Source organism: Amborella trichopoda, chromosome 7 (genome assembly GCF_054954075.1).
Source record: "Amborella trichopoda isolate Santa Cruz 75 chromosome 7, AtrichopodaSantaCruz75HAP2 v2.0, whole genome shotgun sequence".
NCBI lineage: Eukaryota > Viridiplantae > Streptophyta > Magnoliopsida > Amborellales > Amborellaceae > Amborella > Amborella trichopoda.
Window position 1 is genome coordinate 28,701,597 of NC_142342.1, and position 72,089 is coordinate 28,773,685.

A 72,089-nucleotide genomic window follows, 5' to 3' on the forward strand; every position below is an offset into this window, starting at 1 on the left:
CACTCCAAACTCAAGGTCTCTCCGACAATTATCGGCGTAACTCTTTTGTCGACTTTGGATTGGCTTGAGCCGTTATCTAATTAAGGCAATCTTCTTAGAAGTCATCTAGACTATTTTAAGCCCTAATAATTTCTTCTCACCCACCACGTCCCAACAGATGGGCGACCTACACTTTCTCCTATATAGGGTCTGCTGATCTCACAATTTCTTCTCACCCACCACGTCCCAACAGATGGGCATCCCATGTAATCTCACAATTTCCCTAATGCAGAAGTGGGTCTGCTGATCCAGGGTATAGGTCATGAGAACCAGTAAGAAGTGAGAGTTAATCGGTCTACCACGAACCAAATACTGTCATGCCCAGCACTTGATCTTGACAATCCAAAGATGAAATCCATCATGATGTGTTCCCATTTCCATTTCAGTATGGGTAACGGTTGTAGTAGTCTGGCGGGTTTCTGATGTTCCACCTTCACTTGCTGACATATCAAGTACTTAGCGACAAATTGGGCTACATCTTGTTTCATGTTGTTCCACTAGAAAACCCATTTCAGATCCCGATACATCTTTGTAATTCCTAGATGTACCGTGTAGCGAGAGTGGTGTGCTTCTTCTAGAATAGCCCTTTTTCTGCTATCGTCATTAGGAACACATACACGGCCCTTAAATCTCAACAATTCATCAGCACCTATAAAGAAGTCCTCTCTTTCCTCCATTTTAATTTCTCCACGAATCTTCACATGTTGAGGATCTTCTCTTTGCGCTACTCGGATCCATTGAAAGAGTTGGGGCTCCATTCTCAAACACGAAAGAATTCCTACCTCGTCACTAAGGGGCTGAGATGGGTGCCACCCCACCACATCTTCTAATAGTTTCATCTCTCGAACCATCAATGTGCCACTGAGACCACAACTTTCCGGCTTAGCGTGTCGACTACCACATTAGTCTTGCCTGGATGGTAATCGATTGTACAGTCGTAATCATTCAAGAGATCCATCCATCTTCTGTGCCTTAAATTCAACTCCTTCTAGGAAAATAGATACTTGAGGCTCTTATGATCCGTAAACACCTTAATTGGGCTCCATAGAGGTAGTGTGTCCAAATTTTCAACGCAAACACTATGGCCGCAAGCTCCAAGATAATTTTGCTCGTACGGCTTCAACTATCTAGAGGCGTAAGCAATGACCTTCCCTCTCTACATGAGTTTACACCCGAGCCCTTTATGAGAAGCATCGGTGTGAATCAAAAAATCCTCATATCCATCATGCAAGGTCAGTATCGGGGTAGTGGTTAGTCTTTTCTTAAGTTCTAGGAAGCTTCTCCCACAGTCCTATGACCACCCAAATCTTACCTTCTTCTAGGTCAACTGAGTAAGGGGAAGCGCGACCTTTGAGAATCCCTCTACAAAGTGCCTGTAGTATCCTGCTTACCCCAGAAAACTATGAACTTCGGTCACATTTGTTGGTTTTTCCCATTTAAGTACAGCTTCGATCTAAGAGGGGTCGATCGTGATCCTATCCTTAGAAATAATGTGCCCTAGAAAGGCAACACTGGGGAGACAAAACTCGCTCTTGCTCAACTTAGCATACAATCTCTCGGACTGTAAAGTTTGCAAGACAATTCTTAGATGTTGTTCATACAATTCCCGATTCTCTGAATATACCAAGATATCATCAATAAAGACCACTACAAATTCATCTAGGAAGGGTCTAAACACCCTATTCATCAATCCATGAACACTACAGGGGCATTGGTTAACCCAACGGCATCACAAGGAATTCATAATGACCGTATCGAGTTTGGAAAGCGGTCTTTGGGATGTCTCCCACCCTGACTCGCAGTTGGTGATAACCCGATCGAAGGTCAATCTTTGAAAACACTTGGGCCCGTTGTAGCTGGTCGAAAAGGTAATTGATCCTAAGTAGAGGATACTTATTATTTACTGTTACCTAATTCAATTTCCTATAATCAATACAAAGTCTCAGAGACTCGTCCTTCTTTTTCACAAATAGGACAAGCGCACCCCAGGGTGACACACTGGGTCAGATGAACCCCTTATCCAATAATTCTTGCTTCCTGTAAACTGATAGGGTATGTAAACAGTATGGGATTAAAATTGATGGGTGCGACCTACATGTAAATTTGATCCTCTTAGATATTCAGGACTTTGATGTTATTCTGGGCATGGATCCTGCCACCGTCTATTTCCATGAAAAGATGGTAACCTTTAAATGTCTTGATCAAGCAGTACTGCACTTTTAAAGCACCAGGGATATTTCCCCTCTGCAACTTATTTCCGCCCTCGGGGCCTTTCGCCTCCAGACTAAGAAGGGTATCTGGCTTATGTAGTAGAGAATAGGGGTGTTCAGACCCAACTAGAAGAAATACCAGTTGTTGGGGACTACCCTGAGGTATTCCCAAAAGAGTTATCCTCCCTGCCTCGAACGAGGGAAATTGAATTTGAGATAGATGTAGTCCTAGTCAAGCTTCCCATGTTTAAAACCCGTATAGAATGGCCCCTGTAGAGTTAAAGGAATTAAAAGAATAGTTGAAAGAATTGTTAGATAAGGGGTTTATCCGACCCAGTGTGTCACCGTGGCGTGCACCCATCCTGTTTTTGAAGAAGAATGATGGGTCCCTGAGCTATGAATTGACTATAGGCACATGAACTAAGTAACGGTGAGAAATAAGTATCCTCTGCCTAGAATCGATGAACTCTTTGATCAGCTCTAGCTGGCCCAGGTGTTTTCAAAGATCGATCTCCGCTCAGGGTATCACCAACTAAGGGTGAAGGAAGGAGACATCCCGAAGACGGCCTTTAGAACTCGATATAGTCATTGCGAGTTCCTTATGATGCCATTCGGATTAACCAAAGCCCTTGCTGCATTCATGGATTTGATGAATAGGGTATTCTGACCTTTTCTAAATGATTTTGTCGTGGTCTTTATTGATGATATTTTGGTATACACTAAAAGATCGGAGTTACATGAATAGCATCTAAGATCTGTTTTACAAATTTAAAGTCAAAAAGGTTGTATGCCAAATTAAGTAAGAGTGAGGTTTGGCTTCCCAGCGTAACCTTCCTGGGTCACATTATTTTCACGGATGGGATTACAGTCGACCCATCCAAGGTTGAAGCCATACTTAAATGGGTGCGACCAGCAAATGTGACAGAAGTTCGTAGTTTCTCGGGGCTCGCCAGATACTACAGGCGCTTTGTGGAGGGATTCTAAAACATAGAGCTTCCCTTAACTCGGTTGACCCAGAAGAACGTAAAGTTCATATGGTCAGAAGAGAGTGAGAAAAGTTTCCAAGAACTTAAAATGAGACTACTCCGATCCTGGCATTTCCCGAGGGAAATTACGATTTCATGATTTATACTGATCCATCCCATAAAGGGCTCGAGAGTGTACTAATGCATAAAGGTAAGGTTATTGCTTATGCCTCCAAGCAATTAAAGTTGTATGAGCAGAACTATCCCTCTCACGATTTGGAACACACGGCAGTAGTATTTACACTAAAAATTTGGAGGCACTACCTCTATGGAGCCCAGTTTAAGGTGTTCACAGACCACAAGAGCTTCAAGTACCTCTTTTCCTAAAAAGAGTTGAACCTGAAGCAAAGGAGATGGATGGATCTACTGAATGACTATGATTGCATAATTGAATACCATCCAGGCAAGACTAATATAGTAGCTGATGCCTTAGGTCAAAAAGCCATGGTCTAGGTAGCACGACTGATGGTGCGAGAAATGAAGTTGTTGGAGGGTGTAGTGGAGTGGCACACATCTCAACCTCTCGGTAAAGAGAGTGAAGGACTGTCATGTCTTATGGTGGAGCCCCAACTCTTCCAACAAGTCCAAACAGCTCAGAAAGAAGATCCCCAACTGATGAAAATCCTCGAAGGACTGAAGATAGGAGGGAAAAACGGCTTCTCCATAGGCAGTGATGAAATGTTAAGGTTTAGGGGCCGAATATGCGTTCCCGATGATGAAAAAGTAAAAAGGGCCATTATGAAGGAAGCACACCACTCTTGCTACACAATACACCCTAAGGGAACAAAGATGTATCAGGATCTGAAAGGAGCCTTCTGGTGGAGCAACATGAAGAGAGACGTGGCGTAGTTTGTAGCTAAATGTCTAACGTGCCAACAAGTCAAAGCCGAAGATCAGAAATCTGCTGAACTATTACAACCCTTGCCCATAGCTGAATGGAAATGGGAATACATCGCAATGGACTTTCTCTCCGGGTTGTCGAGATTGAGTGTATGACATGACAATATCTGGGTCGTGGTGGATCAACTAACTAAGGCTGCTCACTTCTTACCGGTTCCTACGACTTATACATTGGACAAGTTGGCCCAGTTGTACATCATAGAAATTATGAAACTTTGGCTACCGAACTTACCTTCAGCACCTCCTTTCATCCCTAGACAGATGGCCAATCAGAAAGAATCATTCAAACAGTAGAAGATATGCTAAGGGCATGCGTCACTGATTTTGAAGGAAGTTGGGAGGACCGTCTGCCTCTGATTGAGTTTGCCTACAACAATAGCTTCCAAGCCAGCATTCAGATGGCACCGTATGAGGCCCTATATGGGAGGAAGTGTAGATCGCCCATCTACTGGGATAAGGTGGATGAGAAGAAATTACTGGGGCCCAAAGTAGTCTAGATAACTTCTGAGAAGACGTCCTTAATTAGAGAGCGGCTCACGACAGCCCAAAGTCGGCAAAAGAGTTATGCGAATAAACGCAGGAGAGACCTCGAATTTGAAGTAGGTGATCAGGTCTTCCTGAAGATATCACCGACCAAGGGTATTATGAGATATAGCAAGAAGGGAAATTTGAGTAAGCGGTATATTGGGCCTTTCAAAATTCTGGAAAGAGTTGGGAACATGGCGTACCGACTTGCCCTGCCACCTGAATTGGCCATTATCCATAATGTCTTCCATGTATCCTTGCTAAGGAAGTATCGACCCGACCCGTCCCATGTTTTAGAATACAAGCCAATCCCACTCTGGGAAGACCTAACCTACATTGAACGACCCATTATGATATTGGACCGAAGAGTGCAGGTGTTGCACAATAATGAAATTCCCCTGGTACGGTACAAGTGCAATGGCAATATCACACAAGGGAAGAATCAACGTGGGAACAAGAGGATGGAATTAGGGAAAAATAACCCCACCTCTTTGATTAATGATTTTTGGGAAAAAATCCATTTTAAGGAGCAAGTGATGTAAGGGCCACAATTCAATTGAGCCTGATCACTGGTGACAATAGAGAGAAGGAAGTCGAAAGAGACAGAAGCGAACGCTCTGAACTGAGGGCGAAGAATAGCGTCGTCCATGTGATTTGGCCTAGTGCCATCCATGAAACATGGAGGCACCGCCACGCGTGAAAGGGGGGAGATATAACGCCGAGCGTGAAGAGAAGCAATGCCGTGCATGAGACGTAGTGACGCTGCACATGAAATCGAGTACTGTCATCTGCACACCGCTGTCGGTAGAAGGAAGTATAGCGCTGGCCACGTGAGGAGGCCTAGTGCCGTGAGGGAGGAGAGAAAGAGAAACTAAAGCATCGCCGGTTTAAGCAATGCCACGCATCGACTTGGGGCATCGCCGAATGCCTTACCGTCTGGAGCATCACCGCAAGTGTGATGCCATCAGGAGTGTCGCCACCAAGAGTAACACAGTGTGTGGTTGGTCAAGTGTGCAGCCGTCAATGGTGTCAGCACCGTGCCGTACCTATCAGCACCGTGAGAGTGACGCCAGCCACAGCTCTTTTCTCAACCACTCCGCGACGTCAGCCACAGTTGGCCTCACCTACCCATGCACCTATAAATCGTGCATCTCCTCATCCTTAGCGTCGTTTCCCTACCTTTCCTTTTCCCTTTCCCTTTCCCTCAAACTTTCCCTCTCTATAGCTTAGTGTGAGCCTTGTGCTGCCGCCGTTGGGAGACTGTCGACAGGAGCAAGAGGTGACCTACTCATGGAGGCTTCGGAGTGTCGTGACCATGGATTTAGTATTGTGCCATCCTTAAGGCTTCCATGGAATGATGGAGTATGAGGAATAGGAAAATGGTAGATTAAGATGCATGAACATAGAATGCATGGAAAATGAAAAAGAGTATTCATCCATTGCCAATGAACTTGGAAAATTATAAAATTAATCCCCTTGCCAAAATTACTAACTTGACTTGTAAAATGGTGTGTATCATGGTGGTAGGAAATTAATACTATGAAAAGGAAATTTTCCAGCACCTGCGAGGGCTTTTGACCAGGCCTTTGCTAACCAAACGGTGCCCGATTGGGCCTAAATCGATCTTGAATAAAATACATACGTGTCTAATTTATGTTTTCTTCTCTTGACATGTTAAAATGTTGTATGGATCGAATGATATGGCCTAAAGTGTGAGACATGTCACTGCCCACATTTGCTGTAAATTCTAATAACTATGAACTGTTTTGGGCTATGCCTTGCCCTAGCAAATTGCTTCCAAATTTCCTTAAATTAACCCGTTGGAAAGTTCTATGAATGAGCTCAAATTTACATGTTTTGAGATTTTTGAAATTCCCTGTAAATTTTGAGTTATGCCAAAAAATGAGTGAGCATGTCCCTGCTCACTGTTTTTCAGCAACTATGCATGTTTGGAACCAAATCTTTGACGTGATAAATGAGGTCCATTATCCTTGGTAAGTGGGGCATTGAATTTTCTCATTTAGCTATTAATCAAAACAATGGAATTTTCTTTGATAAATGATAAGTGTGAATGTTATAGAATAATTGTTATGCATATGCCATAAGGTTATGTAAATGATGCTATGTGAAAAGTGATAAGTTCAATATAAATGTGATAATCTCATGATGAAAGTTTCATGATAAGTGCAAAAATTACGTTAATGATATCCATGTGTAAGTACTCTGTGATAGCCTATGTGATGGGTGCTTTGTGCCAAATGTCATATTGTTATAATGAAAATGTGATTCATTTCTAATAAAGCATTGAATTGGCAAGAATGAATTGAATGCTCGATCATGAGAAGAGGCCTTAATGGTGACCACTATGCAATGGGACACCCATTGGTAGTGGGTATTGTTTTGTTATATCGATATGAGACTGGCCACTGCTTTATTGATACTGGCCACTACGCGATGGGACACCCATCGGTAGTGGAGATTGAGACACTGAGAAAGTAATGCCATCATATCCCCTAACACGAACAATGATAGGAACAGGTTAGGGGAGGAAAGAGGGTCCCTCCTTGAGATTTATGAGATGAGATATGTGATTGATAAATGCCTTGCAAGGTAAGGTCCTATCGAACCCCCAATGAGCGCTGGGGATCATGTGCATGAGTTGAGGGTATTACAAAGTAGATTACCCCACTTGTCATTATTCTCCCTCTTATGAGATGGTAGAGGTTCTAAGCAATGGGATTGGCTTAGCCTGATGGAAAGGGCTTCTACTGCAGGAGTAGATGAACTAGGGAGTGAGTGTGTGTAATGAATGGATTGTGATTGTGATTTCCTTTAGTTGTAATGACTGCATGATATTGTCTATAATTGATACACGATATTGTCTCTAATTGATGTATAATATTGTCCATAATTGATGCATTGTTGCTTGGAGATCCTGTTTATAATTGATGTACTAATCTGATGGCCAACATATGTGACTATTGCTTTGCCACTGATTATGACCAAGTAAATTATTTATTGCACTGTTTACTGAGCTTCAAAACTCATTCCCTTATTTTCCCTCCTTGTAGACTGAAGGTGATAGGTTCAAAGCTAGGAGTGCGGGTTGCAGCTAAAGATCAAAGTGGCCACTCTGAGAAGGATTTTTAAATCTTGTAGGTAGCTGGGCTCTCAGCCCTATTTGTACAATTTCCATTGAACTATGTAACTCTGAGCCCTGAAGCTCTGAACTCCGTTGTACTACTTTTGGGTTGTAATGTAATGAAACATCTTTTCTTATGAATGAATTTGCTAAGTTTAAAATTTATAGGCTTGTAAGCATCGACTTTCTTTGGTTTGCTTGATTACCGAGAATAAGGCGTTGAGTCTGCTTTTACCCGAGTAAGAAACGCTAGATTGGGATCAGGATCCCTTGCTCAGTCACCCTCCGCCATCAGGGGTAGAGCGGTCGGGGGCGGGGTCGTGATACACATCACCTTGATCACCTCCCGAATAAATCCATCTTCCTCCATTGCCATTCATCATTCTCCAGTGAGTTTCACTCGTGCTCACACAATGGCAAACCACCTCTTATGTTGCTTCGCCCCTCTCACACTGCATCCACCTCACTCTTAGCCATCTCTGCTGCCCTCGTCTCATTCGTATCTCTTCCTCCGCCATCTCTACTGCTGCCCATTACGCAGCTACCTCCGCCACCAATTTCCGCCCCTCTCAATCACATCCCCTCCCTGCTCTCGGCCTCTCTTCCTCACCATCATCTCCACGTTCCTCTGCGACTCCACCATTCCCTCGTTGCACTTTCTCTTACTAGAAACCCAAGCGCAAAAAGCCCCATTCCTTCTTTTCGTTTTCGTTTTTTTCTACTTATCACTCTTTTCGTTATATTTTGTTCCTCACTCTCTTCCACCGCATTTCGTTTTGTTCCACTTCAAAATTCTCTTTCTCTATCTAAACTCAAAAACTCGATACCCCAAGCCTCTCTCCCTCTCTCTCAACTAATCTCTTTTTTTATTATCTAGACGTTATCCCCCACTATTCACACTATACCCAATAGCTAGTAATAAAACGCCCTTCGCCCTTGATCAATTAAAACCATTCTTTCATTGTTATTTTATTTAGTTAACCTCATCCATTATCTTAGTTTATCTTCATTCTATTTCTTTTATTTCATTCACTTCAACCTATTCTTCCCAATCCTAATTTTATTTTATTTACTTTATTGATTTTTTTATCTTATCTTATTTTATCTCATTACATTTTAATTATTTCTTTTATTTTATTTCATTTACCTCTTTTATTTTATTTATCCCATCTTATTTTATTTCATTTTATTTTATCCCTTTTTTTTTTTTTTCCTTTACATCATTTTATTTTCATTTATTCACCTTATTTTTATTTCATTCCATCTTCTAATCTTATTTTATTTTAATTCATCTCTCTCATTTCTATTTCACCTCATTTTCCATCATCCTTATTTCATCAACACTTAGTCTCACGTTCGTCTTTTTTGGAAGACCTAGCAAGAGCTACGCTAGTCTTCATCTCTTCTCTTTCTCTTCCTTGCTTGTTTGACCAGAGGGCAGGCTGAGTCTTGTGATTGTGCTTGTCTCATCATCGAGCAGTATTGCTGTCTTGCCAGTCTGAGTTACCGTGCCCGTCTTGCTGCCACGTTAGACTAGCTGTTGCGTCAGACTAACCGTCGTGCCAGTCCTGTCGACGAGCAGAATTGACGTTGTGCCGGTCTGAGTTACCGTGCCCGTCTTGCTGCTACGTAAGACAAGCCATTGTCCCAGGCTGGTCGGTGTTGGTTCTGTTGTCGAGTAGTATTGCCACCGTGCCGATTTGAGTTACCGTGCCCATCTTCCTATCATGTCAAATTAGTCACTGTACTAGCCTAGCCACTGTGCCAGCTTAGCCGCTCGGTCAAACTTCTTCTCTCACCTTCATTTCTCTTATCTCTTTGCTTCTCTCATCCTTTATTAAAAATTTGTACCGAGAGTCCCTTGTCAAGAAGACACTGTGAGGCTGTCGAATTGACATGGATTCTTGTTGTCATTTTTCCATTTCTTCCTTGAGTACACATACACGTGTGCGCTCACCCTATAACAAGGTGGGGACTTATGTCTTACTTGTCTATACTTTTAATGTGCATGTGTGTGTTTGCAAGAAAGAAGAAACATATCAAGGGAGGAGATTCCGAACCAGCCACAGGCCAGCGGCATTCCAGTCCGAGGGTGTCAAGGACTCACGTGAGGTAAGTCCCACCTCACGACCTTAATTCCTCTCTCATCGGTTGGTATTTCTACCCATGTCTTCTTTACGCGGTTCCTGAGAGAGTGATCTCAGGTCCCGAGTCCATCTCACACTTGGAATCATGCCACCAGGTCAACGTGACTCAGAGGGCGAGATCAAGGCACCTAACCAGCTTGGCGACTCCACTGGGGACATGCTTCCCCATTGTTGGATCGTTCTTAGTTGACCTTCCTTTCTCTTTATTCTTGCTCATTATACACACATCTATCTTCAAGGTTGCTTAACCCCGTCATTCGAGTCAGGGGATTTTCGTAATCCCCATACTCATGAGTCTTCATTGGGAATAGGTTCCACGAACCTCATTCCCGACCTTTCTCCTGAGCATTGACCTTGTGTCATGCTCCCAGGTCTTCACCAGGATAGAGGCGAGGATGGACCAACAAATCCCTCACTCCCTACGTCCATGCATTGACGGACCCTCCGCCAACGCACCTTACATTGGTGGTGCACATGCCACCACACACAACATGCACCCTACTACTGCCAACTCACTTGTCGATCCCAATGCTCGAGGCAGCTCGGAGGCCGCCCCCCCTCTCCCACGACTGATAGTTCATCTGTCATTGCTCCTGCAGGTCGCTACGAGCCTACCCCTCATTCTCTATAACTGCGGGCCTCTGTAACAAGATGCTCGACACCAGAAGGAAGTGGCTCAGAAGCCACCGCCTCACACGCACCCACCAAAGCTAGTGGACTACCCATTCTAGCTATACCTCGGGGCTCAGCTTACCTCGGGACACTATCAGGGTTCAGGTCTTCTTAGACTTGGCCCTGCACCTCTTTTGCATGCACACTCCACCAATTGGGGCAACCCTCAGGTTACCTCAAGACACTGTCAGGGTTCAGGTCTTCTTGAACCAAACCCTGCACCTCTTTTGCATGCACACTGCACCACTCGAGGGTACCCTCAAGTTACCTCGGGACAATGTCAGGGTTCGGGTCTTCTTGGACATGGCCCTGCGCACACTCGGGGGAACCCTCAAGTTACCTTGGAATACTGTCAGGGTTCAAGTCTACTTGGACTTGGCCTTGCACATCCTTCGCACATACACTGCAACATTTGGGGCAACCCTCAGGTTACCTCGGGACACTGTCAGGGTTCGGGTATTCTTAGACTTGGCCCTGCACATCCTCGAGGCAGCCCTCAGGTTACCTAGGAACACTGTCAGGGCTCGGCTCTTCTTGGACCCAGTCCTGCACACCCCTTGCATATGCACTGCACTGTATGGGGTAGCCTTGTTGCTGCGCTTGCCAGAGTACACGAAGGGGAACCTCCTAGTCCCCCTTCCCAGCACATGCATATTCACTCTATGAGGGATGGTCACACGGCCATTCTATCACAAACACTTGCTCATGGCACTAGGCCTCTTAAGGTCAGGCATGCTACTCGAGCCAGGTTGACCACTAGGTTACCCGAAGTCCTTCTGGAGAGGGCGCACACACGCCAATCTCCCCGCCCGCCCAAAGCACACCTATGCAACGTGCACACATGCACAGATCCAAATTTTCCCCTAGTTCTGAAGGTGAATAAGAAGACACCATGGAAGACTTCTCTACTGAAGATGAGAGCCCTTTCTTTCCCCTAACTCCCCTTGATGCGGATGATGTTGAGAAAACATCAAATGAGGAGAACACCAAAATGGTTACTCGAGACATGATGAAGCCAGTTATCTATGATGATCAAAGTCCCACTCTTGGCAAAGACGAATCTACGAATGGGAAAAAACGCCAATCAAACCCCAGTAACCCTAGTAACCCCATCAATCCTGAGTCAATGGCGCCATCACCCGATCAAAGACCCGAACCCATTTTGGCTCAGGGCACCGAGAGAAATGGCTTCTTCGAGCAGACTGAGCTCAGGGCAGCTTATGGGTCTGAATTAATTTCCCTTAGACTCCTTTAAAGCTCGTAGGCACCACTCCGAGGCAGCCCTAGTTCCTCAAGTGAAATGGAAGCCGAACCCACCGAGGGAAAATGGAGAGTTTGATCCATGAAGAGACAGGTTCCCTTCCGATAATGCAAGAGAATGATCCATCATCTCCTTTAAAGTCCGCCTTGACATCCCGGCTCCCCATGAGGAAGTTGAAGAGAAAACTGATACTATTGAGCCATTGCAAGGGCTTGAGAAACCCATTGTCGAGATCGACCTTCATAACAAGAAGGGGACTCTGCCACTGTCAACTTTCCTTTTGTCTTTCCAGGGATTCATCACTGAATCTTGGACACGTGATGAACAACCATCTACTCTCATTGATCCTAATGATGCTACTTCCCTTGCTTGCTTCCCCCCAGACATTCTTACCTCTGATGAGAATGCGTCACTCTCGTCCAAGGAAGGCTGCTCCCCAGTACAAGATGAAACGAGCTTCGCGTCCCCTGATGATAAGTTTGCTCAAGTGGCCCGTCTATGCTCTGAGAATGTCACGATTCCTTGGAAAGCCAATCGTCTGCTTTCCTCCTATCATGAATGCTGCATGTATCCTCTCGAGGATGATGATGAAGACTTGCCACCCTATGAGAGGTCCAGCTTCTCTCTTAATTGTAAGGAGCCCTCAAGTATAGCTAGTGTCGAAACCGACATGATCAATGAAGTACCAAAAGCTTATGAAGATGAGATTGCTCAGCTTAAGGTCACGTTAAGGTAGTTACAGGTCGCGATGAGGTCGAAAGATGAAATGATAGAAACCTTACATCAAGCGGTACTGAAGTCTCATATGTTTGAGCATACCCCCTCGATGCACCAAGACCTATTTACTGTCTCTCAAGCACTGCTCCTGGACATCGAAACAGGGCCATTAGATGATGAACTATTCCACCTTCACCTCCCTCACTGCCAGTCCCTTCACCATATTTTCTCCGGATTGGGAACGGAGGCCTAATAAAAGGCATGGTGGCCAAAGCATGAAAAATATGAGATGCCTCAGTGACAGGAAATCCGATTCACTATCAGAAACCTCCCCCAGCTTATGTTGATTAGCCTTTATTGCCACAAGGAGATCAAAGACTTAATTTCCTCAAGAACAAAATCAAGCATTTCCCAAGCAGAAGCCGACATAGGAGTTATTCCTTTGACAATTGTATGATCCCCAAATTACTTAAAATCTCTTATCTAAAGAGAAGATCAAGCTACCTAAGGTAAAAAGACCGAATGAAGTCGGGAGGGATGACGAGCCCAATTATTACCAATATCATAGGATGCTTGGTCACGGGATTGAGGAGTGTCATACCATCGAAGACATCATCTACTATCGCATAAACATGGGAAATTTGAACTTGGGGTCCGATTCTAAGTGTGTTCTTGTGCCACACACCGTCCGAGCTACAAGACCCTAAACAACATAGCCATGGTTCAAGCTATACAACCTTAAACTATAGCACACGTCCTAGTGGCATGATGTTAAACTGCACAACATACGGTCTCAGAGACAAGACCTTTAACATGCCGTCAGATCTAGGTGGATGACCTTAAAACACGCCAAATTGATAGTCATGGTGGCATGATCTTAAACACACTTCCGTTAAAAAAAAAAAAAAAAAAAAAAGATGACGGACATGAAGAAAACCCTCTTGGAAAAAAATGTCAAAAAAAAATGAATGACGAACATGGTGTGTACCCCAAAAGGCCACCATGGGAAAAATATGTCAAAAAGAAAAAAGACGAGCATAGTGAAAACCCACAAGGGAACTATGGGCAAGATTGTCAAAATAAAGGGGGTGTGGTGAAACCCTTCGAGGCACTCACTCCCAAATGATAGGCATGTTGATCCTCCCCTACGAGTCGTCACCAGTAAAAATGTTAAACGTCCCTGCAGCAAGACGTTAAAACTACACGACATATAGTCCATTCACGTGACTATAAACTGCTTCTTCTTCCTACATGTTTTCATGAGGTTACCGCATGACACCCTCCTACACATCCCCTATTACATCCTTCTTCACAAGCCCTCGGTGAAAGGACACCACCTCTCCGAGGTATCTTCCCTAATCAAGGTGTACTTCAGTTTTGACTGTGAGGCTTCAAAGCAAAGCATGCAAGTCATGCACTCGCTTCTACGAAGCACCCCTTGGAGGTCTGTTCGGGGCACAAGACCTTAAAAGGCCTTTCCCCATTAGGCCAGGTTGATCGGGGTAGTAGCTCCTAAGCCCCAGCCCGAGCTCCTTTGCAATCTGCCACTTGCACACATCTCTCACACATACGTCCCCTCAATCGCTATGTGTGTTTCTTACTGTCGTGCATGCTCCTTCCTAACTTCCACACATGCTCCACCATCATGCATGCCTCACCTCCGTGCATGCTACCGCTAAGCATGTCACTATCGTGCTTCATCACCGAGCATGCTATCGTTGTCCGTGCATCATCACCGAGCATGTTATTCTCGTGCGCGTTCACAAGACGTGCTCCCCTACTGTCGAGCATGTCGTCGTCGCTCATGTCCCATAATTATCCCCAGCAGAGCTACATGCATGCCACTGCCTTTCATCCCCAAGAAGTCCTACTTCCCCCTAATCCCTAGTGAAGTCCGCTTCCGTTTACCATCTCTTGTTAGTCCACCATCTCCATCTGAGCCCTCTGCTTGTGTATGGCCTTAACTATTTTATCCCCAGGGAGTCGGATTGCCATCTACAAACCTATTCCCTATGGAGCTCCACCTACGTGGCGACCCACATAATGGTTTAGATGCGCGACCCTATACTGCATGGTCCAAACTATATGACCTTAAAGTGTAGCGGAGGTCTAGTTGCACGACCTTAAAATGCATGGTCCTAGCTTCATGACTTTAAACTGCATAGCCACGATCCAAGCTATATGACCTTAAAACTATAATGCACGTCCTAGTCGCGTGATGTTAAACTGCTTTGCACAGGTCCCAGAGGCATGACCCTAAAGACGCCCTCACAAAAAAAAAGAGAAACGAATAACGGGCATGGTGTATACCCTAACAAGGTAACGCTATGAGTAAAAATGAAGGATGGGCATGGTCATGAACCATGAATAAAAAAGTTTTGTGAATAAAAATCTGGGCATGGTGAAAATAGGAAAGGGAACTGTGAGTAAAACCGAAAGATTAGGGTGGACATGGTCATATGATGATGGGTAAAAGAGCCCCGAATAAAAGGAGGTTGGTGAAAACAATCTCTATGGCACCACTTTCCTAGTTCAAGTGAAAACTCGCAAAGGGCACTTGGACCAAAAAAGCAGGTTGATACAACGCCTGCTCCTACAGGCGGCTTCAGCCAGCACTCCCTTCATCATCACAAACATCGTCTAAAAGGGTGTAGACATTAAAATCATCCCTCAATATCCACAACAGGAAAGAAATTGTCATACCAGGCACCCTACAAACTTGGTTTAGCTGCCAACAACACTGTCGAGACGTTCAACATGGTGTAGACGTTAAAATCATCCCTCAACATCTTTCTCTCTCTCTTCTCTTCTCTCTCTTGACATGTGTGGTAGTGGCAATGTCGTACATGCCCTTCTTTCTCTCTTTTCTTTCTTCTTCTCACATGTACGACATCGATAGTATTGTGCATGCTTCTCTTTCTTTCTTCTTCTCCTATTCTCTCACCTGACATGTGCAGTGGTGACAGCACTGTAAGTGTCCCTACATCTCTTACCTTTCTTCTCTTCATCTCTCTCTCTCTTTTGTTCTCCTTGGTCTCTTTCTCCCTTTTTCAAGGCTGGGTGACAACATAGCCCAATCATCATCCCTTCTTCAAGGCTAGGACACAACATAGCCCAGTCATCATCCCTTCTTCAAGGCTGGGTGACAACGTAGCCTAGTCATCATCCCTTCTTCAAGGTTCGATGACAGCGTAGCCTAGTCATCATCCCTTCTTCAAGGTTCGGTGACAACGTACTCCAGTCATCATCCCTTCTTTGATGTTGGGTGACAACGTAGTCTAGTCATTATCATAAGGATGTTAGGTATCGTCCGACAGGGTGAGGACTTAAAATACTAATCCCTCCAAAATAGTCCACATGAGGGTGAGGAATTTGATAGGACCCCTCAAGCGTCTCTTCTCGCCCAAAATTCTCCACAGATGGACCTGCACAATGCATCCAAACGTCTGAGCATTATGGTTACAACATTGCGCGGATATCTCCCCGTTGTTCACGTGGTCTTGTGGCTAGGAAGAAAAAAGTAAAAAACAGAGGAATTTTTTGAATGTTGTCCTTCTCACTTCTCTCAAAGCACAACAATCGACGGGGCAAGCTCTTTGAACACATTTTTTAGCACCTTGGGTCCTCAATGAGGAATAAAGAGGAAGTCAGTCAATAAAGCCTTGGCAAACAATGGAACTCTTGATAGTCTCATAATATCCCCAAAATGAGGTGGAAATCTTCCTAAGCACTTCAAATGGTCACCAGCCAAGTTTCGTCGCTTTCTGACATATCTAAGGCAGTGTAAACAAAGAAACAATTTCAAAAAACTCAGCTTCTAGCACCCTGAAATAGACCCCAAAACTAGAAATCTATTTTCGGTACATCAAACAGCTGCGAGACCACCTCCATTAGGTTCGGCATGGTCGAAAACTCGTATGGATCAAGTTTCGGCTTAATCGAGCGTTCCATGACAAAGTTATGGGTAAAATACTGAAAAGAGGTAGGCCACACACTATTCCTGTGCGCCGTTCCTGCACCAACTCACCATTAATGGCGACTATTTTGACAGTTTTGAGCACTGATTTTTGGGAGTCATATCTCTCTCGTTCCGAGACGGATCGTACTCAAATTTTGCAAGCTTGTTCATCTCTTCAAGACGAGCTTTTTGATATATGGCACGCCCCGTGACGATGCCCGAGCAGGGAGAGAAAACTCGAGAGAAGTTGGTGATTCGTGAAGACAGTTGCAAAAAATTCAACAGCGACACGCCTCGCTCGAGCAGCAAAAATCATAGCGCTCGTGCATCAGATTGACGCGAGACCAGTTCCATCTAGTGCATAAGGTTTAGGGCTATGTCACGTCCGAACCCCACACATGGTGAACAGTCAAATTGCACCTGCGAAGCCGATAAAGTTGCTGAAAATTCTTGTCGCCAGATTCCAGATTTTGGCCAAAATCCTAAAAGTGAAAAATCATAATTCGGGCACGAAATAAAGCTGTGCATGTTGCAACGCACTCGTGACGACATGCTCAGTGTAATTCAGCGTAGAAACCAAAGAAAAACATCAAGAAATGAGTGCACTATCGATCCGAAGTTTCCAAGATTCGTGCAAATTTCGAGTCACATGATTGTGGCCTAAAAACACGATTCGTGGTGTTGAGCTCGATGAGAAAGTAATCATCTTTTGGTGAAACGGGTACCGAAGCAATCCCAAATCGGCCATGGAAGATTACACACATTCTAGAGCAGCAGTAGGGACTGTTTTGAAAATTCATGAATTGTTGGACAAGGGAAAAATCATCAATTTTCCCCATTTTTAGATTTTATTTTACTTCAGTTAAATTTTAATTTTCAACAATTAGGGTCAATTTTGATCAATCCATCCTTGTTTGGGCAAAAGTCTATATATCACGTGATATGATTGTACAAGGCCCCCCCCCACTTTACTTAATAAAATTTCGATCTTTCTTCCTCGTTGAGTCACGTTTTAGGAGAGAGAAATTTTTGGGTCGGTACCCTTGGGCTTAACGTAAATCTCTTTCTCTCTCTTCTCTTTCTCTCGCCGCTTTCACAGACTGCGGAGCCCCATTGTCGTTTGTGTTTCACTCTTTCTCCTTCTATTCTTCCCTCTTTGCTTCCCTTGTGGTCTCGCATGACAGCGACCTTCCTTGTCCCTCTTCCTTGGGGTCCCTCATGACCACAACTTTCTCCTCTCCCTCCTTGTGGTCTAGCATGACCACAATTTCTCTTTTTTTCCTATCCTTTTATCCCCTACATGTCCACCTGCTCCCTGTGCACCCTCGAGTCCACCTCCTCCTTCTTTCTTTGGTAGTCGTTCATGTCCACCTCCCTTTCTCTTCTTTTTCTGCTGTCACGACCCCGTCCCCTGACCCCTACTGTCCTAAACCAGAGGGCGATAAAGTGCAAGATCGCGACTGGAGGTCGCGTACGTCACTCAGGTGAGAGTGGCATCGACATGTGTTTAGAGTGTAGAATCAAAGAAAACGAGGATAAATAAATAAAAACTCATCCATCAAGCACTAAGAAGTGATAAATTAAAACCATTAAAGTTTCATTCAACTCCAAAATTCTTTACAATATAGTTCAAGGCTTACAAGCCTGACATTATAGTACATTGCATGAAAACAACACAGTGGCATCACCGTCAGACACCCACTAAGCAGAACCCTGACAAATCTGAAACTTCTTGCGCCTGCCACCACCACTCTACAGCTCGACCCCCACAGTCAAATGCTATCACTTTACACAGATGAAAGTAGGCGGAATGAGCTCAAAGCCCAGTAAGTAGATCACTACCTTTTTATTCCTGCCTATATGCATATACATAGTAACATTGTCTACGGTTCATCCAAAATCATACTGGCATCACAGAATAAGATCTCACATCAGGGTACATACATTTGATATATAAATAGAATAACAATCAGTTTACAGAATATCACTTGTTCTTTATATAGCAATCACAGTTACAATTAAATGTTCATACAGAACGATTAAATAAAACAGGCAAAACATATCTATTTACTCCCGAAGTAGAAGCCACATCAGTCAAGCTAAGCCAATCCTGAACTTGAGACTTCTACCCTCATATAGGAGGGAGGATAATAACAAGTGGAGGTTCCACTTCGTAATATCCTTACTCATGTAGACATCGCTAACACGCTCTAGGGCTTTCGATAGGCTGAGGTCTTGCAAGACATGACCCTCTCTTTACGCCTTCAAGCGAGAGGGCGTTACACTACCATTGGACGACCCAATGCGTAGTGACAATGACAATTTGGGGTGTGCAACCCTCCCAGTTATATACAGTCACATTTCGACTCCACTCCTATCATAGGAGTTGAGGTAAAGTATACCCAACTACCAATGGACGACCCATTGTGTAGTGGTCATTTCACAAAATATCAGTTTCATATAACAGAGTCAAAGTATTCACTACCAATGGAGGACCCATTGCATTGTGATCATGGCTTGTATAACAGTATCAATATAACAGAATCACAGTATCCACTATCAATGGAGGACCCATTACGTAGTAGTCAGATATCAGTATTTATATGGCATGATCAGAAAGTCCACTACCAATGAAGGACCCATTGCGTAGCATTCATGGCATATATCACAGTATTCATATAGAAGAATCAAACAGTACCAGCGTCACATAATGGCCGTGTTAATATCACAGAATAGCAGTATCAGTATCATAGAATGATAGCATCAATATCACGGGATGACAGTGTCAGTCTCACGGAGTGCCAGTAACAACATCACATCTTTAGTAGTATCAGATTCACCGAATAATCGCGTCCATATTAAAGAATAATTGTATCAGATTCACAGAATAACAGTGTCCATATCACATAATAAGAGTATCAGATTCATAGAATAACAGTGTCCATATCACAGGATAAGTGTTACATCTAGAATTTCAAGCCGTGACATCTAGTCGTAAATAGGGTCATAACTTTTGATTCATTTGGAATTTGAAGACGGTTCCAAAAACAAATTTTATAGTAGACACACCTGTATTTCAAATGGGGGTGGATTGAAATCAATTGGATCTTGTTTTCCCCTCAAAATTTCAAAAGAATAAAGACATTTCATATGAAATCTGTTGTGCAGTGAAGGCAGTGACATATCTTTAAACATAGTTTAATATCTCCCAAATCAAAAGGAATTTCGAAATATGGTTAGTATGTGATTCCAAGCACATGCAGAGATATTTTAAGAGGTGGTGGTTTGAAAGAAAACAAATTCTTTTTGGTCAGTCAAAACTTATGGCAATAGAGGCATCAGTTCTGAGCTTTTGTAGAACTATTTACCGTGAGATACTGTTGCAATTAATCGTCTAACTCTCAAATTAGGCAGAATTCTAGTAAGTGATAAAGATGTGGTTTTAAGATTAGTCATAAATCTTTCAAATAGTGGTAGTTTCGAAGAAAACAGACCTCATTTGGTTGGTCAAAGTTTGTGACATCAGAGACATCAGTTCTACTTTTTTACCAAAAACATTCCACAGTGACCTACTGACATGTTTTGAAGTAAAGCTTTACATACATAAAGAATCAGAACAAGATGTGAACATGAATATTGAAATAGACTCAGAAATATTTCTAATAGCAGTGGTTTGAGGCCAGTTGGACCTCGTTTAGTATAGCAAAAGTGGATTGAAAAAACATGAAAACTTCCTGGAATTTTATAGCATAGACACAATACTACTTAATATGATACCCAAATTGCCCATAACCCATCCACTTTCAAACGGATACCTAAGAACACAAAGTTATAGACTTTCTATGAAACACAAGATATATTTTGAACGTCATTGGTCATGCAATTGCAAGTCACACGGCTGGAAAAATTCACAACATAACAATGAACATAACATCATTCATACTATTAATAGGATGTACAAACACATTCTTAAATCACAGTCAACCTTAGACACAGAGGCCTACAAGGTAGAAATCCACTTACCTAGGGTGTATTGTGGCTCCAAAACGTTCTTCCACAAGCTTCTTCAACTCTTAAAGTGTCAGTTCTAATAGTGAGCTAAAGGGGAGCTCCTTCTTAGTTCTTCACTTTGCCTTAGAGAGAGAGAGAGATGCGAAGGAGTGGAGGGGCGTGAGAATGAGAGGGAAAGAGTGAGAGATGAGGACTGGGGTGGCTAAATGGGTAGTGAGAGAAGGGAGGAGAGGAGGCAACAAGCCACCTCCAAGTGACATGAGAAGAGGGTGAGGTCGCAAGCAAAGGATGCCACTTGGAGAGGAAAAGAAAAAGAGGGGAAAAAGAGGAAAAGAAGAGGTAGTCCCTCATGGACTATCCTACACCAATTGGCCCAACGGTCTAACCCACTCTTCTCTCTTTTCTTCGGCAACACCCGTGGTGGCAACGTCCTCCTCTGGCACTGACGCACAGTGTTACACAGCCGGTGATACAGAAGTCGCTACATAAGTAGCACTACATAGCCAGCGCTACACAGGCAGCAGTACACAGCCGACGCTACATAGGCGGCACTACACAGTCGATGCTACACAGGCGGCACTACATAGCTGGTGCTACACAAGTGGCACTACACAACCGGTGCTACACAGGTGGCACTACACAGTCGGTGCTACACAGGCGAAACTACAAAGTCGGTGCTACACTTTTCAACAGACTTCTACCACCGTTTGTGTTTCTACAGCTGGGAAAACTTTGGTCCTTCCATCATCCCCCCCTTAGAAAATATTTTGTCCCTAAAATGTCAGTTAATAAAATAAATGGGGGTACTTATCCCGGATCTCTCCTCTCGCTCCCATGTTGATTCTTCCCTCGAATGATACTGCAATAAAACCCGAACCTAGGGAATCTCTTTGTTCCGTAAAACTTGAACCCTTCTATCCAGTATCTCAATTGATTGTTCAACATAATTTAAGTCTTCTCGGATTGGGAGAGGCTCAAACTTCAAGATGTGGGATGGATCGGGTTGATACTTCCTTAATAATGATATATGGAAAACATAATGAATATTAGCCAACTCGAGCGGTAAGGCCATTCGATATGCTGCAACTCTGATTCTTTCTAAAATTTCAAAGGGTCCGATGAATCGCGACTTAGCTTCCCTTTCTTGTGGAAATTCATAATTCTCTTTGTTGGTGACACTTTCAAGAGTACCCAATCACCTACTTCAAATTCAAGGTCCCTTCGGCGATTATCGACTCGACTCTGAGTTGTTTTAATCCTTTCTCAAATTAGGGCGATCTTCTCTAATGTTACTTGAACAATTTTTGACACTAAAAGTTTCCTTTCGCCTACTTCATTCCAATACAATGGTGATCTGCACTTTCTCCCATATAAAGCTTCAAAAGGTGTCATTTGAATACTGGCCTGGAAACTGTTGTTGTATGCAAATTCTATTAAAGGTAAATGATCATCCCAGTTTCCTTTGAAGTCTGTAACACATGCTTGTTGGAAGGTATTTTTCATCAACATGGGGCCTAGCAAATAGTGGAAATTTTGACAGTCTCATAATAGCCCCAGAACTGGCCAAGATCTTCATGAGGTCTCTTAAACGTTTCTGCCAAGTTTCGTCGTATTTCGACATGTCTAAGGCAGTGTAGATTGAGAAAAAGTTCTCGGCCTCTAGCACCCTGAAATGGACCCTATAACTAGAGCTACATTTTCGGTGTCTCAATTTACTATGGGACAATCTTCATTAGAACCAGCACAATTGAAAACCCCTATGGGTCAAATTTCAGCTCGAACAGGCAATCCATGAAGAAGTTATAGGTAAAAGAGTGAAAAGGGAGGGGCCGCACGCTATTCCCATGCGGCCACCGTGGAACTCCACGCCATCGAAGGGACAGTCACGACAAGTGAATTTCGATGCTCATATCTCACCCATCTCAAGTCGAATCGCATTCAAATTCGATGAGCATGTTCATCTAGTCAAGACGAGCGATTCGATATATGGCACGCCCCATGACAACAACCGAGCGCGAAGAAATGCTAGAGAGAAGTTGCTGATCCGTGAAGAAAGCGCAGGAAATTCAGCAGCGTCGTGTCTCACTCAAGCAGCCGGATCACGCTGCTCGCAGGCCCGATCAATGCGAGACCAATTCCATTGCGGGCATAAGGTCTTGGGCTATCACTGACCCCAACCGCGTACATGATGAACAATTGGATTCTACACACAAAGCAGACGAAGCAACTGCAAATTTCGTCCCCGAAATTCCAGATTTCAGCCAAAATTCTAAAGTTGTGAAATCATTGGTTAGGCACAGAATCGTGCTACGTTTGTTGCCCGCGATCATAACGGCATGCTCAGTGTAGTTCAGCAAAGAAATCATCGAAAAACATCAAGGAACGAGTACACTATCGACCCTAAGTTTCAAGATCCACTCAAATTTCAAGTCATATGATCATGCACTAAAAACATGATCCATGGTTCGAAGTTGGTATCAAATCGATTTCCATGCCAAGCCCTATAAGAAAACAATCATCTTATTATCAACCGGACATAAGAACGACCCCGGATCATCTATGCAAGGTCACACAAGTTCTAGGGCAACACAAAGACTGTTCTAGAATTCCACAAATGGTTAGGAAGGGTCAAATCTATCAGTTTTCACCCTATTTTCAAATTTATTCTAATTCAATTTAATCTTAATGTACAGCAATTAGGGTTACTTTGGATCATCCACCCATATTTGGGGTAAATTCTCTATATATGTATCAACATTGTACGCCAAAAAACACACACTGGATCAATATCCTTGCAAATGCGAGAGATTTTACTGAATATAATTCTCTTTCTTCCCACTATTATGTCACGCTTGAGAGAGGGAGTGAGGTGATAGAAATTTTTGATCGGTACCCCTAGGTTCGAGGTAAACATTCTCTCTCTTCCTTTTCTTTTCTTCTCTCTCTCCTCTTTTCTCTCTTCTTCTCTTTCTTCTTCTTCTTCCCCATTAGAGCTCTCCTTAGAGGCCATGCACGGCAGTGGCAGTGCTGTGCATGCCTCTCTGGTAGCCTCACAGGTCGCGCATGGTGATGGCAATTCCATGCGTGCGTATCTTTCTCCCTTTGTTCTATCGCTTTCACGAGGCCTACAGATGGCACTACTCATAGCTGTCTACAGACGTATCCTAACCGCCTCAGCTAAGAACATAAGTAACGAAGCTTATCGCCACCTATAGGGGCTTCACTCTATCGCATGACCGTTGCAGATGGACAATACCCGTCACCATCCACAAAGGGTCGAGGCAATACTCTTCGCCGCGTACTGGCTTCTTTTGCCCTTCCCTGTTCTCATCATCGTGCACCCTATGAGAAGTAATAGCCGCGAGACCTATGAGAAGTTATCGTTGTGCGCCTCGTTAGGAGCCATCACTGTTCGCTAGGGACATGTTGCCTCCTCGTGCTGCCAACGATGATGCTCATTGCATTCTGGATTCTTCCTCCCTCTTTTCATCTCTCTCTCATCTCTTCATCCTTTTCTTTTCTAACTTGACTAATGGTAGATCTAGCTTAGCACCACCATCTCGGACTCCGTTTTGAGTAGTATTACCGTTGTGCTGGTCCTGAGGACCATGCCCATCTTGCTACCACTCCTAGTTGATAATTGTCAGGATGTCATGCTAACTTCGCCTCTCCGTCGAGTTTTTCTTCTCTTTTCTATCTTTATCTAAAAATTTATGTTTCATCGAACGGACATTACCCTAAGACAAGGGTGGGTCTTCTTAACCTGTTTTTCTTACAAATTAACTATAGAGGTGTTGTGTAGAAAACAAGAGGATTGCAAGTCAATGGAGGCAATTTCGATCCAACTAAAGCCGCTGGAGAGCTTTCTTCGTGATCTAAGCTGGTGCCCATGTGAGCCAGCCCGAGTAAGTCCCAAACCCACTTAAAATTCCTCTCTCATCGGTTCGTATACCTGCCCTTGCTCTCGAGCAAGGTTTTGAGAGAATGATCTCAAACCTCAGGTTCACCAGAAACCTGAGGTACATGCCGTCAGATCCTCTAAATCCGGAAGACGAGATTGAGGTACCTAACTAACTTGACGACTCCACTGGGGATTTATTACCCCATTAGTCGGTTTGCTCTTGTTTGACCAATATCCTCTTTTACTTTCTACACTTATTTCTATGGCATCTGGGTTGTTCAACCCATTTATCTGGGTCGGGGATTTCCTTATCCCCGAACTCGTGGCTTTTCTTGGGAAGCCAGCTACTCAAGCATCCTTCCCCACCCTCCTCCTGAGTCGGGACTCACGGTTCGGCTCCCAAGTTATCACCTAGATCGGTGCGAGAGGGGACTTATAGATCCCTGCCTCCCTGCTTTCCCGCCCTGGTAGATTCTCCACCAAGTCCCCTTGCATGGGTAGCACACCTGTTGTCGTGCACCTTGCTACTGGTAATCTACTGCCAGTCATATTGCTGAGGCACGCCGAAATGCCGCCCCCATCACTCTCGCGAAAGATAAGCAAGTTGTCGTCGCTCCTGAGGTTTGCCCTTATGCTACTTCATCACCTCGAACCTCCACACCTAGAGACTCGGCACATAGAGGCAAAGGTCCTGAGATCACCACCCCTCGCACACACTCAAGGGCTCATGGTTCATCCATTCGAGCCGCACCTTGGGACAACCCTCACGTTGCTTGAGCTCGCATTAAGGGCTAAGCATTCTCGGGAAAAACCATGCATGCTCCATGCATTTGCTTTCAACAACCCGGGGCAGTGCTAGCGCTACGCCACCTCGAGCACATGAGGGTCGACCACTCTGTCCTCCTTCCTAGCACACACAACTTCACCCTGTGAGAGGTGGGCTTTTGCCTCACCCCTCACCAACACAAACTCGTGGGTCTCAACCTCCTCGGGTCGGACTCATTGACAGAGCCTGGGTCGATCCTAGGTCACTCAGATGACTAACTCTAGAGGTGCACATGCACCATATTGACCGGTTCCTTCCCAACCTCAACTCAGACGGAGTCATGAATCAGCTCCTTCCTCTATCGCTCTCCCAACACAAGGCAAACACCTCAAGCACTGGTACTCAAAGGTCTTCCCTAAAAGTACCATCTTGTGCCAGCCTTGGGTCAGCCGTGCACGTGCACCCCACAAAAGAACTCGGGGCGACAACCTGATGTTAGATAGAGGCCTCCAACCTCAAAGGAAACCACCAAGCGTGCCTTTCGTCCTAGGACCCCAGTCCCTGTTCCAGCTCATAGACACGGCTCTTGTGTCTTTAAAGAATGCAGGGTAGTCTAGGTCTCAGGCTCTGTTCTGGAGTGAAGTCCACAGCCATCACAGAGTTAAGAAGGAAACAGGTCTTCAGATCCTGAATAAAGAAGCCTTCAAGGCAGTTGATGCCACCACCTTTGATGACCTCCTGCCTCGTAACCCCTTCTTCCCTCTCCAAACTCCAGAGCCTTACCAAGTCCAAGAGTATCGCTAGGTCGTCACTACTTAGAAGCCACGATCTCAAGATCGTCAAGAATAGGTCCTCACAAGATCGGCATACAAGGCTCGGGTCCAGTAGGGGCAGGTTGAACCCCTCCAGGCTGACTTGGCAGTCCAAAGTCTTGCCAGGTTCTGACCCTCCAGAAGAGACGGTCAGTGTTATGGTGATTAATGACCCTGACGATGCTTAGGAGGAGCGGATAAACAAGTTCGAGGAAATGATGCAAGCCATCCTTGGAAAGATGGAACACCTAGAGGCCTCCTGGTCCCCTTCTTCGACCGATTCCCTTCCTAGTGAGCACACAGTTCCCAGGCAAACTCCTCCATCAGACTCCCAAGACAGTTCTATCTCTAGCGGGGTCTCTCAAACCGACATAGATGTTATGGTGGCCCGTAGCCTCAAGAACAAGGTCCCAGGCATGAAGAAGACGTTGCTCTATCAAAAGCCATACCCTTCGTACGTAGACCAAGTACCCTTCCCTCCGAACTATCAAAAGGGGAAGCTCCCCCAGTTCAACCATACTACGTCTCCTCAACAGCATACTGCTCACTTTCAGGTAGCCTATCGGGAGACAACAACTGACGAACAACTCCTCCTCCGTCAGTTAGTCCGAACTCTCGAAGGGCCAGCCTTCCAATGGTATTCTCGGCTGCCTCCCAACTTAGTACACACATGGCAAGAGATGGAGTAGTTGTTCTACCAACACTTCTATAAAATTCAAAGGAACACGGAGACCATCGAACTCCTTGCCCTGATGCAAGACCCTGGTGAACCTGTTGACAAGTTCATCACTCGTTGAAGAGAGTTGGCAACCTTCCATGCCACTCCCGTGATCGAGAAGGAAGTGATCCAAACCTGCATATGGAACATGCTTCCTGAGATTGCTTTACATGTCAAGGCATCCAATCCACCCTCCATGTCAGAGCTCATCTCAAAGGATGTTTGTGTTGAGGGATTATTCAAGCATCATGGCAACCCTTGACGGCAACCTGCCAGTTCTAACTCTTGCTCCAACAGTTGGAGCAGCCAAAAGGCAATAATTAGTGAGGCTGTCACCGTGGCCAACACAAAAGGTGCGGTTCCTCAAAATCTAGACCTTTCCAAGGCACAGGCATCTCCAGGCAAGGGCAAGCAGCAATTCTACAACAGAGTCCCGCCTCCTAAAATTTCTAGGTGAAACGACTACTGGGTCCAGCACCAGAATAAGGTTTACCCCTTCAACACATAGTGGATGCCTGCACTACTTCGATTGCTGTTAGAACAGAACATAATACAGTTGCTGGAGGCCAATACTGTGGAATCTGTTGGGCAGGAGGCCAACTAGAAGTACTGCACCTATCACAGGAGGGTATGCCACCCCACTTACGACTGCTATAAGCTCAACGACACGATCAAAGCCCTTATCAACAAGGGTCACATAAAGCTCTAAGAGTTGAAAAGATCATTTGAGGCTACTGAGGTTTCTCACATAGTCACGATCCAAGAGGACGACTGGGCACCCGCTATCCTACATGCGTTTTTCTCCATAATGCTCGAAGAAGGGCTCGTCACTCCCAATCCGGCAAGGCTGGACAAGTTCCTGTCTCTAGGAACCGAGAACCTCTGGTGTGCGTATCACCAGATATGAGGCCATGATGTCAACGAATGCACTGGCTTACACAAGCTCTTGGCAGAAAAGATGCAGCAGTGTCAGGAAGTTCAAGGTAAGTTAGAAGGACACCCTCAAGTCCCTCTTCCGCATGAGCAAGAAGACCCCCGGATGCTAGTCCAAGGAAGCACTGAGCTAGACCCTTTGCAGGTTCTCTTCAAGGCAATGCTCCAACAAGGCCTTGTCACTCCCAAGCCTGCCAGGTAGTTGAGGCATCTTACCCAGGGCAGGAAAAGCTCTGGTGCCCATACCACCAAGTAAGGGGCCACAAACTCAAAGAATGCTCTGGGTTCGAAGCTATAGTCGCAGAGAAAGTCCAACAGGGCCGCATGTTTGTGCGGTTCTCCCAGAACGCATCCAAGCCATCGCTCCCATTCTAAAGGAAGCCACACTACCGGCCCCTCCAATGTATATGTCGAACCCTTCAGAGCCTTCGACCTCTCAGCTTTGAAAAGTCTACCATGGGCAGAGTAGGCTCAAATCCTTGAAACGTGAGGCGGTCTACCAAGCAAGGGCTACTTGCCAGCTTGATAGGGAGGTCCAGACACATCCTCAAGGATCCCAAAGGAGACAGCAGGCACCTAAGTCGGCCTGCCGAAGGAATCATCCTCCTCAGCCTCCAGTCAAGGAAGAATTCCTCAATCCCCTTCCTCCACTACCAACCTTACAAGACTTTATCTCAGGCGCAGCTCGCCTCGCCCTTTTGTCTAAGCAGGCAAACATCCTCGAGTCACCAATAGCTCGAGATTCCCCCAACATGGGTGATGATGCTAAAAGCACCCCACGACGGTCAAATCTGAGGCGAGACCTAAAATATCCCCTGGGCACGTCTAACTCCCCCGACGACGTAAAAAGCTACCCAAAATGTTCTAAAGCTGTTTGGAACGTTCACCACCAGCCAGTGCGGGGCTAATGGGTCTAAGATCGGGAAAGAAGCTACAACCCATACCTTAAAAGCTCAAAGCCCTTCAAGTGGAAGATGCACGACCCCCTCTCAAGGTTGCAAGAGGGATCGCCTTGTTGCCCATGATTATCAGGTCATACTCATTCTCACCTCCAGAGACGGGAGGTTGAGAAGAGGGAAGTGGTTCATTCTCAGTAGTAAGAGGCTCCTCATCCTCAATAACCATAAGGTCCCTACTTGAAGAAGCATGCCTTTTAGCAGCTTTAAAAGCCTTGGCTGATCGATGAGAAGACATTTGTCGAAGGACACTAACTATCGCCAAGGTCAGGACCATCGTCGTCTGCCACTAAGGGGGAATCGCTGCCTCGCAATCAACCGAGGGTTCTCACCATCCCACAACTAAGGAGTATTAATGCCTCGCTCCAACTGTCAGCACGTGCCGCACGTGTGTCTCATGAAATCTGGGCATGCGCTTGACACTTACGGTGTGGCCTATCACCACGTGCAGAAGACAACCATTCGCAATCCCACGACCCTCCTTCTTCGCGACCGTTACTGTCCCACAACCCCTCTATCGGCATTTCTCCTCTTCGTCGAGAATCCACTGCAAACCACTGGATGTCCCCAGAAGACTTCCCTGCAACCCTGCGGGTCTTCCCTTCCCTCTGGTTTCCCACTTCAGCAGTTCACCAAAGCTCATTGAAATTCCACTAAGTTTTTGGTGAGCACAATTCAGCCCCTTCTCTTTCTCCTCCAACGGCTAGAGGACAGACATAGCCCTCTAAACTCTCTGCGACCTCCTCAACAGCAGAAAAATCGAGGAGCACTCGAACTCCGGTAGGGCACCTTTGTAAATCCTGCTAAGGCCTTGAGAAGACCTCTTCCTTGCTCAAAACGCTTCGACGCTTGTCGAAAAGTGTTGGCAATCACCTAGTGAAGCTTCACACTTCTTAAAGCTCGTTAGAAAAACTCTTAAGTGCCTGTCTCTACAAGTTTTGACCAAAGAGTTTCTACCAAAAAATCCCTTGCCAAAGGCTCTGGCTCTCCCTCTTTAAAACTTGTTTTACCCTTTGGTTAAACACTGAATGGGTTTTCCCCCTTTTTTATACCCAGCGATGCCGCAAACTGCCCATGACAAACATGAAATGACATTCCAGTCCCCAGTTCCTGAGGGCAGTAAGACCAGGTCGGTTCAGGTCATACTCGAGCCCCGAAAAGGTCATAATCGCAAGAGTCATTCAAAGGTTAGCGCTGCGCGCTCCGTCAAAGGACTATCACCGCATGCCTCGTTTGTAGGCTATTGTTGCACACCTTGTCAAGGCGTCATCACTGCACACCTCATCAAGGGGTCACAACTACACGCATCGTCAAGAAGTCATCATCGTGCGTTTCGTCGGGAGCTACCGTCATGCGCTTCACCAAGGGGCCTAGTGTCGCGTGTGCCATTCGACACTTAGTGCTATGCGCATGCCGTGGCACTCGAAGTCAGACCATCGTCATGTGCCCTCAGGAAGTTCATCCCCTGCACAACAGCCTCACCCCTTAGGGAGTCCAGCCTCCGGTGATGGTTGTACTCTCCATGGTGTCACATTCCCTCACCACGCCATAGTCCATGCTGCATGACCTTAAGCTGTACGTCTGAGGTTTAGTTGCATGACCTTAAACTATAAGGTCCAAATTATATGACCTTAGACTGTAGCGGTGGTCTAGTTGCATGACCTTAAATTGCATAGTCCTCATTTCATGAGTTTAAACTTTAGCGGAGGTCTAGTTTCACGACCTTAAACCTCAAGGTCCAAACTATATGACTTTATATTGTAGCTGTGGTCTAGTTGCACGACGTTAAACTGCATAGTCCTAGTTTCATGACTCTAAACTGTAGCGAAGGTCTAGTTGCACGACCTTAAATTGTTCGGTCCAAACTACATAACCTTAAACTGTAGCAGAGGTCTAGTTGCACGACCTTAAGTTGCATAGTTCTAACCGCATGACTGTAAACGGAATAGCCACGGTCCGAGCTACAAGACCCTAAAAGTTGTAACGCACGGCACAACAAATGGCCCATGCACCCAACTCCAGTCCAGAGATAGACCACTCATTCACTAAAAAGGTATCTCAACAACATCCTCAGTGGAGTTAGATGCACGCAAGGGTCCTACCTACCCCCTTAACCTCCATTGGGTGTGTTCCACACCAACTTCCCAATAAGGGTCACATCTTACTGTGACCCACTATCCCTAGGAAGTTAGGGTCATCGTTATCCCTTCAACCCTAAATGACGTTCATCTGTGCTCTGCCCTGTCATCCTCAGCGTAGTTACGTACACCCCATTGCTCATTATCCTTGTGAAGTCACACTGGCCTTCCTAACCCTAGTGAAATCTCTTCCGTCTGCCACTCCTCGAGTGCTGCCATCTCCATCTAAAACCTATCTTCTTGTGTATAGCCTTAACCACCGTTATCCCTAGTAGTCAGATGGATATCCACAACTCATCCCCCTTGTAGCTTGACCTACATGATGACCCACATACTGGTCCATGATGCCTGACCTTAAACTGCACAGCTATGGTCCGTGCTTCATGATCTTAAACTACACAGCCATGGTCAAGACTTTATGACCTTAAACTGTAGCAGAGGTCTCGTTGCACGACCTTAAACTGCATGGTCCTAGTTGCATGACTCTAAACTACATAGCTACGGTCCAAGCTATATGACCTTAAACTATAGTGCTCGTCCGGGCCGCACGATGTTAAACTGCTTTGCCCAGGTCCAAGAGGCATGACCTTAAAGACGCCCCCACATACGTGCACATACCTTTTATGCGCATCTTCACGCACGTCTTCCCTAACCGACTCATTCGTGTGCGCACTCCACCTCCATTTCCTCCTCTGTGAGTCTACATAGGTGCAAACACGCTGTTTGCATGCATCCTCACGCACACCTTCCCTAACCAGCTCATTCGTGTGCGCGCACCACCTTCACCATTATGACCCTCCTTTCCCCCAGTGAGTCTAACCAAATGGCGAACCCTTTCGCAAGCCATACTTGCCGTCAACTAGTGGTTCATCATTGCTCACCCACCATCCAGCCATCATCAGCTCTTCACAAGGCAACTTCATGCCATCTCCCATGTGAGTCAAAAGTCATCACCAAGCTCACTCTATGGCCTCCACAAACTGCCATTCATCACCACTACGGTCCAGTTGTATGACCCTAAACTATAGTGCATGTCTTGGCCGCATGATGTTAAAAGGCTTCACACAGGTCTCGAAGGCACGACCCTAAACACGCATTCTAAAAAAAAAACGGGCATGGTGTACACCTAAACAAGGGAACACCATGAGTGAAAATGACGGACAGGCAAGGTCACGAAACCATGGGTATAAGAGTTTTGTGGAAAATAAAATCTTGGCACAGTGAAAACCCTGAAAGGGCATCGTGAGTAAAGAAGGATGAAAAGGGTGGACATGACGGCAGGTCGTGGGTAAAAGAGCCCAAAAATAACAAGAGTTGGTGAAAACCGTCTTCACGGCGCCACTGCCCCTTTTCAAGTGAAAACCCGCAAAAGGGCGCTTGGACTGACAAGACACGATGACGCACAGCTGCCGCCTCTGCCGACGTCTAGTTTCCAAACAGTCAAGATCTTGGCTAATGAGGTATGCCTAAAATCCTCAAGAGCCAGCACCTAATCGCACCACCAGATGGATCGTCAGGGAGTGAGACCCGCATAAGATCTCCTAAGAACATGGCTCATCAGGGAGTGAGAGCTGCATAAGATCTCTCAAGAACATGGCTCATCAGGGGGTGAGAGCCGCATAAGATCCCTTATGTTTCAACATGGCTCATCAGAGAGTGAGAGCCACATAAGATCTCCCAAGAACATGCCTCATCAAGGAGTTAGAGCCGGAAAAGATCTCTCAAGAACATGGCTCATCAGGGGGTGAGAGCCGCATAAGATCCCCCACGTTTCAACATGGCTCATCAAGGAGTGACAGCCGCCTAAGATCTCCCCAGTTCAACAACAACAAGAGTCCTTGAGGGTGAGGACGATGACTAAAAGATCCCTTCAGAAATAATAAGGACCATCACAAAGGCAAGAATCTGACGAAGCCAGGCTTCAGGGTACGTCTCACCAAAACCCCCTAGCCTACATAGGAACAGACTTTCAGAACGGGTCAAAAGCCCCTAACTAGAAGCTGCTAGATGGAACCTACAGAGATACTCTAAGCATCGAAAGCAAACCTGGTGTAGTAGTGAACAATGCCGACCAAAGATTCATAGCATTTGGCCTTCAAAAAAACGGCATGATAGTCCCTTGAGGGTGAGGACTTCGACAAGATCCCTTAAAATTCTTGAATGATTACACTTCTCGATTCTCTAGAAGCACAACATTCGGCGGGACATGCTATTGGAAGTTATTTTTCATCAACATGGGGCCCTCGCTATATAAAAGCCCAGCAAACAATGGAAATTCTGATAGTCCAAGAATAGCCCTAGAACTGGCCAAGATCTTCATGAGGTCCCTCAATAGTCTCTTGTCAAGTTTTGTCACATCCTGACATGTCTAAGGTAGTGCAGACTGAGAAGCAGTTCCAGTAAAATCAGCCTCTAACACCCTGAAATAGATCTTACAACTAGAGATACATTTTCAGTGTCTTAATTTTCTTCGAGACCACCACCATTGGAACTGACACAGTTGAAAAACCCTAAGGGTCAAATTTCAGCTCGAATAGACACTCCAAGAAGAAGTCATAGATAAAAGAGTGAAAAAAGAGGGGTCGCACGCTATTCCCGTGTGGCCACCCTACAACTCCACGCCATGGAAGGGACAGTCACGATTAGTGACTTTCTACTCTCATATCTCACCCGTCCCAAGTCAGATCGCGCTCAAATTCTGTGAGCATGTTCTTCTAATCAAGACGAGCGATTACATATGTGGCATGCCCCGTGATGATAACCGTGAGCGAAGAAAAGCTAGAGAGAAGTTACTGATCTGTGAAGAAAGTGCAGGAAATTCAGTAGCGTCGTGTGTCACTCAAGCGGCAGGATCACACCGCTCGCAAGCCCCATCGACATGAGATCAATTCCATTGTGAGAGTAAGGTCTCGGGCTATCACTGACCCTTAGCCCGTATATGATGAACGGTCGGATTCTGTACACGAAGCCGACGAAGCAACTGCAAATTCCATCGTCGAAGTTCTAGACTCCGGTCAAAATTCCAAAGTTGCAAAATCTTCGTTTAGGCACAAAATCGAGCTGCGTTTGTTGCCCCACAGTCGTAACAGCATGCTTAATGTAATTCAGTGAAGAAATCACCAAAAAAATCAAGAAACGAGTACATTATTGATCCGAAGTTTCACGATCCACTCAAACTTCAAGTGACATGATCGTGCACTAAAAACGCGATCCATGACTTGAAGTTGGTATCAAATCGATTGCCATGTCGAGCCCTATAAGAAAAAAATCATCTTACGATCAACCGAGCATTAGAACGACCCCCGATCATCCATCCAAGATCATGCAAGTTTTAGAGCAACACAAGGACTGTTTTGAAATTCCACGAAATTGTTAGGAAGGGGCAAATATGTCATTTTTCACCCTATTTTCTAATTTTTTTAATCCAATTTAATCTTAATTTCCAGGAATTAGGGTTACTTTTGATCATCCACCCTTGTTTGGGGCAAATTCTATATATACGTATCAGCATTGTATGCAAAAAGACTCACAGGATCAATATCCTTACAAAAGGGAGAGTTTTTACTGAATATAATTTCTCTTTCTTCCCACTGTTGTTTCATGCTTGAGAGAGAGAGTGACGTGAGAGAAATTTTTGACTGGTACCCTTAGGTTCGAGGTAAACCTTCTCTCTCTTCTTTTTCTTTTCTTCTCTCTCTCCTCTTTTCTCTCTTCTTCTCTTTCTTCTTCTTCTTCCCCGTTTGAGCTCGCCTTAGAGGCCATGCATGTCAGTGGCAGTGCCGTACATGCCTCTTTCGTAGCCTCACAGGTTGCACATGGCAATTGCAGTTTCATGCTTGTGTCTCTTTCTCCCTCTGTTCTATCTCTTTTGCGAGGCCTACAGACGCAGCTGCTCATCGCTGTCTGCAGATGTATCCTAAGCACCTCAGCGAAGGATACGGGTAATGAAGCCTGTCACCACCTGCAGGGGCTTCACCCTGTCGCGTGATCGTTGCTGACGGCAATAGCCATCGCCGTCTGTAAAGGGTCGAGGCAATACTCATCGCCATGTGCTGACTTCTTCCGCACGTCCCTGCGCCCATCGCCGTGCACCCTACGAGAAGTAATTGCTGCGAGACTTAAGAGATGTTATAGACGTGCGCCTCGTTAGGAGCCATCACTGTTCGCTAGAGACATGTCTCCTCCTCGTGCTGCCAACGACGATGCCCATTTTCATCTGAATTTCTCTCTCTCTTCTCTTCTAACTTGATTGATGGTAGATCTAACTTACCACCTCTATCTCGGTCTCAATTGTGAGTAGTATTGTCGCCGTGCTAGTCCTGAGGACCATGCCCATCTTGCTATCACTCCAAGTCGATAATTGTCCAGATGTCATGCTAGTTTCACCTCTTCGTCGAGTTTTTCTTCTCTTTTTTATCTTTATCTAAAACTTTACATTTCATCATGCTCTCACATGAACGTACATTGCCCTAAGACAAGGGTGGGTCTCCTTGACCTACTTGTCTTACAAATTAACCATAGAAGTGTTGTGCAAAAAACAAGAGGAGTGCAGGTCATTGGAGGCGATTCCGAACCAGCTAAAGCAGCTAGGGGCTTTCTTCGTGATCTAAGAGGGCGTCCACGCGAGTCAACCTGAGTAAGTCCCAACCCACCTAAAATTCTTCTCTCATCGGTTGGTATACCAACCCTTGCTCTTGAGCAAGGTTCTGAGAGAGCGATCTCAAACCCCAGGTTCAATAGAAACCCGAGGTACGTGCCGTCGATCATCTACATCTGGAAGGCGAGATCGAGGCACCTAACCAAGTCCCTCAACAGATCTTCTAAGGTATGAATAGTCCTTTCTGACTAGTCATCAGTCTGGGGGTGAAAAACAGTACTAAAGGTGAGTCGTGTCCCCAAAGCTAATTGCAGACTGCTCTAAGACCTTGAATTAAATCTAGAATCCCTATCGAACATAATACTAACAGGTATTCCATACATCCTTACTATCTCCTTGACATACAACTGAGGTAGTTTATTTAGGGTATAGGTAGTGCGGACTGGTAAGAAATGTACAGCCTTGGTTAATCGGTCCACAATAACCTAAACACTATCATGTCTAACTCCTGATCTTAGCAAACCAGACACAAAGTCCATAGTGATGTATTCCCACTTCCATTAAGGTACAGGCAAGGGTTGTAACAGCTCGGCTGGTCTTTGGTGTTCAGCCTTTACTTGTTGACAGGTCAGACATTTAGAAACAAATTGTGTTACATCCCTCTTCATGTTATTCCACTAGACAGTCTTCTTTAAATCTCGATACATTTTTGTGCTTCCTGGGTTTACAGTATAACGAGAGTGGTGTGCCTCTTATAAAATAGCCCTCTTTATATTCTCATCACTTGGGACACATACCCATGTTCTAAATCTTAATAAGTCATCGCTACCGACAGAAAAATCCTCCTTCCTTTCCCTCTTTAAGTCTTCCAAAATTTTCATCAGCTGGGGGTCTGTCTTTTGCGCTACCCTAATATGTTGAAAGAGCTGAGGTTCCATCCTTATACCCGCAATTATCCGTACCTCAAAACTAGGGGTTAAGGTCAAGCGCCACTCCACTACATCTTCTATTAGTTTAATTTCTCAGGCCATCAGATGTGCTACTGATATTAAGGGTTTCCGACTCAAAGCGTCGGCTACTACATTCGTCTTGCCCGGGTGGTAATCGATGGTGCAGACATAATCATTTAGTAAGTCAATCCATCTCCTTTGCCTCATATTCAACTCCTTCTGAGAAAATAAATACTTGAGGCTCTTATGATCTGTAAATATCTTAAATTGAGCCCCATAGAGATAATGTCTCCCAAACCATCAAGGCAAAGACCACAGCCGTGAGCTCTAAGTCATGAGTTCGATAATTTTACTCGTTAATTGTCTGGAGGCATAGGTTATAACTTTCCTGTGCTGCATTAATACGCACCCAAGTCCCTTATGGGAAGCATCAGTGTAGACCACAAAGCCTTTATTTCTTTCGGGTAAGGTTAATATTGGGGTTGTAGTCAATCTCTTCTTTAATTCTTGAAAACTCTTCTCACAATCATCTGACTATATAAAGTTTACCTCCTTCTAGGTCAAGCGAGTCAGAGGTAACGCTATCTTTGAAAATCCTTCTACAAAAAGCTTATGGTATCCCGCCAGACCCAGAAAACTATGGACTTCCGTCACATTTTTTGGCCTTCCCCATTTTAGTATTGATTCAATCTTACAAGGGTAAACCGCGACCCCGTCCTTAGAAATATTATGCCTAAGGAAGGTCACACTTGAAACCAAAACTCGCTTTTCCTCAGCTTAGCATATAACTTCTCTATCTTTAGGGTCTGGAAGACCATCCTCAAATATTGTTCATGCTCTTCTAGATTCCTTGAATATACCAGAATATCTTCTATAAAGACTACTGCAAAATCATTCAGGAAGGGTCTAAAAATCCTGTTCATCAGACCCATAAAGATGGCCAGAGCATTAGTTAATCCAAACGGCACTAAAAACTCGTAATGATTATAATGAGTCCTGAATGCGGTCTTAGGTACATCTTCTTCCTTAACTTGCAGCTGATGGTAAGCTTGATCGAAGGTCAGTCTTGGATAATACTTGAGCGCCTTGGAGTTGATAAGAAAGGTCATCAATTCTAAGCAAGGGGTACTTATTTTTCACGGTGACCTGGTTCACCTGCCGATAGTCTATACATAGCCTCCATGACCCATCCTTATTTTTAAGAAATAAGATAGGTGCACCCCAGGGTGACACATTAGATCGAATAAATCCCTTCTCCAACAACTCTTGTAATTTTTCTTTTAATTCCTTTAGCTCTGCTGGGGCCATCCTATAAGGGGCTTTAGAGATAGGGGTGTTGCTCGGGATCACATTTATCTCAAATTCTATCTCTCTGATTAGGGATAGAGAGGTTAACACTTTGGGAAAGACCTCCGGATATTCTCTCGCCACCGGTATTTGTTCTAACTTAGACTGGTCCTCCCGATTCTCTACCACATAAGCTCAATACTCAACACATCTTTTAGTCAGCAAACGGGAAGCCCGAATAGCCAAAATAAAGTGCAGAGGAGAAACATCCTTAGCACCAATAAAGTTTAATTCAGGCTGGTTTGGGTGCCTAAGGGTTACAGCCTTATCATGGAAATTTATTGTAGCATGGTATGTAGACAACCAGTCCACGCCCAAAATGTCATCAAAATCATGAATGTCTGACAGTATTAATCTATAGGACATTCACACCCTTCAAGAAAAACCTCACAATGTTTATTAACAGTATCAGTTTCCATAGATTCCCCCATAGGTGTGCATACTTGTAACAATCCTAAAATTTCAATAAAAAAAAAAAAAAAAAAAGGACAAAATATGCTTTTAAATAAGTGATGTTCTGTTTGAGTATGATGGTCCTTGAGGACCATCACTATTTTCAAAAAGTTTTGCCTTTGCCTTTGCCTTTACTTTTTCTTTTGCCTGCTTTTGCCTCCTGCTGCTTGCAGCTGGCAACGTCCTTTAGCGGACGTGGTTTTCGCATGTTAAAAGCAGACGCTTAACGCGACACCTCAGGTATGACGTAGAGCCTAATAAAATATTATAATAATACGTTATAAGAATTTAAATAGGGGAGGTGAGCACTCCCACCCTATAAAATTTTGAGATCTCTCTCTCTCTGGTCGAAACACAGTGAACTCCTCTCTCGAATTGAATTTTTTATCAGAAGCTCCCTCTCAAACATTTGTGGGTAAGTGACATCGTCTTCCTGAAAAATAGTCTATTTTTAATAAATAGTTATATTTCCGTCTAGGATCTTTATTTTATCAATTTTATGTGTAAGTGACCTCATTGTCTCGAAAAATAATTCATTCTTTTTAAAAATAAAATGAAATAATTATTTCTGCTTATTATCATGAATTTTAGGCGCGATAAATTTTATGCACATGTGACCTCATTATCTTGAAAAATAATCTTTTTAATAAAAATTGTGATATTTTATCTATGTTAGAAATTTTGAATCCTGTAAATTAGAAAAAGAAAATTATTTATTTTTCTTGTCTATTGTTAGAAATAAATGTGATATTTCTGCTTTTAGTAAAATTGTGATATTTCTTTCTACTGTTTTGAATATTTAGACATTGCAAAATTCATGTGCAAATGACTGCCTTATTATTTAAAAATTGACATTTTTTCAATTGATTATAGCATTGTTGTGAAACGTTTATTTGTGGATTGATATCCCATAAATTGTGATAATTCCGTATTCTTGAATTTCTATAAGAGTTTTTCTATACGTATTAAATTAGCAATTATGCTAGAATGCCTTTACAAACTGCTACCTTTCTAAATTTGAGCCCAAAATATTTGATTGGTTATTTTAGAAATGTTATTGAAAGTGACTGTTATTAATGGTTTCAGTGAAATTCATATTAACGATTTCAGTGATATATTGAGTACATGATATTGCTGTTTTCGGATGTTTAAAGAGATTTAGAAATAATTAAAGTACGCAAGTGGACTCATCCGGTTCGCCGGTGAGGTATAAGTGGACCTATCTGGGACGCCGGTAGGGATTAAGTGGACTCATCCGGTACGCCGGTGAGGTATAAGTGGACCTACAGGGATTAAGTGGACCTATCTGGGACGTCGATAGGGATTAAGTGGACCCATCAGGACACTGATGGGGTATATAAGGGACCTACTTGGGACGCCAGTAGAGTATTTTGTGAAATCCTTTGAATTATGTACTGCCGTTAAAAGTATTATAAGCATTTTAATTACTCGGATTACACTTAATTATGCATTTATTGAAAGTGAAACTGTTGATGCATTTCTGTTAATAGATCTCATTTTGGAAAATATTGATATCTTTCAATCATGATTATTTTTAGGATTATGATGATCACTTACTGAGTAGCCAAACTCATCAAACTATGGTAAACATTTTTCAAGATAACTGCTGATTCATTTTGAGTGCTAGTCAAGATGAACCTTGGAAGATACTGTTGTTGTGCTAGCTTTCTTTATTTACTTTGTAAGACCTCGCCACTGTAAATTTGTCCTATCAATAGATGTATATACGTTTTGTTTGTCACATCTCAAGAATAACAATATTGTAAATTCTTGGGGTGTGACAATTATGGTATCATAGCAATAGGTTTAAGATTCTTAGGAAATTTAAAAAGAATGTACTTAAAAATCACATTTATTGTGTGTACAGACCGGGATAAAGTCAGGATCCAGAATAGCTAAACCCAATATTGAAGGAATTCACAAAGCCTTGGAAAATATGGTTGCTCTAATGCAACATCAGATGGAAAACAACAATCCACCCAGGCAGTCAGTTACAGGAAATGGTGGGAGCAATATCGAACAATTTAAGAAATTAAACCCACCTTCTTTTAAGGGTGCTGTAAACCCACTGGAAGCCGAGGGATAGATTATGCAATTGGAAAAAATATTCGAGGTTATGGAATGTCCTGATGATAGGAAGGTGGCCTTGGCAGTTTTTATGTTAGAAGGTGAGGCACAACACTGGTGGCGAATGGCAAAAGGAGTATTGGTCAAAGAAAATAAAACCTTGACTTGGGAAGTATTTCTAGAGGCATTTAATGAAAAATATTTCCTAGATTTTATTCAAGACCAAAAAGAAATGGAATTTCTAGAATTAATCCAAGGAAATAGGACAGTAGCACAGTACGAGGCCAAGTTTACTGAATTGGCAAGGTTTGCACCACATATGATTAACAATGAGGCAAGAAAGGTGAAGAAATTTGAAAGGGGTCTCAGGCCAGCTATTAGAAGCAGAATATCAGTCTTGAAATTAAGAACTTATGCTGAAATAGTGGATCGTGCCCAAATTGTCGAAAAAGATTTTGAAGATTACCAAAAGATGAAAAATCAGAACAGTCATGTTAGACCTACATCATCTAATCGACAACAGTTTGAAAGGCCAAACAAGAAGCCAAGGCCCTCGCCATTTCAAAACCCAATAGAACCATGTAGAAAATGTGGGAAAAATCATGGATCAAGCCTTTGTTATTGGAATACCGGAGCCTGTTTTAAGTGTGGAAAATTGGGACACCAAATTAAACAATGTCCTAGCTTACAGACACAACAGCTTCCAAAGCAGGGAGAGATAGCTCCGAAGCCTCAGATGAAGGGAAGAGTATTTACGATTACCGAGCAAGACGCTCAGGCCTCAAAATCAGTGATCCAAGGTACTCTTATTATCTTCCAAAAAGTAGCTCATGTTTTGATTGATCCTGGATCTACTCATTCATTTGTGTCACAACACTTTGCATGCCACTTAAAGGTAGAACCAGAACAATTAGAATACTTTCTAGAGGTAGCCACACCGATGGGAGATTCAATTAACACTAATATAATGTACAAATCATGTGTAATAAAGATAGAAGAAAAGGAACTATTGGTTGATTTAATACTCCTGGAAATTCAAGATTTTGATGTAATCTTAGGCATGGATTGACTCTCTACATACCATGCAAGTATTGATTGTTATAAGAAAATTGTTACCTTTAGTATTCCGAATCAACCAGTATTTTACTTCAATGGTGTCAAAGAAGACTCCCCATCATATTTAATCTCTTGTATTCGAGCTAATCGTCTCCTTCGAAAAGGGTGTCAAGGCTTTCTTGCCTATAACAAAGAAGATAGGAAGAAAGAAATAAATTTGGATACCACTCCGGTTATCCGAGAATTTCCCGACGTTTTTCCTGAAGAATTGCCAGGATTACCGCCTGACAGGGAAATTGAATTCTCCATTGAATTATTGCCAGGGGTAGCACCAATTTCTAAGGCACCTTACAGAATGGCTCCTGCAGAACTTAAAGAACTGAAACAACAATTGGAAGAATTATTAGATAAAGGTTTTATCAGGCCCAGTGTGTCACCTTGGCGTGCTCCAGTACTGTTTGTCAAAAAGAGAGATGGGACAATGAGATTGTGTATTGATTATAGACAGTTGAACCAAGTGACAGTGAAAAATAAGTATCAATTACCTAGAATTGATGATTTATTTGATCAATTACAAGGATCACAAGTGTTTTAAAAAATTGATCTTAGATCTGGATACCATCAGCTTAAGATTAAAAGTGAAGATGTACTCAAGACAGCTTTCAGAACAAGGTATGGCCATTACGAATTTTTAGTCATGCCTTTTGGATTAACCAATGCACCGGTTGCATTTATGGATTTGATGAATCGAATCTTTAAGCCCTTTTTGGATAAATTTATTGTGGTATTCATCGATGATATTTTAATTTATTCCAAGAATCAGAAGGAACATGAGCAGCATGTAAGAATGGTATTGCAAATATTAAGAGAAAAGAAATTGTATGGCAAACTTAGTAAATGTGAATTTTGGCTTGAACAAGTGACATTTTTAGGACATGTCATATCAAAAGAAGGTCCATCAGTTGATCCTTCAAAGGTTGAAGCCGTTGTTAATTGGAAACAACCAAGAAATGTGACTGAAGTTCGAAGCTTTTTGGGATTGGCAGGATATTACAGAAAATTTGTAGAAGGATTTTCTCGAATCGCAATCCCATTGACTCGATTGATACAGAAAAATGTCAAATTTGAGTGGACAAGTGAATGTGAGGAGAGTTTTCAAGAACTAAAAGTTCGATTAACTTCAGCACCTATTTTAACTATTCCTGAGGGGAGTGGGGGATTTGTGATTTATAGTGATGCTTCACATAAAGGTTTGGGCTGTGTATTAATGCAATATGGGAAAGTAGTGGCATATGCATCCAGACAGTTGAAAGAATATGAGAAAAAATATCCAATTCATGATTTGGAGCTAGCTGCAATAGTATTCGCTTTGAAAATATGGAGGCATTATCTATATGGTGAGCAACTCGTAATATACACGGATCATAAGAGTTTGAAATACCTTTTCTCTCAGAAGGATTTAAATATGCGGCAGATAAGATGGATGGATTTCTTAAAAGATTATGATTGTACAATCCATTATCATTCAGGAAAAGCTAACGTTGTGGCCAACGCTCTAAGTATAAAATCTACGGGAGTCTTAGCTCATCTAATGATCCAAGAAATGCGATTGTTAGAGGAAATAGTGGATTGGCATCCAACTCCGTCCATTAATGGTGTGGTAAGTATGATTGCCAACATTAAGGCGGAACCCCAATTAATCCAACAGATTCGATTGGCACAAAAGAAAGACCCTCAGCTTATAACAATTATAGAAGAGGTGAAGCAAAGAAAGAAGGATGAATTCTCTATATGTAGTGAGGATTTGTTAAGATTCAAAGGTCGGGTTTGTGTCCCGAATAATGAGAGTGTAAAGAAAGCTATCTTAAAAGAAGCACATCATTCTCGTTATACAATACATCTCCGAAGTATTAAAATGTATCAAGACCTGAAGAAAACCTTTTGGTGGAATAATATGAAAAAAGAGGTAGCACTATTTGTGTCTAAATGCCTAACATGCCAGCAAGTAAAAGCTGAACATCAAAGACCCGCTGGGTTGTTGCAGCCTTTACCCGTGCCAGAATGGAAGTGGGAGCACATTTCTATGGATTTTGTCTCTGGCTTGCCTAGAACAAATTCAGGACATGATAGCATTTGGGTCATTGTGGACCGGTTGACCAAAGCTGCCCACTTTCTACCGATTCGCACGACGTACACTCTGGATCGACTGGCTCAGTTGTACATTAAGGAAATAGTGCGATTGCATGGAGTTCCTGTCAGTATTGTATCGGAAAGGGATACTCGGTTTACTTCTAAATTTTGGACTAGACTACAGTCAGCCATGGGGACGAGACTCACCTTTAGTACTGCCTTTCAACCCCAAACTGATGGACAATCGGAGAGGACCATCCAAACCTTGGAAGATATGCTGAGGGCCTGTGTTATTGACCTTATAGGAAGCTGGGATGACCATTTACCCCTGATTGAGTTTGCTTATAATAATAGCTTCCAAGCCAGTATTCAGATGGCACCATATGAAGCCCTGTATGGAAGGAAATGCAAGTCACCCATATGTTGGGACGAGGTTGGTGAAAGAAAGCTTTTGGGGCCTGAAATTGTCCAGATAACCACAGATACAATAACATTAATTCGTGAAAGGCTCAGGACAGCTCAGTGTCGGCAAAAGAGTTATGCCGATAACCGAAGCAGAGATCTTGAATTTGAGGAAGGTGATCGAGTTTTCCTAAAAATCTCACCAATAAAGGGCATTATGAGATTCGGCAAGAAAGGAAAGTTGAGCCCACGTTACATCGAACCATTTGAAATCCTGGAAAGAATCGGAAGTGTCGCTTATAGACTTGCCTTACCACCTGAATTGGCAAATGTCCATAATGTCTTTCATGTATCTTCACTACGAAAATATCAGCCCGACCCGTCCCATATCTTAAAATATGAACCTTTACCGATCAGGAAGGACCTATCTTTCATTGAGCAGCCAATTTTGATACTGGATAGAAGGGTGCAAGTGTTGCATAACAAGGAGATTCCTTTAGTCCGTGTATTATGACAGTACCATTCAAGAGAAGAGTCGACTTGGGAACGAGAAGACGAAATCAGAGAAAATACCCATATCTTTTTCAGTAATCAGGTACACAAATTTAGAGGACTAAATTTCTTTAAGGGGGGAAGAATATAACAATCCTAAAATTTCAAAAAAAAAAAAAAAAAAAAACGGAGAAAATATGCTTTTAAATAGGTGATGTTCTGTTTGAGTATGATGGTCCTTGAGGACCATCACTATTTTCATAAGGTTTTGCCTTTGCCTTTGCCTTTATTTTTTCTTTTGCCTGCTTTTGCCTCCTGCTGCTTGCAGCTGGCAACGTCCTTTAGCGGACGTGGTTTTCGCATGTTAAAAGCAGACGCTTAACGCGACACCTCAGGTATGAGGTGGAGCGTAATAAAATATTATAATAATACGTTATAAGAATTTAAATAGGGGAGGTGAGCACTCCCACCCTATAAAATTTTGAGATCTCTCTCTCTCTGGTCGAAACACAGTGAACTTCTCTCTCGAACCGAATTTTTTATCAGAAGCTCCCTCTCAAACATTTGTGGGTAAGTGACATCGTTTTCCTGAAAAATAGTCTATTTTTAATAAATAGTGATATTTCCGTCTAGGATCTTTATTTTATCAGTTTTATGTGTAAGTGACCTCATTGTCTCAAAAAATAATTCATTCTTTTTAAAAATAAAATGAAATAATTATTTCTGCTTATTATCATGAATTTTAGGCACGATAAATTTTATGCGCACGTGACCTCATTATCTTGAAAAATAATCTTTTTAATAAAAATTGTGATATTTTATCTATGTTAGAAATTTTGAATGCTGTAAATTAGAAGAATAAAATTATGTATTTTTCTTGTCTATTGTTAGAAATAAATGTGATATTTCTGCTTTTAGTAAAATTGTGATATTTCTTTCTACTGTTTTGAATATTTAGACATTGTAAAATTCATGTGCAAATGACTGCCTTATTATTTAAAAATTGACATTTTTGCAATTGATTATAGTATTGTTGTGAAATGTTTATTTGTGGATTGATATCCCATAAAATGTGATATAAGAGTTTTTCTATACATATTAAATTCGCAATTATGCTAGAATGCCTTTACAAACTGCTACCTTTCTAAATTTGAGCCCAAAATATTTGATTGGTTATTTTAGAAATGTTATTGAAAGTGGCTGTTATTAATGGTTTTAGTGAAATTCATATTAATGATTTCAGTGATATATTGAGTACATGATATTGCTGTTTTCGGATGTTTAAAGAGATTTAGAAATAATTTAAGTATGCAAGTGGACTCATCCGGTTCGCCGGTGAGGTATAAGTGGACCTATCTGGGACGCTGGTAGGGATTAAGTGGACTCATCCGGTACGCCGGTGAGGCATAAGTGGACCTGCAGGGATTAAGTGGACCTATCTGGGACGCCGATAGGGATTAAGTGGACCCATCAGGACGCTGATGGGGTATATAAGTTACCTACTTGGGACGCCAGTAGGGTATTTTGTGAAATCCTTTGAATTATGTACTGCCGTTAAAAGTATTATAAGCATTTCAATTACTCGGATTACACTTAATTATGCATTTATTGAAAGTGAAACTGTTGATGCATTTCTGTTAATAGATCTCATTTTGGAAAATATTGATATCTTTCAATCATGATTATTTTTAGGATTATGATGATCACTTACTAAGTAGCTAAACTCATCAAACTATGGTAAACATTTTTCAAGATAACTGCTGATTCATTTTGAGTGCTAGTCAAGATGAACCTTGGAAGATACTGTTGTTGTGCTAGCTTTCTTTATTTACTTTGTAAGACCTCGCCACTGTAAATTTGTCCTATCAATAGATGTATATATGTTTTGTCTGTCACATCTCAAGAATAATAGTATTGTAAATTCTTGGGGTGTGACAATACTACCAATAACCAGTCAAGCGAGGAAGGTCTAGCATATATGTGGCATGCAAAGTGAGGTGCAGTAAAAGAGTGTGTAGATCTAGGATCAACAAGAATTTTTTCCTCAATGACACAAACGAAGAGCGTACCTCAGATACCTGAAGCTGATTCCTTGGCTTCCAGTTCGGTAAGGGCAAACACCCGACCTTGGGTCTTCAGTCGGTTTTCCAATCCCCTTACTGGGTAATCTCTAATCTGGTGGCCTGGCTTGGCACATCTAAAGCATGCCCCTATCATCCTCTGGCACTCTGCTGCCGAATGGTTGTCCTTCCCACAATGTGGGCACGCTAAGTGTCGATTCTCCCTTACATCACCTGGCAATGTCTTCTTAATCTTCTTGCCCCTCTGATTTTCTCTTCCCCTAAAGTTCCTCCTAGGGGGTGGTCGAGCTTTTCTTCTCTAACTTCCAAACTGGGCTGGTCCCATTCTCTAATTTCCTCCAACTCGGGACTCTTCATAGTCTCTCTCAATTTTCATAGCCACGTCCACCAAAGGGGGGAAAACTTTCAGATTTGTTGATATCACCCTCCCCCTTTTTTCTGATCTAAGACCCTTCTCAAATTTACTTGCTTTTCACGCCTCAGTATTCATGATATGTGGTGCATACCTCGACAGCTCAATAAACTTGGTTGCATACCATTCTACAGTTAGATTTCCTTATTGCAGCTCCATGAATTCTACTTCTTTCTTTCCTGCACAGAATCAGAAAAGTAATTCTCGTTGAAGGCTTCAAGAAAATTTCCCCAATTTTCTTCTATCCTTGACTCTTCCAAGGACTGCTTCACTAAGCCCCACCAGTGCTTAGCGTCTCCTTTTAACATAAAGGTCTCCAGTCTGATCTTCTGTTCTTCGAAATATTGCAATACGTCAAAGATCATCTCTACTTGCGTTCTCCATCGATCTGCTTTCTCTACTCCCCCAAGCCCTAAGAAAGTCGGAGGAGACAGCCTCCTAAGTTTCTCTATTAATTTGTGGTCATTCTGGTCAAGGGTGGGGTACACGGGGTCGGTATTGCTTCCTTCATCATCTATGCCATGACCCCTAAAGTCCGAACAAACTCACCGAGGGTCTCAGTGTTTTCGTTATTGAAGCTTGCATTATTGGTCCTCGTCCTTGGCATCTTCACCCTAAGACATAAACACTTAGTTACTAATCCACCCAAAACTATTCTCGAGACACTTCTAAACTCCTTAGAACAATAATCCTATCCTGGCTGCTCTGATACTATAACTGTCACGACCCCACCCCCTGACCCCTACCGTCCCAAACTAGAGGGTGACAGAGTACGGGATCGCGACCGGAGGTGGCGTACGTCACTCAAGTGGGAGTGGCATCGACACGTATTTAGAGTGCAGAATCAAAGCAAACCACGATAAATAAATAAAAACTCATCCATCAATCACTGAGAGCTGAATAAATTAAAACCATTAAACTTTCATTCAACCCCAAAGTTTTTACAATATAGTTCAAAGCTTACAAGCCTGACATTATAGTTCATTGCATGAAAACAACACAGTGGCCTCACTACCAGACGCTCACTAAGCAGAAGAAACCCTGACAGATTTGAAACTTCCAGCTCCTACTACCACCACTCTGCAGCTCAACCCCCACAGTCAAATGCTATCACTCTACATAGATGAAAGTAGGCGGAATGAGCTCAAAGCCCAGTAAGTATATCACTACCCTTGTATTCTTGCCTATATGTTTTTACATAGTAACATGGTCTATGGTTCATCAAAAATCATACTGCATCACTGCATAAGATCTCACATCAGGGTACATACATTTGTTGTATAGAGAGAATAACATTCAGTTTACAGATTATCACTTATTCTTGATATAACAATCACAGTTACAGTTAAATGTTCACACAGAACGCTTAAATAAAATAGGCAAAACAGATCTATTTACTTCCGAAGTAGAAGCCACATCGGTCAAGCTAAGCTAATCCTGAACTTGGGACTTCTACCCTCATTCAGAAGGGAGGATAATGACAACTGGAGGTCCCACTTCGTAGTATCCTTACTCACGCACACATCCCCAGCAAGCTTTGGGGTTTTAGCTAGGCTAAGGCCTTGCAAGACACGACCCTCTCCTTACAACTTCAAGCAAGAGGGCGTTGCACTACCATTGGAGGACCCAATGCGTCATGCTACTAATTATTTGGGGGGCACGACCCTCTCAGTCATTTACAGTCACATCTTGACTCCATTCCTATCATAGGAGTTGAGGTACAGTATACCCAACTACATATGGACGACCCATTGTGTAGTGGTCATATCACAAAATATCAGTTTCATATAACAGAGTCAAAGTATTCACTACCAATGGAGGACCCATTACATAGTGATCATGACATGTATAACAGTATCAATATAACAGAATCATAGTATCCACTACCAATGGAGGACCCATTGCATAGCAGTCAGATATCAATATTCATATGGCAAAATAAAAAGTCCACTACTATTGGAGGACCCGTTGCATAGCTTTCATGACACATATCACAGTATTAATATCACAGAATAACAGAATCAGTATCACAGAATGATAGGATCAATATCACGGGATGACAGTGTCAATCTCACAGAATGCTAATATCAGCATCACAGCTTCAACAATATCAGATTCACAGAATAACAGTGTCCATACCACAGAATAACAGTATTAGATTCATAGAATAACAGTGTCCATATCACAGAATAATAGTGTCCATATCATAGAATAAGTGTTACAACTGCAATTTCAAGCCGTGATATCTGGTCGTAAATAGGGTCATAACTTTCGATTCGTTTCGAATTTGAAGACGGTTCCAAAACAAATTTTACACTAGACACATCTATCTTTCAAATGAGACTTTTTTGAAAGAAAATGGACGTTGTTTGGCCCCTCAAAAGTACAAAAGAATAAAAAAATTTCATCTGAAATCTGCTATGCAGTGAAGGCAGTGACATGTATTTAAAATGCGTTCAATATCTCCCAAACCAAAGACATCAGTTCTACATTTTTACCAAATACTGACCACAGTGACCTACTAGCATGTTTCGAAATATAGCGTTACATACATGAAGAATCAGAACAAGCTGCGAACATGAATATTTAAATAGACTCAGAAATGTTTGTAATGGTTGTTGTTTGAGGCCAATTGGACCTCGTTTAATAGAGAAAAATTAGATTGCAAAAACATGAAAACTTCTTGAAATTTTACAAGACATACACAATTCTACTTAATATGATACCCAAATGTCCCATAACAATTCCACTTTCAAAAGGATACTTAAGAACACAAAGTTACAGTTTTTCTGTGAAACACATGACAGATTTTGATGCTTATTGTGGTCATGCAATTGCAGTTCACATGGCTGGAAAAATTCACAACATAACAGTGAATATAACATCATTCATACTACTAATAGCATGCACAAACACATTCTTAAATCACAGTCAACCTTACACACAAAGGCCTACAAGGTAGAAATCCACTTACCTAGGGTGTATCGTGCCCCCAAGACCTTCTTCAACAACCTTCTTCAACTCTTAAAGTGGTTGTTCTAACAGTGAGCTAAAGGGGAGCTCCTTCTTAGTTCTTCACTTTGCCTTAGAGAGAGAGGGAGATGAGGAAGAGTGGAGGCGCGTGAGAATGAGAGGGAAAGAGAGAGAGACGAGGGCTGGGGTGGTTAAATGGGTAGTGAGAGAAGGGAGGAGAGGTGGCAACAAGCCACCTCCAAGCGGCAGGAGAAGAGGGTGAGGTGGGAAGCAAAGGATGCCACTTGGAGAGGAAAAGGAAAGGAGAGAAAAAGAGGAAAGGAAGAGGTAGTCCCTCATGGACTATACTACACCAACCGCCCCGATGGTCTAACCCAGTCTTCTCTCTTTTCTTCGACAACATCCTCCTCTAGCACTCATGCACAGCACCGCCAGCGCTACGCAGGCGGCACTACACAACCGGTGCTACACAGGCGGCGCTACACAGCCGGGGCTACACAAGCGGCGCAACACAGGCAGCACTACATAGTAGGCACTACACAACCGGCACTACACAGCCGGCTCTACACAAGAGGCACTGCATAGCCTGCGCTCCACAGGCGATACTACACAGCCGGTGCTACACTTCTCAAAAGACTCCTACTGCCATGTGTGTTACTACAGCAGGGAAAACTTTGGTCCTTACATCTATGTACCCTCACATTACCCCTGTGGTGTACCTTTGTTCCCATTTTCCTTCTCACGCTCCGTAGTCCCACGTGACACCATTCCTCAAACCTTTCTTCCCCTAACGCCCCACGTGAACATAACCCCAACGCCGCGTGTGTAAACATAGCCCCAATGCTACGTGTGCAAACATAGCTCCATCGCCATGTGTCCAATCAACCCCCCTAATGTCGTGAGTGCTAACGCCGCTTGTGAAACCCACCTTATGCCACTTGTGCAACCCACCCTACTGCGGCTCATGCAAACCTCCTTACCACCGCTCATGCAATCCACCCTATTGCCGCCTGTGACCAACTCTATTACACTTCGCTGCCATCACCTCCTTCGCATTCAGCTGCGCCTCAGCCCTTTCTCTTGGCCAGCAACCTCCGCCTCTCTTTCCACCTTGGCTGCACCCACCTCTGCCTCTCTTAACCTCACGCAGTAGCCCCATTTTTTTTTCTTCTTCGTTCTCTTCTTTCCGCAACTGCCATCAGCCACCCACTCCTCTTTTCGCTCCCCTGTCCTCCACTTCACCCGCCTGCAACCAAGCTACGATTCTTCTCCACCCCTGCCCTACACCATATCTCCCCAAATCCATTTCTTTGCTGCCCCCAACCATCTCGTCTCAGCCCCCTCTCCTTGCTGCTCCATCTCTCTACAACCAACACACACCAGCTACACCACAGTTGTCTCTCTCTACCTCGCGACCATCTCTCCTCTCTGTCGAGCCACCTTTCTCAGGCCCTCAATCTCCCTGAGCTACCTTGCTCACTTTCTAACCTCACTGTTCTCACTCGCTCTTCCTATACTTAGTAATAAAACCCCCTTTCCCCTTGATCAATTAAAACCTTTCTTTTATTGTTATTTTATTCTAATTAACCTCATCCATTATCTTAGCTTATCTTCATCCTATTTCTTTTATTTCATTCATTTCATCCTATTCTTCCCAATCCTATTTTATTTTATTTACTTTATTGATTTTATTATCCTATCTTAGTTTATCTCATTACATTTTAATTATTTATTTTACTTTATTTTATTTATCCATCTTATTTTATTTTATTTTATTTTATCCCTTTTATTTTGTTTTCCTTTACTTCATTTTATTTTCATTTATTCATCTTATTTTTATTTCATTCCATCTTCTAGACTTATTTTATTTTAATTCATCTCTCTCATTTTTATTTCACCTCATTTTCCATCATCCTTATTTCATCATCACTTATTTTCACTTTCGTTCTTTTTTGGAAGACCTAGCAAGAGCCAGGATAGTCTTCATCTCTCCTATCTCTCTTCCTTGCTTGTTTGACTAGAGGGCAGGCTGAGTCTTGTAATCGCGCTGGTCTCGTCATCGAGCAATATTGTCGCCATGCCTGTCTGAGTTACCGTACCCGTCTTGCTGCCACGTCAGACTAGTCGTTGCACCAGACTAGTCGTCATGCCAGTCCTGTCATCGAGCAGTATTGCCGTTATGCCGGTCTGAGTTGCCATGTTCGTCTTGCTGCCACGTCAGACTAGCCATTGTGCCAGGCTGGTTGATGTTGATTCTGCCATCGAGTAGTAAATCCGCTGCGCCGGTCTGAGTTGTCATACGTGTCTTGCTACCATGTCAAATTAGTCATCGTACTAGTCTAGCCACTGTGCCAGCCTAGCCGCCCGGTCAAACTTCTTCTCTCACCTTCATTTCTCTTATCTCTTTGCTTCTCTCACCCTTTACTACATATATACCGAGAGTCCCTTGTCAAGAAGACACCGTGAGGCTGTCGAAGTGATGTGGATTCGCATGTATCATTTTTCCATTTCTTCCTTAGTACACATACATGTGTGTGCTCGCCCTATAACAACGTAGGGACCTATGTCCCACTTGTCTGTACTTTTAATATGTGTGTGTGTGTTTCCAGAAAAGGAGAAACATGTCAAGGGAGGCGATTCCAGACCGGCCACAGGCCAGGGGGGATTCCAACATGATCTAAGAGGGCGCCCATACGAGCCAAGCCCGAGCATGTCATGGACTCATGTGAGGTAAGTCCTGTCTCATGACCTTAATTCCTCTCTCACCGGTTGGTACTCATGCCCACGTCTTCTTTACGTGGTTCCCAAGAGAGTGATCTCAGGTCCGGGGTCCATCTCGAACATGGAACCACGCCACCAGGTCAACCAGACCCGGAGGGTGAGATCGAGGCACCTAACTAGAAATGACTTACAAAAAGAAACATTTTTAGCAAAAGTGATTTTTGGAAACCAAATAACTAACCCATTTTTTTTTTGTTTTTTTCCCATAGGTGAATTTTTTTTTTCTTTTTTTTTTTCATTTAAGGCAAAGAGGGTTTTTTTTCCTATTTTCATTTTTTTTTTTTTTTGAAGATGCCAAAGACATAAAAAAAAGTGATTTTCCTGAATTTTTTAAACTAAGAAAAGAAGGAAGATAGAATAAATAAAAGCCAAACAAATTTGTTTTTTTTTTTAAATTGTCTCAACATTTTTTTTTTTTAATTCAAGTGCTAAATTACAAGAGAAGAAATTCATTTGTTTAATCCAAAAAAATTATTATTTTTAATCTAAAAATAATCTATTTTTAATCCAAAAAACCTTTTTTTAATCTAAAAAAACAATGTTATTTATTTATGTTTTTTTTTTAAAATGAAAAGGACTCAATTATTTTTATTTTTTTGTTTCTCTTTTAAAGGAAATTCGTTTTTGCTTTTTTTTTTTTTTTTGAAACCCGAAGAGGTCTTATTTTTATTTTTATTTATTTATTCGTAGAAGAAGTGCGTTTTTTTTATTATTATTATTATTAACTAATAGAAGAGCATCTTTTTAGGAAAGGAGAGAAAGAAGATGTCTAGCAAGATAATAACAAGTTAACAAATTTTTAATGGAAAAAAATGCAAAGGTGTGATGGCCATGAGCAAGAGATCAACCACCTCTTTTTAGGAAGAGAAAAAACTGCGCAGAATCTTGTACCTATAGCAAGATAGTGAAAAGTTGACAAAACTTTTTATGGAAAGAAACATAAAGGTGTGATGGCCACGACCAAGAGATCAACCGGCTCTTTTCAGGAAGAAAATGACAATGACCACACACTTATCCCTTTAGCAAGATAACAAGAAGTTAACAAAAACTTTCATGGAAAGAAACAGAAAGGCCTTAGAAGCGTGAATGAAAAGAAAGAGCAGAAGTGGCAAGAAATAGGGAAGATTTTTTTTTTTCTTGAAAACCAACCATAAATCTAAAACAAGTTTCTCCCATTTTTTTTTAATTATTTTTTTTTCTTTTCCAAACTTGCTCCTCGAAACAAGATTTGGGTATGTCTTTATTTTTGTTTCTTTTTTCTTTTGTTCATGCACGAATCTAGTCGAACTACCCCACGATGGGTGTCAAACTGTTTACGATGCAAATTGGATAGACCTTTAGAGGAAGATCCCTCAGATCCATACCACAAATTGATTTTTAAAATATTGATAGAGAGTGGGGAAAATCAAATTCTGATGTGATGCCAGATCTATTAAAAACTGAATAGATATGCTTTCAGATCAGTGGCAGAGCCAGCATCAATCCAAAAAGCACAAAAGATTGAATAAAATAAGAATAAAACTTAAATCTAACAAAATAACTCAAAAGTAAAATAAAAGAGGATGTCAAATCCAAAAGCACAAAATATCGAATGAAATAAGAATAAAATCCTAGATCCAACAAAATAACTAAAAACTGAAGGAAAAGAAAATGAGAAAAATATCTAGCCGAGCTAGTTGGCCTGGTAAACCCGAGACTTCGAGGCCTCCCCCATATCAGGATCGCGGTGGCTATGTTTACACCAGGGATCCTCTTTGTCTCTCTTCAATGTTCCCCAAGCCCTGGCTTGGTTGAATGATTATCTTGAACATGTTCTAAGCTTAGGGTTGCAGGTTTAATGGCTAGGGTTTGGCTACAACTTGTCTAGATGTAGTATCTCTCACAGTTTTCTCTCTGGTCTCTCCATGGCTCAGGTTTCTTGGCCTATGGGTTAACAAAGTCCAACCTAAATGGGACACAAAACGTGTTTATATAAAGGCTCAAATCATATTAGAATAGATATATACCAATTTCTAGCATATTTGCCAGCCAAAATTCCATTTTAGAGGTCAAAGGGAGCCAAAATCTGGCAAAACTTAGCAGTTATGTTTTTGTGATATTGCCGACCAAAATCAGGTAAAAATAAGTTATTTTGCTTTTACTTGATTTATTACTAAAACAATGGTCTCGCAGAACTCTGGATCACAGGATGGGGATCACAGATTATGATGGTATATGGTTCAAGGTTTACTATGACAGTGGTGGTCCTAAGGGTTCAAGAGTACCACAAAATTTGTCAGTTTTAAAAATGGGGTGTCTACACCCCCATGGGTGGGGCATTCCACACTTTGGTGGCCACTCATGGGCCCCACCAATTATCTCATGTGATCAAATGGGCCACCAATAATTATGGAGGGTCCAACATATTTAGAAAAATATTATTTTTCATTTTAGGATTTTAAATCTTATAGTTTATTTAAAACTTTTGAAATTGAATTTCTCTTGATTTATAAATTCAAATGACAAAATTAAAATATCAAAAGATTCACAAAAATGCAAAGAAATATTATTAAAAATTAAATAACATAAAATCAATTAAAATATTTTAATTTTGATGGGAATTAGATCCGAATAGGTCTAGGATTTAATCAACACATATGAGCACTCCACCTGCAATTGTGGACCACGATCCATATTAGCAGGAGCTCATGATTGGACCGTCAAAGTCAATCAATGGGGTAAGGGACGTAATCCCAGTCTGTGGATTTCAGGTTCTCCCTAAGAGACAACCATGATCTGTTAGACCATGACGCAACCATGACTCTATGGTGCATAGGGGTAATCTCTCGCACATGTACATGCTTCACCCTAATAGTGGATTACTATTTCACTACGGCTATCTATATACATGTCATGTGATGATACAATGATGAGGTTTTAGTCCTGTTTCTATAAATTATTCATCGCACACAAGGGTCACACAGTCCCTCGGCTCTCATTCGGGCATACTTCGACATCATCAAAGGCTAACCTACTAAACCCCTCCTTGGTTTTCTCTCTATGCTCAAGTACCCTGGGTTTTCCAACTCAGTTGGCCTAGCAAGTCAAGTCCAAGTATCGGCAAATTACATTTGCCTAGTATAGTCTACAAGAGGGCCACACTCCGATTGAGTTTATGTTTCATTTATTTAAATGTTTATATAATCTCTCTTATGGCTTTTAAAGGCCACATAAACACAACACTACAACCCATGGGCAGTAGGTCTTAGTTTGAGATTGGGAAAATGGTGTTGCCATTCATTTATTCCATTTCAAAAGTTCAAGTCACATGCTTATCAAATCCGTGTTTATTAGTTTTGCCCTAGAAAATGAATAATTGGTCTCTATCCTGACAGATTCTTGAAGTAAAGCATTGATATCATGATCTAAATTGAGGACATGTTTGGTGTTTAGTTTCAATTAATTTTTTATCCTTAAAGAGGTTAAATGCAACCAACTATACAAAAATATCACATTACAATAAGTAAAATTCATGCCAAGCAATAATGACGGTAATGCGTTTTTTAGGTTTCTTTCAAACGTAGTGAAACAACAGCAATGTATTTTCCAGGTTGCATCCAGATGCTGCCCTAATAGCAAAAACCCATTTTGGCTAATGTAAATATATTTGGCCTGTAATCTATTTCATTAGAGAAATATTTATAGATACCCAACCGGCTCCTAGCTCTAAGCCGCTTCAGTGAATTCATATTTTCAAAATGCAAGGTGCCAACGAAAATTAAAATCATGTTTTTTGCAAGGATAGGTATTCATGTCCCAGATACTTTATCATCTCGAGTCCAATAATATAAGTTTGGGAGCACTATTGCTATGTATGATTACTTAAAATAAAGAGGAAAAGAAAGGAAGGAAAAAGAGTGCTAAAATCATCAACAAATCAAAATGAATGGCTGTGATATTTTAAGCAGTCACAAGTGAGCCCTGACTGTTAGATCTAAATCTGATGGCGTATTTTTAATTTTTATTTTTATTTTACAAATCAAATGACGTGAAATTGAATGCGTGTGATGATCTGAAATGGGAACACCTAAAAAGATTAGTAAAAATGTTTTCATGAAAATAAAATGACCATCCTATCTTTGAAATTTTCAGAGGTATTTGGGTTATTTTATTTTCTCAAAAATATTTTTTAGTATTTTTAGTTGGTGTGAGCCTATAAGAGGATTGGGTGCCCAAAAATTGGTGCCACTATTATTTGTAAAAAAAAAAAAAAAAATTAAAAAAAAGCTTTAGGCATCACATTGTGGTTAGGGTCATCTTAGCTGTCTATTCAGATTGAACGACTGGGAGACGGGTTTCATATATAAATTCCCTATACTTGGTGGCATATTGAAAGCTTTTCTGTAAAAGAAGGTGCATGAGAGCGATAGAAAAGATGCAAGGGGTCTCACATGAATGGTTATAAAGCTGTCCTTGAAGAACAATGGTTCTTACAATACCTTTCCAAGGAAAAACTGGCCTCCTAGTCCCATTATTCATCTAGGACATATTTGATACTTTCCAAACAACCGCATGTTATATGACAAGATAATAGGAGAATATACATGGAATGCCTGTCAAGTTTCCATGTGCGTGAGGGTGGTTTGAAGAAAGTTGTATTATTCTCTCTAAATTATCGTTTTCTCATGTTTATTTAATGAGAAAGTTGTACATTGTAGTACTTGGGGAAGCGCTTTCTTTTACTTTCCTCATGCTCTATGTATATTTGTAAGAAAGGTCAGAAAGCAGCTTCATACGTATTTATGGCATTTCCAGTCTGATGGGAAAGCTCACACGGTGAAAAACCTTTCCTAGGGCCCCTGAAAAGAACTTTTTCATGTGAAGACCTAAAGGTGCCATCCTGTAGCTAAGCCGTTATTCATCATGTAATAACTTTACAGGAGATGAATCAACTTTTTGTGTATTTTGATCTTCTGATTCTTCAAGAGTTGTGATTTTGCAAGCACTCCTCATGTGAAGTGTTTGTTTTACTTTCTCCTAACTTAAACGAGCTCACTACGTTGACACAAGAAAACTGTTCAAACCCTTCGTGATTACTTTAATTTCAGACTAACAAGACTTTGAAACCAGCCTTTTCTTTGGGCATACACATACATAATTTGGGCTTGTTCAAGTCCTTGTATATTAGGAAATTGGGTTGAATTCAAGTTTTTTAATTCAAGTACCAGCATATTTGGAAATTCTGTTGAATTCAACCCAATTTCCTAATATTGTAAATTAATGGAAAAATATCTCCATAGCATCTATTTTTAGGTTTCATTTCACAATGACCTAAGGTTTTAAAAGATATCTTGGGGCATAAAAATTATAGATTTTATTTCTTCTAACCCCCTGAGCTAATTAGAAACTATTTTTTTAGGCTAAACAAATCTAAAAGGACAGGCCTTTTCTAAAAGCCATCATACAAAGCTTCTAGAGAGAGAGAGTGGCTTCATGGAAGTGAGAGGTTACAGCGAAAAGAGAGAGGTGTTAGGAGAAACATGGGAGGAGAGAGGGTGAGAGAGATGCAGGAAGAGAAAGAGATAGAAGTTTGAGGTATATAAGTGAAGAAAGAGAAATGATTTGAGTTTAGAAATAACATGGCTTTCTCACATTTGTTTAGGTTAAAAAATAAGTTTAAAGTGGCCAGTGGTTAGAAGATATATTTCGAGACCTTGAGTTTATCAAGAAATGATACGTAAAAATAGAAGATATGGAAATATTTTCCCTAAATTAGTTTCCAAAATATTCTACCTTAGAAATGAGGCATCTCCAATGACTCTAGCAATTGACTCACAAATTGACGGTGAACATAAGTACCTAAAAAAAGTGATCCGCCAGATTCGATGCTTGTTCGATTCAATCTTTGAAGAATATTTTATTAGTAAATTTTTATAAGCTTTGAGCCATTTTTTGAAAAAAATTATCTCAGGGATGTGCAAAGATGATCAAAGTATTTATAGATAAAAAGTTATCCCCAATGATATATTGAGGTACGGGACGTGTTGCTTGTGGTCTTCAGATACCACCATATCTTTTCCCTCATGTAAGCATGGCAAGACAGATACAAGCGAGACCCAAAGAGAAAGGGTGGAGGACCTAAGACAAAAATATTAGTTGTGTCTAAGGTCGGATCCTCGACTTAAGTCATATCAGCCATTAGTCGTCGGTCAGAACATCGTTAAAGTTAAACCAAAAAGAGAAAAAAAAGAAAGAAGAGAGGAGCTTTGCTATTTACACGTCTTATCTTCGATAATAACTGGAGCAAAAAAGAAACATTCAACATTTAGGATTGGGTTTTGATGCTCATCTCATACAAGTACCTGGACGACTTCAATCTCTGCTGACATCAACTCCTTCCATGGCGCGCCATTGTCTCCTTTGTGGAATCCACTTTTGGTTTGGTCAAACATTCACACAAGGAACATGGTATTCAGAACCTTAAGCTCTACAACATCATCAAAACATCCTTTGCAATTTGGTCAGGTACATCACATATAGGGAGACAAGCATCCAAGGGACTGCACTAGAGACAACATAACTATACCAAAAGTAAAAGGAAGAGACAAAGGTAAAGAAAGAATGGGTCAGGCAATGGTTGTTCAACAAAGTCAGTTGTGAAAGAATGATGGAAATGACACCCCCATGAAAGCTAGACTAGGGTTCATAAATGGTTAAGAGACTAGAAGCGATAAAGTGTGCCCACGTGGAGTGGACTGCATTATGTTTCACTATATTTTTTAATTTTTTTGGGGAGATAATTCAGCAAGGAATACATGCCCCTACCCTGGTCAGTGGTTTTTGAAGGTATCAGTTACAGGCTCGCCACCACCAAAACCCAAGTCCAATTCCCAATAACAACTCATTTTGAATGGAAACCTAGACAAATAGTTGGGGCTCAGGTGGTGCAACTACCACAACCTCAACCCCATTCCCGCCATATTTGTCTATCTTATTTATAAAATAGTTAGAAACAAGGCCATTTTGGCAGATGCTTTGAGGGATATTCTTCCTTTTAATATTATGGAAAAAGGAAAAAGATTGAGTTTTGTTTTCTTTTTTTAAGGTGATAAATGGTCACTATCTTGTACATTAGCATTCGCATGCCGAGTGGCCCTAGGATAGCATTTATAGGTTGTCTTCGGGCAGTCAAAAGCCAAAAGCTATGAGAATTATGTCCAACGTGTGACAAAGGCTCCACTTGCAACGAGTGAGAAAGAACTCTTCATAAATAAAAAAGGCAAAATGCCAGCATGATGAGGGCTGGCAACAGGCCAAACTGCGTACATTGGCCCGGTCAGCCAGAGTCTTGAAAAGTTGTATTTGGGATACTAAATATGGCAAGTTAGGCCCAACTGCGTGTGACATAGGCTCCACTTGCAACAGTGAGAAAGAACTCTTCATAAAGAAAAAAGGCAAAATGTGCCGGCATGATGAGGACTGGCAACGAGCCGAACAGCCTACTTTTGCCCGGTAAGCCAGAGTTTTGAAAAGTAGTATTTGGCATACAAAATATGGCAAGTTGGGCCAAACTGCGTGTGACATTGGCTCCACTTATGAGTGAGAAATAACTCTTAGTAAAGAAAAAAAAGAGAAATGCCGGCATGATGAGGGCTGGCAATGGGCCGAACAGTCTACTTTGGCCGGGTCAGCCAGAGTCTTGAAAAGTATTACTTGGCCTACAAAATATGGCAAGTTGGGCCCAACTGCTGCCTCAAGCAGGCCCAACCTAGCTTATATTTTCTCTTATGTTTTCTTTTGTTTCTTCACGAAAATTATTAAGAGTTAGATTTCAAATCAACATGGATTTAACAATGTAAACACATCATATCACATATGAAATTGGCTTAAAAAGGTTATAGAAGTGTCCACACACTTCTTCAGACTTTACGGTAATTTTTGCTAAAACATCAAGGTGCTAGACAAGTCGCGTAACCTCTGGTATATGATGTGCTAGACCTATCACACGAGATGCCAAATCTAGAACTAACGTGAAATTTCCAAGTTTATGTAATAAAAATGGTGAAAATTGTGGAGGTCCATTAGATTGATGCTGACATGAACTATTAGAATTCTAATTTAAGATATAGAACAATACCTTAAGTTTCGTATTGATAAAGTTTGACTAGGCGTGTTGTTTTCACATATTGTTTCTAAGAGTATTCTCGTAATTTGAAAGCTTGAAATGTATGGAAAAACTTCTATTTGTTGTTTAGGGACTATATGTTTAGTCTAGAATAAGAATTTCATGCTCAAAACCAAGAAACAATCGAAATTCACGTTTCAATAGTACCATACATTGCGAAGACCAGGAATAATTTATACAATTTGTTTCATCTCCATCTAAGAGATTCGAATATCGTTATTGTCCACTATATACTATATAGATTGCAAATGAGACATGGTCGTCTCTCTCTCTAAGAATTCTAGTATTTAGTAAGCTTGACCTTTCTTAAATTAAACTGGTTAGAATACATGATGCAATTATTGCAATAGCACTTTGTCCTAACATTCATCTTTAATAAATTCAAAGCAAACTATCACGAAAAATAATTTGGTGGTCTTGCGTGACATTGTCACCACATTGTTTCGCCCCCAAGAACATAGTTTGAAGTGTCTATATTATTATATAATTTTAAAATCGTATTCATTCATCACTAATATCAATTTAACACATTGCAGTATGGAGCTCGACAAATTGCTTGATAACAAATTTTTCGCAATGATTGACTTTGATAAGCAATTAGATCATGGTTTTTATTGGTTCAAAACTCAGTGTTGAAACTTGTTCACCAGATTAAGCAAAAGTCACTTGAGAATTATGAGACAAGGAAATTACCCCCACTTGTGGGACCATGTGCTTGGTGGTTCCATGGGACCACCCAAGTAGTTCTATCTTGTAAAAACTTTATCAATATTTTCATAAATGTAAAGGAGGTATCTATATCACACTATTAAGTCGGAGTTAAGGGGTGGAGACGTGTTTTAAGAAAAAAAAGGTACCCTATATCTTGAGAGAATATAGGACAAGTGATTATTAATAAGGTAAAAGTTATATGATACAGGTGAGAGAAGGTGGGCGTGAGGTAGAGAGAAATGAAGATATGTTCTTTTAGGATGCGAGAGATTTTAGCATAGGAGATAGAGAGAGAAAAGGATGTGAGAGAAATATCGGCATAAGGTAGAGAGAGACATGATCTTTGAAGAGGGAAGAGAGAGATTTTAAGATAGTTAATTGAGAAAAAAAATATATGAGATGGAGAGAGAGGGAGATGTGGGAGGAATATCAAGACAAAAAATTAACATAATCATATAGAGAGAAAACTAAGGGAACTTATCTTAAGGTACAGAAAGAGAAATGTGGAGACAAGGTAATGAGAGAGGCTATCTCTTTCTAAATAACGTTGGATAAAAAAGATCTAGATGGTCACTTTCTCTCAATTTTCTTTACATTTACATCCTCTTTTCTATATTATAAGGAAGTTTTAGGTAAGATAGACAGCGGGCTACGCGAGTCATTCATCTTAAACATACAATATCTCATGGCCAAAAATGACACGTGTATGTGAAAAGGGGGCAACGATTAAGGCATGAAAAGAGTTATTTGAAAATCAATTTAGTTTGATGTCAGGATGGTCAACAACTAATATTATTTTTCTTCTTAGGCAACTGATTGGGAAGTTTCAAGCGAAAAGAAAAGACCTCCATATGGTCTTTACTGATCTAGAAAAAGCTTATGATAGAGTATTTCGAGATTTGATTTAGCTCGGTATTGGAAAATAAAGGAGTCTCCAGACACTAAATTGACTTGGTGTGAGATATGTATGATGGAGTGCCAACTAGTGTAAGAACGGCTAGTGGAAAGATGAGTGAGTTTTCAATGACAACAAGTCTACATCAAGGGTTAGCATTGAGCCTGTACCTCTTTGTCTTAATTATGGACGACTTAACTAGACACCTACTCGATGAGGTACCATGGTGCATGTTGTTCTCATATGATATATTTTTGATCGATAAGACCCGAAATGGAATCAACACAAAGTTAGAATGTTGGAGGGATGCCCTAGAATCCAAAGGTTTTAAGATTAGCCAGACTAAGATAGAGTATATGGAATATAATAATAATAAAAGTAGAGACGAGAAAGTGTTTAAGATTGACGATCAGGAAGTACAAAAAAGATCGCATTACTGATATCTTGGGTCAATAAACCAGGAAAATAAAGAGATTGAGGAAGATGTCACAAACAGAATTGGAGTTCGGTGGGTAAAGTGGAGATTGCAATTGGAATTTATGTGATTGCTACGTACCAATGAAGCTGAATGAAAAGTTCTATAGGATAGCTATGAGACCAGCTTTTCTCTATGGGGGCGGAATGTTGGGCGGATAATAAACATTATACTCATAAAACGAGTGTAGCGGGGAGATAAAGTTATTGATATGGATGAGTGGCATGACAGGAAGTTATATAATTAGAAATGAATCCAATAGAGAGAATTTAGGTGTGGCACCAATAGACGAAAAGATTTGAGAGAGTAGACTTAGGTGGGCTAGCCATGTGTGGCACCGATCAAGTATAACACCTATTAGGAGGTACGAGTTAATTCAAGTGGAAGGACTGAAAAGGGCAAAGGGTAGGCCTTTAAAGATGTGGTTGCAAATAATCCGAAAAGATATGTAGACTTATAGCCTCACTGAGGGTATGGCTTTTAAAAGAGCAAAATAACAGAAGTGGCTATGATGACAATGATCTCTTAACAAAAAAAAATCTCTCAAAGATCTATCGTACAAAAATCCCTTTTACACTAGTACCTTTTTCCCATTCTTTAAAGGAAAATTTAGATTAATTCTAAGTGAGATAAAACTATTACATAGCAAAATATAATATTTTTCATCTCTCTCCTGAAATTTTCTTTCCGTACGTCTTCCTTTTTCTCTGCCCCTCCTTCACCGTCTCTCTAAAGGCTTCTCTTTAGTCCCACCTTTTCCATTCTTTTTACCTCTTAGATGTTGCGTATTAATGTAGGATTTAATGGTCTATTGTTAGTTCTATGATTTGTATCGAGTTGCCGATTTAACAAAGCTGTTTTGAACTGCTTTGATTTGGTTGAGGAACACCGACTCCAGCAGTAAGCTCTCTCTCTCTCTCTTTTCTTTTCTCTATTATATTATTTTTATAGGCATGTATCCGTGCATTATTATGAGCTATGGAAGAGAGGATTGCAGTACGAGAATCTTATTTTTTAATTTATTGTGACTGCATGCTTATATAAATATACCTTTTAATAATTATACATTTAACTTAAACATTATCCATAATATATACCCATAGTAAGTATACAGCAATAAGCTCAGGATGTAATAATATAAATATTTTATAACAAAGTTATATTAATTATAATATTATAATTAGTACAATATAACTAATTAGAATTACATAATATTTACATATATGTTGTTTTGTTTTATTTTCCTTGGATATATTGTTCCTTGTCGTTTAAGTTTTAACAATACCAGTCTACATCTTTTTCCCATTGAAGATTAGAGGTGGTGGTGTCATTTTCACAGTTGCAAGGAGAGATTGTTAGATTACTGGGCCCACTTGAAATGGGAAATCAAATCGTATTGATCGATGTACATAATAGGTTTGTTTATTTCTATGTTCTTCTTCTACAATTTTGATTCCTTGTTATCCTAATCTCTAGCAATTGTGTGTGCAACTTTTATTTTTTTTTTTGTACACTAGGGCGAGTCAAAAAGACAAAAAAATTATTAAAACAGTTAAAATAGCAAAAAATTAAAAGAAGAATAAATTATTGTTGTTGTTATTATTATTATTATTATTATTGTTGTTATTATTGTAATTATTGTTATTGTTGTTATTGTTATTATTATTATTATCATTATTGTTATTATTATTATTATTATTGAAGGAATCAAAATAATAATTATTACAATTTTGATTCCTTGTTATCCTAATAAGAAGGAATCACGTAATAATAAAATTGAATCACGTAATAAGAAAAATTTTCAAATCATCATAAAAACCATCAAAATCATTTAAAAATATCCAAGTAGCCAAGTCCAAGTGGACTCCACTGAGTCTTAAAATGTTGGATCTAATCAGACTCAAGTCTTAAAATACTGTTTCTATTTGACTTTTCAGTTTGTATAATTAAGAAAATTATGGTGATGAAGTTGTTTCTTGGGAAACTTACCTATATATCTGTTATAGTTTCCGTTATTACCAAAATACCAAATACTTTCTGTTATTACTGGAATGTCTTTTTTTTTTTACTTCATAACAATTTTTTTTAAAAAAGTCTGCTTTACCTTTTTTTCGGTTGTTGAACAACCGAATTCGATGAATTTTCGGTTCTTCAAGAATTGAAAAATTAAAATTTTTAGTTTTTGAACAATATAAAAGTTTTAATTTTCGAGTTTTCAAAAACCAAAATTTAAACATTTTGGTTATTGAAAAACCGATAATTTTTCCACGAAAAAATAATACATACAAGCATAAAGGAGCCTTGTTCTTGATTTTTTGGGGTTATAAAAAACTTGTTTCTGCCAATACAGTATCCTACGCACTTCTCTGTCCCCGAATATAGTATCCCACAAAGTTGAAGAGATTGGCTATCTGTCTAGTCTTGATTGGTACCTTTCTTACTCTTCCTAATACTGTTGATTAATTTTATCACAATTAATACAATATTATATTTTTGAATTACTATTTGTTGTGTATTGTTGATTAATAAATATTTATTGGTAAATATTATGGAAGTTGTTTATTTGTATAATTATTTGTTGTTTGTATTCATATTTGTTGTTTTGGGTAGTTTATTGAACAATTGATTTATTTAGTAGTACATTATGTTGATATATATAGGTGCACACTATATTGTTTTTGCTGTTTGGGGTAAATAATGTTCAACTTGTTTGTTTGTATTAATATTTGTTGTTTATTTTGTGTTTGTATTAATTACTGTTAGTTTTTGTTGTTTATTGAGTAATTTTTTTTAGTAGTATACTATTTTGATCTATTATGTAATACTCACATTTTATGAATCCTAAATTAGTTAGATATATTCAAATTTTTTGTATTCCTTGTTGTATTGATTTTTTGTAACACAAAGTTTGGTACTCATGTAATATAGTAGCATTGACGATGGTAACCGAGGGAGTGTACCTGGTATTTCGATATGGGGGGTCCTTTGAGACGAATCCATATGATAGACGTGTTGTTTATAAAGGGGGAAATTTGAAGGTTACAGAGTATAATGGAAATAGGTCCTTGAAAGAACTAAAAAGTCATTTTGAAAATTTAACATCGTGTCATCCAAACAAATTGACTATTATATACCACAATACAAGTCTATCTAGTGGCCTTGTATTGATTGATGTAAGTGATGATATTGATGTATCTTTTATGTTGGGAGGGGAGTCTTTGAGTATTGTTGTATACATTTCCTCTACAATAGCACCGGAAAGGAGATCTATGGAATTTCAAATGATAGAACCTATTGGTGATGGCACATCTGCAAGGAATAGGTTTATCTACCATTTACTTTTTCATCTCTAGTTTTCTTTATTTAAACCTTTTATGTGCATAAATTATTGCTTCATCTTACACTGTATCTTTTGTTAACAATAGTAACGCTCTTTTACTTGATCAACATGAGAACAATCAAGTTGTTCTTGAGCCTGAGCTTGCACCAGAGCATGATATGGAGGATATTGAACCATTTGAGAGCATATGTAGAGGAGTTAGTAATGAGGTTGAATTGAAAATTGGGCAATTTTTTGAAAATGTAAATGAATGTCGGCATCATCTGGTTGATTTTGCTGTCCACAATAATTTTATTATGAAGTTTGACAAAAGCAAAAAGGGGCAGGTGCGGGCAAGTTGTAAGTCAGAGGGATGCACATGGCAAGTGTGATGCTTACGAGTTGGAAGTACGACATACTTCAAAGTGAAGTCCATGGTTAAGGAGCACACATGTAGTGGTCCAATGGGGATGGTCCATCAGCCACTAGCTCGTAGTGATTGGGTGACAAAAAAAAATTAAAGTCCACATTATTGACTAACTAAAAATGAAAGCCAAATATATCATAAAGGATGTCCAAGGCGATCTACGTATCAGGCTTTCCTACATACAAGGTTGGCGGGGAAAAGAGGTTGCTAGAGAGATGATAGATGGATTACATGAACAACAATACCATGACCTCCCCTTATATATGGAAAAGCTCCAAAGAATGAACCCTAGAACTGAAGTTCGCATCTACACAGATGAAGGCAGGTTTAAACGATTGTTTTATTGTTTTTCGTCAATGCATCACGGGTTTTGTTAATGGATGCAGGCCACTAATAGGTATTGATGGTACATCTTGAAAAGAAAATATCAAGGCATATTATTGCGTGCTATTGCCGTAGATGAAAATAATGGGCTCTTCCCAATGGCATTTGTAATGGTCGAGAAGGAGAACTACCAGAATAGGTATTGGTTCTTAAGTATACTGAGTGAGCTATTGAATGAGTTTCCTAATCTTCCTGCCATAACAGTTATATCTGATCGACAAAAAAGCCTACCAGAAGCAATAGAAAATGTTTTTCCACATGTTTTTCAGCATTCTGCATGCGACATATAGGAGAGAACTTTAAGGTCTTTATGAAGAAGTCAGCAAATATCGAAGTACTGCTGATGCTATTTTGGAAGGTTGCCCATAAAACGACCATTGGTGGGTTTGAAAAAATAATGCATGATATACATTGTGTCGACCCAGAAGCATATGAGTAGATTTAGAATATCCCTCCTAAATCTTGGACAGATGCCTATTTTCCAGGGGCAAGATACAATCATCTTACCTCTAATATAGCTGAGTCATTCAATGCTTCGATTTTATCTTCTCAAAAGAAGCCGATCATTACAATGTGTGAAGAATTAAGGGTACAGTTGATAATCAGGTTTGAAGAGAAGAGGATGTTAAGTAATAGTTGGAGCGGCATGCTAGTACAGAAAGCCCAAGAATTACTCGAATTGCGAAAGATGAAGGTAATATTTTTACACAGTTATATCCGCCAATGATACACAGTTTGAGATCCACTATCTTGGGAAGAAGTACACTGTTAATTTAACTCATTGAACATGCAGTTGTAGAAAGTGGCAACTTAGTGGCATACCGTGTAGTCAAGCTATTGCGGCTATTAACCCTATGCACTTGGATCCCACTGCGTACTGCCTTCAGCATTTCACAGTGGAATACTTTAAAAGGGTCTTCCAAACTCCCTTTGGGCTTGTCCTTAATGATATTCAGTTGACTAAATGTTCAACCGGACAGTGTTGCCACCAAGGATGACATGCCTTCCCGGTACGCAGAAAAGGCAACAAAAAATATCCGAGACTGAACAGTCCACCACCAGGCCTTTGAAGTGCAAGCAATGCGACGCAATGGCTCATAATAGTAGGACTTGCAGAGAATCGATAGGCCATTTGGGAGTGAATCATAATTTCATAATGTTGTTTGGATGTTTTGTGTAGAATTGTCATTTTGATGAATTAATGAAGATCTTTAATTTTGTGCAGTAGATGACATGCCCTTCCAGTACCAAAGGTCAATGGTGTCATTCTATGTAAGAGACGACATGGCCTTCCAAACTACAAGGCTATTTTAGGCCCATAATCATAAAAAAGTTATTTTGGTGTTGAAAAATCCTCTAATTGATCATCTCAAAATCGACATATGAATCTGTAAAGAAAAAAAGATTTCGAATCCAAAAAATAGTGTATCTTGTAAGAAATTATCTGGACTGTCTATTTTTAAGATTTTCATGTGTTTATTATCTATTTGATTTGAATCATTATTGGAATTTAAGATTTTATAATTAAAGAGGGAAAATAGATTATCACGCCATCCTAAAAAAATTTGACAACAAAATTATACTTTTGAAAATATTTGTGGGTGCACCTTAATTTGATTAATGTAGACTTGATTGTGTATTTTCGGTTGTTCAACGATTGAAAATTGGATTGCATATTTCAGAAGCTTGTTAGAATATGCAGTGATATTTTATGTTGTTCAACGACTGAAAATATATCATTTTCGGTTGTCGAACAACTGAAAAAGTTTGATTAATGTAGATCTTGACTGCATATTTTCGGTTGTTCAACAACCGAAAGTAAGGTATTTTCAAATATTGAACAACCAAAAATAAGATATTTTCAAATATTGAACAACCAAAAATGTTGTATTTTCGGTTTTTCAACAACAGAAAATAAGACCCCATATTCTAGAAACTTGCTAGAATATGCAGTGAGATTTTCAACAACCGAAAATACAGCATTTTCGGTTGTTGAACAACCGAAAATATAACATTTTCGGTTGATCAACAATAAAAAAAAGTTTGAATGTAGTTCTTGACTGCATATTTTTAGTTGGTCAACAACCGAAAATATGACATATTCGGATGTTGAACAACTGAAAATGTCGTATTTTTGGTTGTCTAACAACAGAAAATAGGACTGCATATTTTCGGTTGTTGAACAACTGGATATCAAACATTTTCGATTGTTGAACATCCAAAAATGTCGTATTTTTTATTGTTGAACAAACGGAATAGGACTGCATATTCCAGAAGCTTGTTGGAAATTATAGATCTTGTTCAACAACAAAAAAAATTGATTAATGTAGATCTTCACTGCATTTTCAACATTTTCAACAACTATTTCAACATTTTCAGCATCGAAAAAGTTTGTTCGGCAACTTTTTTGGAATATTGATACAATTTCATTATAGTTGAGTTCAGTTTTAATATAGTTTCATGTTAATTATGTAAAATAAGCGGTCTTTATAGTTGAGCTCAGCTTTAGCTTAGGTTCATGTTAATTATGTAAAATAAGGAGTCTATACACCAGAAACCGTATATCTGTCCATCACCATCATTATCATATAAGCTATTACATTAACTAAACAAAAAAAAAAAATTAAAATGTATGTACACAAACTCAAAACACTCAAATATTGTGAAAAAGACAATTACATTGCTCGGGAGTTTATTACAATATCACATTACAAAGGTAAAAAAAACCATTACATTGCCAAAAAGACCACAGGTTGCCGAAAAAACCATTAAATTACAATGGCCTCTTTCTCTTGGGTTGATACTACTTCTTTCGTGTATTATGCCTTATGGGCACATCAACCACAGGTTGTGTGGATGGAGCCAAGACTTCTGCAGCACGACTACTTTCACCCACTACATCTTGCCTGGGCACATCATGTGCAGCTTTGTCATTAACTCGAAGTTATAAAATTTTCTTCTTGGCTTCTATATCATCTATGTCCACAGGCATAAACTTAGACAGTATTTTAAACACGTTGTTAACACTATTATAAACTTCAGCATATCATTTTTGTCTAAGTGCAAGTGCCATAGCTAACATGACTGTACTCGCCTGAACTGCACTAACCTGTAAAAACAAAATAGGTAATTATAATTTTTAAATAATTTCATAGACCTAATAGGTTAGCACAAAATTAAAACTATTTATAGGTCAATATAAACATACTATCTGGTCCTCATAACCTCGAGGTCTCATTATATATTGTCGTTCATATGCAGGAACCACCTCTTCTTCTTCCTGGTTAACAAGTTGCAATATGTCTTTTGGTGGGTTAGTGATATTATGAATTAATGGATGGGACACTCGGTTGTACCAGGCCTTGTACCCTCTGAAGGTAATCCATTGGCAGCATCCACTTTAATACCTGACATCATGCACTCATGGTGAGTCAACCAATGATGGATCTTGTCAGAATTTACATTTCTCCAATCTCGCTGCTTACCTTGTCTACTGAACCTCTTACCGACATATACAGGATTTCTTGGAATGCCATATTTCACTCCAAGCTGTTGGCACACACAATCTGTCATATACGGCTCGACAATATCGTCAAATATTAGGGTCGTTAAGCACAATACGGTTTCGAATGCCTACCGCCTATCATCTAAAATGGCCTCATCATGCATGAAATAGGGATTCCATATTACCTGTTATATGATATGAAATCGAACATACAACAATCAGTCAATCAACAAGTACAAATACTAAAATACAATTAAAATTAATCAATAATAAATCTTGTAGTGTCAAAGTACACACTAACCTCATTAGGTTTGACGTTGTCATTCTTGTCTAATTGTAGGCATCACGTTATGTGGATTGCCATAATAATTCTTTGGTGGCTCCCATCTTTTTGCCTTAGGCATATTTGGAAAGGTACTAGTATGGGCTTCATATGCATAATATGTTTATAAGAACAGCACTGCATTGTATCCAGATATGATAAGTAGTATTTTTTTTGGGAAAGTAGACTATTATGCTTATGTCAGATACAAAAATATGATTTACCTGCATAAGAGTGGCTAAGCCACTAACATGTCTTCGCTTAAAAGTATATGCTTTTCTAATGGAACGATAAAGATATGCGAGGGTTGCAGCACCCCAAGCATATCTATCGGCTTCCTCAATATCCTCAAAGAATTCTAAGTACCACATTGACACTGTTGTAACCGATGAATCCGGGAAAATGGTGATGCTGATAAGGTAAAGAAGGTAGGCTTGGGTATATCTAACAACTTGCATAGGATGCAATGTGTGAAAGTTGGCCTTCAACCATAAGTGCTTGATGACTGTCAAGTTGTCTTTAGTGGGGACTATACCCAAATTGTTTTTATGAACTCTCGGAGATCACTAATAGGATGACATGTAACAGGGTTGCCATCCACAGCCAGTCCCAATGCGATCTGGACGGATAATAGATAGAGCACCCAACCCTGAAGTGTTTTCTAATTGAACTTACTCATCAGCTAGATGCCGATCGATCAATTGGAAAGTCTTTTCATCAATTCTAATTTCTTGTTTTTCTTGGAATACATCAAATAGACAACATATGAGTCCCAATTATATAGATGTACTTCCCATCTGATGTTTAAACCAGATTACAATTTATTGAAAAATAACAATCCAATATAATGGGCAGATGAATATATGCATATACATGTCCTTCCATATGAAATAGGATGAATGTTTTGGAAGAAGCTGCAACAAACTAGGGACCTCCTTGGTATCCCCCATATGGATGGCAATAATTCATATTCACTGAAACCCCAAGCATTTGCAAAATGTTTAATACATGAATCATAATTCTGATACAAATCTCCATTTTCAAATCAACAAATTAAATCAGCTCTTTACTAAGATAACACTATATCAAAGTTAACAATAAAATGTAAGATATGAATTTATGTTTTTTTTCGTATACGATACAACCAAATTATCATCATTCTTTCGAAGTTAGTTGTATCTCTCCGTTGGATAGTTATTGTAGATATCAACTCGATGGATCTAAGTCAACCGTGGTTGGTAAGTTTTAGTTTTTGCACTTCAAAGCATCATACAATATTTTGCCTCTCGCAGAT

At 40.9% G+C, this 72,089-nt stretch overlaps 2 long non-coding RNA genes across 2 annotated transcripts; one reads left to right on the top strand and one right to left on the bottom strand.

The window, feature by feature from the left end:
- Nucleotides 1–18,172: 18,172 nt before the first annotated feature.
- LOC148781316 (uncharacterized) lies at nt 18,173–50,373 on the bottom strand. Its single transcript, XR_016058731.1, has 2 exons — nt 49,814–50,373; nt 18,173–18,501 (listed from the first exon to the last, which is right to left on the bottom strand). It is a non-coding gene; the product is annotated as an uncharacterized LOC148781316 (long non-coding RNA).
- A 385-nt stretch (nt 50,374–50,758) lies between these two features.
- On the top strand, nt 50,759–57,533 carry LOC148781317 (uncharacterized). Its single transcript, XR_016058730.1, has 2 exons — nt 50,759–52,542; nt 53,342–57,533. It is a non-coding gene; the product is annotated as an uncharacterized LOC148781317 (long non-coding RNA).
- Nucleotides 57,534–72,089: the final 14,556 nt, after the last annotated feature.